Raw genomic sequence first — 55,591 nt, forward strand, 5'->3', positions numbered from 1 at the left:
GTAATAAATGTATCACTATAAATGTATCGTCCCAGTGCCAAAGAAAACTAAAGTGACCTGCCCAAATGACTAACCCCCCGTCGCACTCACCCCTGTCATCATGAAGGGTTTTGAGAGGCTGGTCATGGCCCACATTAAGGCCACCATGCCAGGCACACTGGACCCACTCCAATTTGCCTACCACTCTAACAGATCCTGGCTTGAACCAGGGACCTTCTGAACACATCAACAACTGCCTCCAACAATGTATCGTTACCTATCCCTCTACAAAAGCCACGGCCCTTGCAGAGCAAGGGAAACAACTACTTCAAGGTCTCAGAGCTAGTGACATCTCCGATTGAAACGCTACTAGTATGTACCGCTAACTAGCTAGCCATTTCACACTGGTTACACTAACACATCTGGATAATAGGAAAACCTTAGTGAGAATGCTGTTCATTGACTACAGTTCAGCATTCAACACTATTGTTCCATTCAAGCTTGTCACCAAGCTCAGAGCCCTGGGTCTGGAGACCACCCTCTGCAACTGAATCTTAGACTTCCTGACGGGCAGACCACAGGCTTTGAGGATTGGCAACAGCACCTCCTCCACACTGATTATTAACACATGGGCCCCCCAGAGGTGTGTCCTCAGCCCTCTTCTGTACTCCCTGTTCACGCACGACTGCGTGGCATTGCGTGACACCAACTCCATCATCAAGTTTGCTGACGATACCATGGTTGTAAGCCTAATAATCAACAATGACGAGTCAGACTATAGGGAGGATGTAAGTGAACTTGCATTGCGATGCCAGGACAACAGCCTGTCCATCAACGTCAGCAAAACAAAGGAGTTGATTGTTGATTTCAGGACGTAGAGGAGAGAACACACCCCAATCCACATCAACGGGACTGCAGTAGAGAGAGTCAGCAGTCTTGTCAAGAGGGTGCAACAGCTCCTCTACATCCTAAGGTGGCTGAAGAAATGTGGCATGCCACACCGGGTCCACTCCAAATACAGTTGGTGCATCACCGAGAGCGTCCTGACCAGTTGCATCATGGCCGGGTACGGGAATTGTTCCATCCACGACCGCAAGGCCCACCAGCAGGTTGGTGAAGACGGCCCAGTATGTCACTGGGGCCGTGTTCCAACCCTACCAGGACATATATTGCAGCATCATCAAGGACCACACACACCCCAGTTACGACCTGGTCACTCCCTTACCGTTGGGCAGACGGTATCATAGCATGAGGTCTGATAACAACAAACTCAGAGACAGTTTATATCTACAAGCCATCAGACTGCTGAACACTGGAACTGGACTGACTACCTGCTCTGATTCTCCGCACCTTAGCACTCACTCACTCGCACGCACGCACGCACGCACGCACACACACACACACACACACACACACACACACACACACACACATATATATATATATATATGTATATACACACACTACCGTTCAAAAGTTTGAGGTCACTTAGAAATGTCCTTGTTTTTGAAAGAAATGCTTTTTTTTGGTCCTTTAAAATGAACATAAAATTGGTCAGAAATACAGTGTAGACATTGTTATTGTTGTAAATGACAATTGTAGCTGGAAACGGCTGACATCATATACATTCATGCTACACACACATCACAACTGCTGCTACCAGATTCTTCTTTACTGTTGGTAATACTGCAGAATTTAAACAGTTGTCCCCCAATCCCCTCTTCCCCAATACACGTGTAAATATTAGACCATAAATTGTGCCTTCCAGTATTGTACTTATGCTAGAATGTATATTATATTCTACTGAGCCATTACATTTTTGTTCATATTCTTATACTGCATTATTTCTTATTGTTGTTGCATTATCAAGAAGGAACCTGCAAATAAGCATTCTGTTGGACAATACAATCTGTGGCCAGTTTATTTGCCTCCAGAATAGCCTAAAATCTTTGGGGAATGGAAACGTTGCTCAATTGATATCAAAAGACCTAACGAGTGCCAGGAAAACATTCCCCACACCATTACACCAGCGCCACCAGCCTATGCCTTTGACCCCAGCCATGGACTCATGCTGCTTACACCAAATCCTGACTCTGCCATCAGCATGACACAACAGGAACTGGGATTCGTCGGACCAGGCAATGTTTTTCCACTCCTCAGGTGTTTGTGATTGCGTGCCCACTGGAGCAGCTTCTTCTTGTTTTTAGCTGATAGGAATGGAACCCGGTGTGGTCGTCTGCTGCAATAGCCCATCCATGACAAGGACAGACGAGTTGTATGTTCCGAGATTCCGCTCTGCACACCACTGTTGTAATGCGCCGTTATTTGCCTTTTGTGGCCGGCCTTTTACCTTTAAAAATTCTTGCCATTCTCCTTTGACCTCTCAGCAACGAGCTGTTTTCACCCACTGGACTGGCGCTGACTGAATGTTTTTTGTTTGTCACACCATTCTCTGTAAACCATAGACAGTGTCATGCGCAAAAAGCCCAGGAGGTACTGGAGATACTGGAACCGGCGCGCCTGTCACCGACGATCATATCAAGCTCAAAGTCGCTTAGGTCACTCGTTTGACCCATTTCTTGACCCTGTTTTCTCCCCAATGTCGTGGAATCCAGTTGGTAGTTACACTCTTGTCTCATCGCTGCAACTCCCATACGGACGCGGGAGAGGCGAAAGTCGAGAGCGGTGCGTCCCCCGAAACACAACCCAACCAAGCCGCACTGCTTCTAGACACTATGCCCACTTAACCCAGAAGCTAGCCGAACCGATGTGTCAGAGGAAACGCCTTGCACCTGGTAACTGTGTCACCGTGCACTGCGCCCGGCCTGCCATAGGAGTCGCTAGTGCGCAACGGGACAAGGACATCACTGCCGGCCAAACCCTCCCCTAACCCGGACAACGCTGGGCCAATTGTGCGCCTCTCCATAGGTCTCAAAACAACCATAAAACAACCATAAAACAACCATAATGAATGAATGAACCCACAGTCGTTGGATGTCTTTTCACAGGCCCAAAGACAACACGCTGACTGGCTGTCCTTTCTGCCTCCTACGGCTGCTGTTCTATGCCTTTGTATGGATCACAAAGAACCGTGGAGGAGCCAAAGCAAATACATGCCATATTTCCACTCTGCACTCTCTCTGTGAGTCCTGGAGTTTCTTGCATCAGGTAAACCACAAGGTTGGCATAAGTGGGTGTAGAGATTATATTAAACCGTCTGTTTGATAAACTCTCAAAACCCTTGAATCCTGTTCTAATTTCTGCACCTCTCAAGATTAGTGCTGTTTACCCTGCTGTTTGGAATTGACTTCAAACAAGACCCAGGGTCTTGAAGCTATCGTTTTACTTCTTAGCAAGGGTGCCAGCTGATCTGATGGAGCACAGTTTGTGGCGATCTGAATGAAAATTGCAAAAATGATTTAGGATATGGCAGTAATATTACATAATCTCAAAAATAAGTAGGAAGAGTGGTGGCTGGTGGGAGGAGCTATAGGAGGACTGGCTCATTGTAGTAGCTGGAATGGAATTAATGGAACAGTCAAACACGTTGTTTCCACATCCACTTTGATGTGTTTGGTACTATTCCATTGATTTCACTCCAGCCATTACAATGAGCCCGTCTTCCTATAGCTACTCCCACCAGCCTCCTCTGAGTAAGAAACGTTCCAGGGAAGTGTCAGTAATTCAAGATATGGCAAGACTACAATATTAGCACAATTGATAGTGAATTACAGATAGTTAGGAAGTGAAATAGTTCCAACAATTCACTGTGTATAATAGATCACATTAGGCAAAGATACCTTTCACCTCACATTAGGCTAAAATACGTTTTAACTCACATTAGGCAATAATACCAACCAGAAGCCATGAATTACAGGCAACATCCGCTTTGAGCTAAAGGCTAGAGCTGCCACTTTCAAAGAGCTAGACACTAACGCTTATAAGAAGTCCCGCTATGCCCTCCGACGAACCATCAAACAGGCAAAGCATCATTACAGGACTAAGATCGAATCCTACTACACCGGCTCTGACGCTCATCGGATGTGGCAGGGCTTGCAAACTATCACTGATTACAAAGGGAAAACCAGGCACGAGCTGCACATAGCCTACATGCCTTCTATGCTAAATGCCTTCAATGCTCACTTTGAGGCAAGCAACACTGAACCATGCGTGAGAGCACCAGCTCTTCCGGACGACTGTGTGATCACGCTCTCCATAGCCAATGTGAGTAAGAGCTTAACATTCACAAGGCCGCAGGGCCAGACGGATTATCAGTATGCATACTCAGAACATGTGCTGACCAGCTGGCAAGTGTCTTCACTGACATTTTCAATCTTTCCCTGACTAAATCTGTAATCCCTGTATGTTTCAAGGAGATCACCATAGTCCCTGTGCCCAAGAACTCCAAGGTAACCTGTCTAAATGACTATCGCCCCGTAGCACTCACATCTGTAGCCATGAAATGCTTTGAAAGGCTGGTCATAGCTTACATCAACACCATCACCCCAGACACCCTGGACCCAATCCAATTCGCATACTGCCCCAACAGATCCATAGATTACGCAATCTCTATTGCACGCCACACTGCCCTTTCCCACTTGGACAAAAGGAACACCAACATGAGAATGCTGTTCATTGGCTACAGCTCAGCGTTCAACACCATAGTGCCCTCCAAGCTCATCACTAAGCTAAGTATCCTGGGACCAAACACCTCCCTCTGCAACTGGATCCTGGATTTCCTGACGGGACACCCCCAGGTGGTAAGGGTAGGCAACAACACATCCGCCACACTCAAGCTCTGTCAGGTAGGATAGGGAGCGTCGCTGCACAGCTATTTTCAGATTTCTCCAGAATGTTCGGGTTCAAGTCCGGGATCTGGCTGGGCCACTCAATGACTTTGAGTGGGTCCTTGAGGGGCGCAGCGGTCTAAGACACTGCATCGCAGTGCTAGAAGCGTCACCTCAGATCCGGGTTCGATCCCAGGCTGTATCAGAACCGGCCGTGATTGGGAGTCCCATAGGGTGGCTCACAATTGGCCCAGCGTCGTCCGGGTTACGGTTTGGTTTGGCCGGGGTAGGCCTTCATTGTAAATAAGAATTTGTTTGTTCTTTAACTGACTTGCCTAGTTAAATAAAGGTTCAATAAATAAATAAAACATAAAAAAGGACATTCAGAGACGTGTCCCGAAGCAACTCCTGTGTTGTCTTGGCTGTGTGCTTAGGGTCGTTGTCCTGTTGGAAGGTTTTCATCAAGGATCTCTCTGTACTTTGCTCCGTTCATCTTTCCCTCAATTCTGACTAGTCTCCCAGTTCCTGCCGCTGAAAAACATCCCCACAGCATGATGCTGCCACCACAATGCTTCACCGTAGGGTTGGTGCCAGGTTTCCTCCAGATATGATGCTTGGTATTCAGGCCAGAGTACACTCTTGGTTTCATAAGACCAGAGAATCTTGTTTCTCATGGTCTGAGAGTCCTTTAGGTGCCTTTTGGCAAACTCCAAGCAGGCTGTCATGTGCCTTTTACTCAGGAGAAAGACACTCTGGCCACTCTAACATAAAGGCCTGATTGGTGGAGTGCTGCAGAGATGATTGTCCTTCTGGAAGGTTCTCCCATCTCCACAGAGGAACTCTGGAGCTCTGTCAGAGTGACCATTGGGTTCTTGGTCACCACCCTGACCAAGGCCCTTCTCCCCTGATTGCTCAGTTTGGCTGGGAGGCCAGCTCTGGGAAGAGTCTTGGTGGTTCCAAACTTCTTACATTTATGGATGATGGAGGCCACTGTGTACCCTTCCACAGATCTGTGCCTTGACACAATCCTGTCGCTTATCTCTATGGACAATTCCTTCGACCTCATGGCTTGTTATTTTCTCTGACATACACTGTCAACTGTGGGACCTTATACAGACAGCTGTGTGCCTTTCCAAATCATGTCCAATCAATTGAATTTAACACCGGTGGACTCCAATCAATTTGTAGAAACATCTCAAGGATGATAAATGGAAACAGGATGCACCTGAGCTCAGTTTCGATTCTCATAGCAAGGGGTCTGAATACTTATGTAAATAAGGTATTTCTGTTTTACATTTTTATACATTTGCAAAAATGTGTAAAAACCTGTTTTCGCTTTGCCATTATGGGGTATTGTGTGTAGGTTGATGAGGAAAAACATTTATTTAATCCAATTTAGAATAAGGCCGTAACATAAAAAAATGTGGGAAAAGTCAAGGAGACTGAGTACTTTCTGAATACACTCTTTGTTTACTCATTGTGTATCTATCATTATTTTTATTATTACGTGTTTTGCTTTGCTATTATTTCTCTATTTTCTTTCTCTCTGCTTTGTTGGGAAGTAAGCATTCCACTGTTAGTCTACACCTGTTGTTTACGAAGCATGTGACGGATAAAAATGGTTTTGATTCCAAAGACCACACAACCATGGTGTTAACCTACCACAGACTTTCTTTGTGACATTGACACGTCTGCCAACGTACGCTCCTGGAATGGGTAGGTCACAAGATCTCAACCGCACAAGCATTTTGGCCGGAGCCCATTTACCTACAGCCAACCAGCAAATATGGTGTCGGCAGCCAACACAACTAGTTGTAATTGCAAATAGAGTAGCCTACATTACATGGTTTCCAAATGCAATTAATTTACTTCTGCACACGTAGGAAAGTGTGGAAATGTTGCTTGGAGAGTAATGACTGTTCAAATGACCGTTCAAAGTCTGGTGTGCTCAAAGAAAATAATAGGTGTGTCTTGTGATGCTGTAGACTTGGAACAATCCAACTATAACAAATAGAGAGGGACAGCCTTTACTTGCGTATAAAAAGGAGAATAATGGCAGACCATTTGTCAGTTACTAGATCCACGTCATGACTTGGGTGGAGCTGCATTCATTCTATTGACTTTTTTTGACCACAATCCAAGTCTAAGTCATTTGTTTTATTTGCACATACAATGTGTCAACATATCCGGCGCCTTATGATATTTAGCATATCAGCTTGCCACTTAAAAGTACAGACAGAGTGTGCTTTCCAAATGGCACACTATACCCTTTATAGTGCACTACTGTTGACCAGGGCTTTCAGGGCTATGGTCAAAAGCAGTGTACTATATAGAGACTATGGTCCCATTTGGGACAAACACAGTGAGTCCTGTGCAGGCATGAGATAATAACACCAGGTGTTGACAGTGGAGACAGCCATTTACGTCTTATACGAGGGCGTGGAAGCAGAATCACTCTTTTGTCAACAATAGTTAGCCCCACTTAACCCTTCTAACTCACTGTCACTGACGTCTTTTCACCAAGGTGATTGTATACCCACCTGCCTGCCAGAGGAAGCCTTGTCCATCTCTAAGCACCTCCACAGCAGGCTGTCAGTGACTGGGCAATGTCAACATCTGGAGAAAGAAGTAACGTGATGTACACAGTGCATGATATAACATTGATCAAGTTGCATCTTCCAAATCTCAATAGCTCTGCTGTTTGAGTATTCAGTTACCTGTTATCATTCATCCATTCACTTACCTGTTATCTCTCAGCCATTCACATGGGGTGCGTTTGTATAGGAAATATTAGTGAAGGGCTAGTGAAGTATGTGAACGTGATGCAAAGGTTTCAAAATGGTAGATTTTGTTCCCATTCCAACATTCGCTCACAGATGTGAAATCAGTGGAGGCTGCTGAGGGGAGGACGACTCATAATAATGGCTGGAAAGGAGCGAATGGAATGGCATCAAACACATAGAAACCATGGAAACCATGTATTTGATACCATTCCACTCATTCCACTTCAGCCATTACCAGCTGCCCGTCCTCCCCAATTAAGTTGCCACCAGCCTCCTGTGTATAAAATGCTGGCATGTCTATTCTGCACTACCTCTGGAGGCCGCATGGAAATGTGATTTTCCCAATGTGTTTGAAAGGCCATTTTTCCAATTTAGGCCGTGAAAAAGCCTTTGCCTTTCACTGGAACCTGCTTTGGAAAGTATAATGAATAAATTAACCCTTGGATGCAAAGTAGATTGAAATATGTGTCTCTCAACACAAAGTTGAGTTCCTTTTAAAAGTGCTATTTCCAATGATGCAAGTGTTTCTACGACAAACCTTAGTTAAAAATACATTTTCACCCCATACATAGTTGCATTTTTTGTTTTGACAACCAAAGTTATTTGGTTTAATTTTTGTTATAACTGAAGTCACTGCCTGTACATACAAAGCTATTTGGGGCATCAAGAAATGTCCATGTATGGACGAGAACAAATTGATATTGGGCACACGTCTTTTCCACAGGCATATTCAGCATGGTGCATGTAAAAATGTATCAAATATAATCTGGCATATGAACATTCTGCCCTTATCATTACATTTAACAACGTCTCTCATTGAGAGGAAAAAACGACTTCGGTGACCTTGACCTCATTGTTTGGGAGTTTAGCGAGCGGCCTGTCCTACTAGGAGCAGATAGTTATTATATACTTGGAACAGCATGTCCATCACTCACACATTCCTGCTGGAGGCGAATAAAACTGTGTACCACATAGCTATGGAAAGACTGACCATTGATCACTTGACGTGGAAGATTAAACATGTACATTATACTGGGCATTAAACTTAGAGCAGATTCAAGCTGTTGTTATAGCTTTGTAATAGTTCCACATACTGTTTGGCTGTGGAAAGTGGAGTGGGATAGTGGTGTACAGACATTGTGCCTCTGGTAAGCTACCATTGATTTGGAGTGGGCTGGGAGGACGGTTCACCAGCTTTTGTTTGGAGTGTCAGCCAGACCCTATAAACATGGGATGATGAATCGTTGCCTGGTCTACAGCCAAAGTGAATGGCTAAATAAACCAGCAGGTTCTGTAGGACAGCCAAGTCCAAAAACATCCCCAAAGTGAATGCAGAGCACCCTGTAAGGAAATAAATGATGATTAGATCTCGTAGAAATACTGAACCTGTTAGTGGCAGTATAAGAGGCGGCTGGTCAGATGTGTTATATTTGACAAAACACTACACCTCAAAATGAACAAAAGCTCATAGAGGAAAACTAGAACTTTAATTGGTCATTCATGTGCATTAGCCGCCACTCGAATTGAGTCACAGCACAGTTCAAATTAGACCTCTCTTTTCTCTTTGGATAATGCAGCACTTGTCTGCCTTCCTTTCAGGTATAACTCCATGAGAATATACTACGAGAATGATTCTCATTTAAAAGGCTTCAGTGGTAGGTTTTGTGTTTGCAGGGTACACTAAAGCTTAAATCCATTTTAAAACAGGATTTGTACAATGAGTGTAGGGCATTAGAACATATAAAAATTCTCACAGAAATATTACATATTTCATGCCTATATCTAAAAGCCAAACTTATTTTCAACAAAAGCTCTATATCACCGGCAAGAAGGTTGGTATTTGATAAGAAATGTAGGATTTCCAAGCTATTTGAAGGTATTGAAATGTTGTTCATCATTAAATTATTATTGAAGACAACGTGTACGTTTCCAAGACACATGGTCATTAAAATCTTTATCCTCATACATCAACACTACCCTCTTGTGGATAGGAGAATACATGGCACTAACAAAACACACCAATATACAATTATGGCGACTAAACATGGGGGAAGTTCGATAATGATGTGGTGTTGCTTTGCTGTGTTTGGTACTGGGGGCCTTGAACGTGTGCAAGGTGTTTTGGAGTGCAATGTTCAACCCAGTGTCCAAAAACTGGGTCTCCATTGAAAATTGTGGGTCTTCAAACAGAACAGCAGCACCCAGCAAGGGTTCAAGAAGAAACGCTATAGGGTTTTTTCTTCAATTACGGTGGCATTTGGCCATGAAAAATGAACTGCATTTTTCTAGATTTGTATTTATTTATATGTATTTGGGTAAATCTTTCCATTCTAAATCAAATATGACTTTAGCTTAATGACTTTAAATCATTTGTACCATTATGATAGCATTGTGCCACCAGTAGGAGTAGTAACACCAATGAGACATTTTAGGTAAATGAGGGTTTTCTAAAATGGAGTCCACAAACACTCAAAATCTAAGGTCATCAAACCTTTTAAAAATAATTTACAAAATAATTTAATTTACAAATAATTTGGCTAGCAATGTTATTTCCCTTCATTTAAATTGACTTTTACAAGGTGTTAAAATCAAGGGACAGCATTTACCACCACAATTCAAGAATGACCCTGGATTGTTCTGGAGTGGCGAACGATGAGACCAAATCTGAATACTATCGAAAACCTATGGCCAGATCTGAAAATCACAGTTGATGGAAGGCACCCACTCAAACACTAAAGAATTGGAGCAGTTTCCAGCTGAAGGGTGGACCAAATTGCCAGGAGAAAAGTGCAGCAAGATCATTAATGATGGCTACAAGCATGCACCCCAAAAATCCGAGGGGGCACAAAGCAGGTGAGGATGGCTTTTGCCTGCAAGCTAGAGCCATAAAATGTATGCTTAATTCTATGTCGAAAGTACAGTGAGCTCCTAAAGTTTTGGGACAGTGACACATTTCCTGTTGTTTTGCCTCTGTACTCCAGCACTTTTGATTTGAAATGATATGAGGTTAAAGTGCTGACTGTTTATGGTATAGGAAGGTACTCATGAATCCTACCTACATCATTGAAAACCAGGGTTGGAGAGCCTTTAGCCACAGTCCAATAAAAATGTGCTTTGATTCCATCTGAAAATGTGTCCTGTCCTCAACTGAATGTTATTTGTTGAGTGGATTTCATACACACAAGAAAGAGTCAACGAGACACCTTCTTTTACATTGCTTGTATTCATCAGGTTTCCTTATTCCAGCAAAAATGCAAGAGCAGCCACTTACTACCTGCAGTAAGGCGTAACAGTCAAGATTCCAGCATTCTTCCATCTATCCAATAACATTATCAGCCAAAAATACTTGTATTGATATCATCTGTATAAAATTATCCAGTGCTAAAAGTTAGTTTTTTTATGATTAAACATCTCTCAAAAAAAAGAAGAAAAAAAAGAGGTGATGAAAGCTAAAGTTGTCATTAGAGAAAGTAGGTACAGTAGTAAGACAAAGTGAAAGGAAATAAAACTAAATGGAAAAACATAAACATGCTTGTTATAGTAAAGGACATACTGTGTGACTGTGTGAAAAATACTTCTTATAACTATATACAAAATGACTAACAACATTCCAACAAATATACAGTATTATCAACTGGCACTTCAGTGAGTTTTTCAGCATCATTCTTAACGACGGTTTCTAGTTCTCCAGTGTGATCAGAAAAACAGATGTAAAGACAAGGTCGATGAACGTAGTTTAGAGTTATCAAAAATATATTCAACTTGAAATAACATTTTCCATTACTGAAATACAGTACCATGACTATTACATTTAAAAACAACACATTTGTCTCATGAAATGACTCGATCCACCCCAAAGCAAACTGGGGTGTGTCTCCAGAAGGCCTAGTAGTAAAAAAGATGATTATGAAATTATATAATCAAATTAAGTGAATAATCAGAGATGACTGACAATTCCATAGATCGGTGCTATATTGAAGAAAAGGGCTCTTCCAGCCCTTCAGTACCTATGTGTTCTGAGAAAGAGCACACTCACCAAATAATATTAACAGGGACATATAGTGAACTCCAGAAGTATTGGGACAGTGACACCTTTGTTGTTGTCTTAGCTCTTTACTCCAGAACTTTGGTTTTGAAATTATACAATGACTATGAGGTTCAAGTGCAGACGACTGTCGATCTTTCATTTGATTCGAGGGAATTTTCATCCATATCGGGTGAACCGTATAGAAATAACAGCACTTTTTGTACACTTTTGGGATAAATTCACTTGTGTATTAAAGTAGTTTAAAGTTTAGTATTTGGTCCCATATTCATAGTATGCAATGATTACATCACGCTTGTGACTACAATCTTGTTGTATGGAATTTGCTGTTTGTTTTGGTTGCGTTTCAGATTATTTTGTGCCATATTGAAATGCTTGGTAAATAATGTATTGTGTTATTTGAGTCACTGTTATTGTAAATAAGAATACAATGTTTCTACATTAAATGTGGATCCCCACATGATTACGGATAATCTTGAATTAATCATGAATAATGAGGAGTTAGAAACTTAAAATCACAAATATCATTCCCCAAAGACATGTTAACCTCTCAACACTACAATAGGAGAGGCTAGCATTTCTGTGAGTGTGATATTTGTGCGTCTGTAACTTTCATCATTATTCACAATTTCATTAAGAACTATCAATAATCATGGTAGCATCCACCTTAATGTAGAAGTGTTAAAAAACATTCTATTCTTCATATTTACAATAAAAGTGACTCCAAAATGACAATACATTATTCACCGTTCATTTCTAATGGGCACAAAATAATCTGAAACACAACCAAAACAAACAGCAAACTCATTCAACAAATGTGTATTTACAAGCTTGATGTAGTCATTGCGTGCTTTGAATATGGAACCAAATACTAAACTTTTGACTACTTTAATACACATGTGAATTTGTTCCAATACTTTTGGTTCCCTGAAATGGCATGAAAATACCCTAAAATTAAAGCTGACAGTCTGCACTTTAACCCCATAGTCATTGTATCATTTCAAATCCAAAGTGCTGCAGTACAGAGCTAAAACAACAACAAAAATATCACTGTCCCAATACTTTGAGCTCACTGTAAATGGCCAATTGAAATGCATTTGACTTTTTAAAGATTCTGTGTTCACTTGGTGGAAGAAAAACATGGGCCTCCCGAGTGGTGCAGCGGTCTAAGACACTGCATCGCAGTGCTAGAGGCGTCACTACAGACCCAGGTTCGATCCCGGGCTGTATCACAATCAGCTGCGATCGGAAGTCCCATAAGGCGGCGCACAATTGGCCCAGCGTCGTCCGGGTTAGGGGAGGGTTTGGCCAGGGAGGCTTTACTTGGCACATTGCGCTCTAGCAACTCCTTGTGGCGGGCCGGGCGCCTGCAGGCTGACCTGGTCGTCAGTTGAATGGTGTTTCCTACAACACATTGGTGAGTTTGGCTTCCGGGTTAAGCGGACGGGTGCTAAGAACCATGTTTCAGAGGACGCATGACTCAACCTTCACCTCCCGAGCCCATTGGGGAGTTACAGCGATGAGACAAGGTCAAAATTGTTTTGTTTTTTGAAACCAATTTAAACATGGCACACACATTTATAATTCTACCTGTAGTAACCAATTCTATGGACCTGTTATGCAGGATAATTTCCATTCACTGTTTAATGTTGGCTAACACAAGCTGCCCTTAATGGATTCCTAGCATCCTCTTCTTAGTTTAACAGTAGTTTCTAGTATAGTAAGTCAAATTGGCAACACTATTCCATCTATTGCCACTTTACCCCTGTGAATTCTCATTGACCTGCTATGGAATAAGCTCCAAACACTCCAACACCCATAATCCTCCCTGTCTCCTGGCCACACTGTAGAGGTCAGACGTGCCGAGTCAGAGGTGAGAGTTAGGCCCTAAAGCTCCAACTCCTTTGGAAAGGCTGGAAGGGTTTCTTCAGGGTTAGGAGCATGAGCTGGGGTTTGAGCCGTGGAGCTTTCTCTGGTAAGACGGCAGCCTTGCTCTCCGCTGTGGGGAACCGCCTGCGGTAGATCTCCGGATAGGACTTCTGAAACTGAAGAATGGTAAGATGATTAGTTTACAGCGCGTCAGTAGGCTGGAGATTGAAAAATCCTGCCCTAGCAAAGTTAATATAGGGAAAGAGATCTTCTTCGAGTGTACCTGCTTGAGTCTCTTCCTCTTGTCCTTGGCTGAGAGCTCAGTGTCGGCGATGAGGCCCTCCAGCAGCTCCTGCATGGACCCCTGGGAGCTGGAGACTCTCTGCTCTTCAAACTCTGCCCTGCTAATCTTCCTGCAGTACGACGGAGACACCAGGGAGGCGTCTGTATCCGCACCGGCATACTTTATCTGGGGGGTAGAGAAAGTGAGAGATGAAAAATAATTATTGGTCTGGGGTTGAGAGAGGGAGAGGCTGTTAAGAATCCTGCATGTTCAATGAAAATCCATAGAGATCGAGTTGATGCAACTGGTAGGTAAATGTAAATATATAAAAGTGACCATAGTATTGTAAGTTATGACATTATATAGCGGTTATTCAATTATCAGTCAAACTTGAACCCAGTATAGTGACAAAGCTCGAGAAATCAAACAATCGCTACCACACCAAGGGTGAAACGAAAGCACACCCTTTCACATAAACATACACCATTTGACCAGGGTCATGTTCATTAGGCACCAAATTGAAGAAAACAGGACTAAAATAGAGAGGAATTATCTGGATTTGTCCCATGAGAAATGCAAATGTTAATTTTCCGTTGTGTGCCCTAATGAACACGACCCAAGACAGGCTGTCAGTGTACTTTCTCTGGGTTTGTAAACAGTATGCTATGACCGCGTCAGGCTGACCTGTACCCTCCTGAGGTGGGAGAGGTGATCGTCCACATGTCTGTGCAGGTTAGAGGGCACCCTGAGGACACTGTCGTGGTGCTCCATCATGAAGCTGACCAGCTTGGTGGCCAGAAGCTCGTCCAGGTCCACCTCCTCTGCAGAACCCAGGATGCAGCGCGAGAATGTCTGCACCATCTGACCACGAACAACGAGTGGGGAGTGAAAACACAAAAATACAGTCACTTACTATGAAGAGCTTTGAAACCTAGTGGGAAAATCCATATAACTGCAAGCCCTCCATAACAACAGTTACGATGGAAAGTAGTTTGTACCAGGGTGCGTGTTGCTATGGCGTCATTAAGCGGGGGAAGGGCAGGGTTCTGGCAGACCCTGGCCATGAGGCGGAGGAGCAGTTGGAGTCTGCGGCGGTTGGCCGGTGGCAGGAGGAGGCTGCACACCTGGAGGGCCTCTGCTGCCACCTCTTTCTGCTGCAGCAGACCTGGGGGAAGAGATGGCTTGAGGTACACAGGACCTTCTCTGGCATTGCATCTATCCGTCTCTCATGTGGTTTTGATAACATTTTGTTGGAGTGTTTATTACAAACCAAATGGTCCACAATTGTTTGCCCAATTTAAATATGTTAATGAAAGGCTACAGTAAGAGTTCTGTGTGGCCCTGAAGTGTTCCGTTTACATTTAGCCACATAACAGCCACAGCGCTTCCTCTTCTACCTCACAAAGAGGTCATAGATCAGATTTTTTATATTTAACTGATAACAGAAATAATGCAGTCCTTCCTCTTCAGGAGTAGTGGTGTTTTCTACTATCATTGTTGTAAGTTGACACATTACTCACTGAGAATGTTGACAAAGACTTCATAGAGCTGGAAGGTCAACAGGGGCTCCTTGAGTCTCTGGAAGTACTCAGCCACCGTCCGCAGCACATCACGCTCAAAGCCTGGGTACATGGGCTGCTTGGTCTCCCTACCGTTGGGCCCTAAAGAAGAGAGGGATTCAAGCCTAACTTTATATACAAAACAAGAAGACCCAAAGGCAAACATGAGCAGATGTTGGGTCTTGCTGTATTGGTAAGAGCACGAAACCTTACATACTGCAGCTAATTAGTAACAAAGGTGATCCCAAAGCAGATGTTTAAATGATAAGAATAGAGGTTTATCATCAGTATAGCTTTACTCACAGTTGGCTAGGCACTTCATTGCTGATAGAACCCAATAGGGCATGTCCTCTGGTTATGCAAAACATGAGATTAAAAAAAAAAAAAAAAAGTTAGGCTAAATTCTAAAATATAGTTTTGGTTATTAATGTTAATCTTATACAGTAATAGTCATGAGCAATGTTACAGAATGACTGCAAAAGTTACATACCCGCTTTGTTCTTCACAATGACTATTCCTGTTTTGTTGACACTGAATACGTTGTGAATGATATGCTTTGCATTCACGTGTTTGGGATCCAACACGCCATCCATTGTCTTCAGACCCAGCACTCTCTGCAAACTAAAACAGAATGTAGTATTTAACAGTTGTAAAAGGAAAAGCAACGACACACACACAGTGTGACCTACAAGCGCAAGTCCATTGATGGTGTGTGGTGGATAGCTAGCTACGTACTGTGTGATTGTCATTTTCTTCCAGATTTGGTCGACTTGCTTGGGGGTGATGTCACTCCTGCGTATGATTTTGCACTCGTGCACCTCTCCAATGGCTATGCTGTGTCTCTTGTTCCACGTCTCTGAGTTCTGAGGAAAATCCAAAACATAGAAATCTATGATACTAATGGAACCCTAAAATACTGTATATTAGTCCCACTGGGACCACCAATACGAAAGATATATGCACACATAACTTAAGTCACGTTGGATACAAGTGTCTGCTAAATGGCATAAATTATATTATTATTAGTACATTTGAACATGTTTCCCAGTTTCTAAGTGCGTGTGTATAATAATAATTACTACATATTGTTGTGCCATCTCTAAAATGAAATAATTAAAAAAGGTCAGTGAAAACAGCAACAGCTAACTGTAAAGATAAACAGCTGTACTAGCCCCTGGCCTCCCTCAGTTTCTCTCACCAGGATCAGAGACTTCATGGGGATCTTCTCTGGCTGCGGCAGTTCCTCGTAGTCATCCCAGCGGATGAGCCGGGGCAGGTCGCAGTTCTCTGACACTGGGGGCCGCTGGGGCAGGGGCTTCAGGGGGGACGTAGGAGGGAACCTAGGGTCACAGAGGAGGGAAGTCAGGGGTATGAACCGGCAGCCTTTCCACACATTCATGCACATTTAAGGACCACAGGCGTTCAGATGTCTTTATCTGCTCAATATCTCAGACCACATAAAAGCAGACAGGGTAATTTCATGTCAGGTGTGCATTGGCCTTTTTTGACACATTACTTTGCCTGCCTACTGCTCTCGTAGAGCGGCAGGTAGCCTAGCGGTTTGGAGCGTTGGGCCAGTAAGCACTGGGTGAAAAACAAATTGTATCTGTCGATGTGGGCTTGAGCATAGCACCTAATTGCTCCTGTAAAAAATCGCTTTTGATAAGAGCGTCTGGTATATTACCAAAATGTAAAATGTAAATATGCAGCAAAGTCATCAGCCATGACACCTTAGTACCATGAAAGGCAATGACATTGAAAACACACATCCCAATAACAGGACATCATAATCACCTGTAGACTTGACCACTGTCCTCAAAGTCTTCTTTACCATAGCGGCCCTTGACATCCTCAACGACGTGGTTCTTCATGAATTTCCTGAGCAGTTGCAGGGTCTGGTACCGGGTCACCTCTGGCCCAAAGTTATGGTTTCGCTTCAGCAGCTCATGTAGCCAATCAACGGCCTCGGATCCAGTGAAGCTGTTGTCATAGCTACGGAAGTATGCCCAGTGTCTTTTCAGAGGCATGCCTCCACGGAAGAGCTTGATAGTTTCATTCCACTGCAGGACAGAGATCCAGTCAAGAGTTTTATTTAACACATATTTAGTGTTAATAATGTGGTATGATGAGGAGTTACATCCTGTTTTTTAACAAATAGCCTAGCCAGTAACACCACAATCTCTACTTTCACATGGGGCATGTCAAATATAGGCCTAAATAACAAACTAAATGCATATGTAAATACATGCAGGGATATCAATGGCTTACAATTGGCTCATTCATTCCCCTCTCCCTTGTAACTATTCCCCAGGTCGTTGCTGTAAATGAGAATGTGTTCTCAGTCAACTTACCTGGTAAAATAACGGTAAAAATAAATTAAAATTTGATTAAAATAAAAAAATGCCCATTGAAGCTTAGGGAGGACATACTCTTCAGTTTAATACATGAAGCAACAGCTAGAGTGCTAGATCTCTCTATATTACACAAACAGTACCAGTCAAAAGTTTGGACACACGTACTCATTCAAGGATTTTTCTTTATTTTAACTATTTTATACACTGTAGAATAGTGATGACATCAAAACTATGAAACAACACATATGGAATCAATGTAGTAACCAAAAAAAGTGTTAAATTAAAATATATTTTATATTTGTGATTCTGCAAAGTAGCCGTCCAACTCATCCCAAACCATCTCAATTGGGTTGAGGCCGGGTGATTGTAGAGGCCAGGTCATCTGATGCTGCACTCCATCACTCTCCTTCTTGGCCAAATAACCTTTACACAGCTTGGAAATGTGTTTTGGGTCATTGTCCTGTTGAAAAACAAATGATAGTGGGACTAAGCGCAAACCAGATGGGATGGCGTATCGCTGCAGAATGCTGTGGTAGCCATGCTGGTTAAGTGCGCCTTGAATTCTAAATGAATCAACGAGTGTCACCAGCAAAGCACCCCCAAACCTCCTCCTCCATGCTTCACTGTGGAAACCACACATGCGGAGATCATCCGTTCACCTACTCTGCGTCTCACAAAGACACGGTGGTTGGAACCAAAATTTTCAAGTTTGGACTGATCAGACCAAAGGACAGATTTCCACCGGTCTAATGTCCATTGCTCGTGTTTCTTGGCCCAAGCAAATCTCTTCTTCTTACTGGTGTCCTTGTAGTGGTTTCTTTGCAGCAATTCGACCATGAAGACCTGATTCAATCAGTCTCCTCTGAACAGTTGATGTTGAGATGTGTCTGTTACCTGAACTCTGAAGCATTTATTTGGGCTGCAATTTCTGAGGCTGGTAACTCTAATGAATTTATCCTCTGCAGCAGAGGTAACTATGGGTCTTCGTTTCCTGTGGCGGTCCTCATGAGAGCCAGTTTCATCATAGCGCTTGATGCTTTTTGCGACTGCACTTTAAGAAACTTTAGAAGTTCTTGAAATTTTCCGGATTGACTGACCATGTCTTAAAGTAATGATTGACTGTCGTTACTCTTTGCTTATTTGCTTAGCTGTTCTTGCCATAATATGGACTTGGTCAGGACCTGAAGCAAGGATATACCATTTGAAAGGAAACACAAGTTTGTGGAAATGTGAAATGAATGTAGGAGAATATAACACATTATACACATTAAATATACACATTAAAAAACTTGTTTTTTTGTACCATCTTTGAAATGCAAGAGAAAGGCCATAACGTATTATTATTACAGTTCAGGCGCAATTTAGATTCTGGCCACTAGATGGCAGCAGTGCATGTGCTTAGTTTTAGACTGATCCAATGAACCATTGTATTTCTGTTCAAAATGTTGTATCAAGACTACCCAAATGTGCCTAATTGGTTTATTGATATATTTCAAGTTCATAACTGTGCACTCTCCTCAAACAATACCATGGTATTCTTTCACTGTAATAGCTACTGGAAATTGGACAGTGCAGTTAAATTAACAAGAATTTAAGATTTCTGCCAATATCAGATATGTCTATGTCCTGGGAAATATTCTTGTTACTTACAACCTCATGCTAATCGCATTAGCCTACGTTAGCTTAACCGTCCCGAGGGGGACCCACCGATCCTGTGGAGGTTAACTGAAATGCATTCCAGGTGACTGCCTTGCACACTTGGCATTCTCTCAACCAGCTTCATGAGGTAAAGGGTAGCTACTTTGAAGAATTTGTTGAACAATTTTTTGTTACTACATGATTCCATATGTGTTATTTCATAGTCTTGATGTCTTCACTATTATTCTACAATGTAGAAAATAGTAAAAATAAAGAAAAACCCTTAAATGAGTTGGTGTGTCGAAACTTTTGACTGGTACTGTAGCTAGATCAGGGATGGGCAACTGGCGGAGCGGCCCCCTTTTGTAGGCCCGCGAATGTAGATTCGTAAGTTAGTGTAGCGGCCAGCTATCTAAACTTGTAGAAAGCATGGTTGAATTAAGGACCGGGTTTTGGCTCATTGATCACCAGTTATCATATCAAAAACTGCAAACGTTTACTTCCACCCAATAGCAAAACTTCAGGAAATGTGTTATAAAATTGCAACCTTTTCTCTACGCCCCATTGCAAAATGTGTAGAATTGCAAGAAATGAACTTTAAAATGTCATTTTAAATCATGGTAGATCATTAGATCATGGTAATTAATATACTGTAGCTAGCTAGATGGCTCCACATCAAAAGAAAGCTGCATAGGTAACTATGCCTAGATGGAGGGCTCTCACGTCTATGGCTAGTTTCCCAGACAGATTAAGCCTAGTTCTGGACTAAAAAGCCATTTCAATGAGATTCTCCATTGAGCACTAGGACTAGGTTTAATCAATGTCCGGGAAAATGGCCCATAATGTACAAGGATTTATACTCATGATGGCACAACTTCAAGACCTTCAAGACCATCTACAAATGGTAGATGAAATTAGACAAACAAGTCAAGGAAATGCATATTTTAGGTACTTCATCTATCAGGCTTTTATAATATGGGCATTAGGCTACAATTTAAATCAATCCGTGACCATGTTCATTCCCACTACTAGTTAGAAGCAAAACCATTGTTTACAGTGTTTATTTCCTGTCCTCTGGGTTATTAGACTGGCAGCAATTAAAGTAATCTCCACAAAACGGTTCATTGCCTTCTGTAAATTAGGGTTAGAGACACAATTTCGTTGTTCCATTTAATTCTGTGATTAGACATGTCAATAAAAATATGACAGTCTGCAGTTAATGGCTGTTGGCCAGAGGGTATCTTACCGTGGTAACGTTGGTTGTTGATTCGCCAGACATTCGGACCTTTAAACTTCAATAGCTCGCGAATGTTTTGAGCTGCATAGCTCAGGTTAGGCTCTTTATAAAAAAAATATTAAAAGGTGTACAACATTGCACAGGTCTTATTTTTCCGATTCTGACCAGTTTCATAATCACATGGCAAAGGACAATGCAACTGTTTGGGGACCATCAACAAAGTGCATGATCACAATATTACCATTTCAATAGCTCTTCAACCACGTGACTTACCAATCTTATTTCCACTTTGTAATATTCCTTATATATTGAGAGGCATGTTGCGCACCCTTTAGTTCTCATAAAACGATTCCTAGATTAAACATATATATTTATTTTAAAAAATCCCTAAAAATGTATTTTACCTTAATATATTAGGTACATTTTGGCCTTTGAATTTCAATAGCTCCTTGATCACATGACCTAGGCACTTCAAATCAACTTAGGAATGTTTGTATTATTCACAGGGTAGTGACACACATTGCATGTCTGCCATGAGTTTCACACAAAAGTAACACTTTCTGCTCTGCAAAGTTAGACCGCCAGGTTTTGGGCATTCTGAATAGTATTGTGTTGAACAGATTGTCAGTTCATCAGATTGTCACCACTTATTTGGACTACTGTAATGCTCATCTCTAGTCTCTGTCAACCCTCTTCAATATGTTCACAATTCTGTTGCTTCAGTGCTCACCCAGAAGGGTACACCATTTTGGTGTCACCATTATGTCTCAATCTGTTTGCAGGCATTCTGATGGGCTGGCAAGCGGAGGGAAAATATAGTGTTCTCCCTCCTCTGGGTCCTTACCCTGACGTTATGGTATAAAGTAAGGCTGCAGACTGAAGCGTTGGAAAAGTTTGCCGGCAGGCTGTATGCAACTTCTTACCATTGTGCACATTATCTGAACGCTTACAAGACAGTTGTTCACTCTATCCTTGGATCCTTTATTTCAAACCACTGGGACCCGAAAATTCCCTAATCCACACCAAAACCTGGGAAAACATCCACTCTCCACCAACTCCCCTGCTCACCTACAAACCTCTCCATGTCCTGGCTCTTTCTTACCTCTCTGACATGCTGCACACCTAAATACCTTCCTTTTCACCCCCAACACCAGACTCCTGGCCACTGGGGAGCTTGTCTTCAGTGACTTCAGCTCAGCTGCAGTCCTCTGAAACTCCTGGAACATCCATCATCAATTTGCATATTTAAAACCAGACTGACAAACCATCTCTTTAGACAACACCTATGTTACACTTCAATAATTACCCAGTCTCCCAGTTCCTTGTTAGATGTTTTGACTAGAACCAAAACGTGATCATTTTACTCCAGTGCTAGACTGCTGGCTTCCTGTTAAGACGCAATGTTTTACTGTTAACATACAAAGCATTGCATGGACTTGCTTTTACTTATCTCTGATTTGGATCCACCATACATACCAACGGTACATGTGTTCTACAGTCATAAGACGAAGGCCTCCTTATTGTCCCTAGAATTTGTTAGGAAACAGCCGGAAGCAGGGCTTTCTCCTATAGAGCTCCTCTTTTATGGGATACTCTGCCGATCCATGTGAGAGACGCAGACTCGGTCTCAACCTTTAAGTCTTTACTGAAGACTCATCTGTTCAGTAGGTCCTATGATTGAGCGTAGTCGTTTTTTTGCCCAGGGGAGCGAAAGTGACTGAGAAGTCACTGGCGAGAGGAACCGCCCTTGCCGTCTCTGCATGGCCGGCTCCCCACTCTCTCTTGGGATTCTTATTATTACGGCGTCTGTGTCACTGGCTTGTTCATGCCGTCCTATGCTTCCCCTATAAGGACACATCACATCATGCCAGGCTTTGCTCGCTACACTCGACTCCCTTGGGTGGATTGAGTCACAGACGTGATCTTCCTGTCCGGTTTTGCTTACCTTAGGGCTAGTGCGGTAGGGGAGATCTTCCCGGGCTATACTCGGCCTTGTCTCAGGGTAGTAAGTTCGAGGTCTGTTGATTTCCCCCGAGTGGTGTGGGAGCTGTGCTTTGATGTTTATCCTGCTTGATTGGCCCTGTCTGGGAGTCATTTTGGACGGGGCCAGTGTTGCCCAACCCCCACCCATCTCAGTCTCAAGTATATATCCTGCAATAGCCTATGTGCCGGCGGTCTAGGGTCAGTCTGTCCAATCTGGTGTACTGTGTGATCTAAGGATAGGAGAATTTGAGGAAGCATGCCTAAGGCCATACCGTACACAAGATAGGATAGGATAATTTGAGAGAGCATGCCTAAGGCCATACCGTACACAAGATAGGATAGGAGAATTTGAGAGAGCATGCCAAAGGCCATACCGTACACAAGATAGGATAGGAGAATTTGAGAGAGCATGCCTAAGGCCATACCGCACACAAGATAGGATAGGAGAATTTGAGAGAGCATGCCTATCTGGTGTACTGTGTGAAGGCTGATTTCGTTACCTCAGCTGAACCTCAATTAAGAACAGGTAGAGGTTCAGCATTTTCAATTACTTAGGGGCTATTACAGACAGAAGCCTCAACTTCGCTGAAAACAAAGTACATTTGACACTTACCTGCTATGGAGGAGGCGCCTCAACGTAATTCCCACAATCCTGCAGAGCTATTACACCTGCCACCTGTTACATCAAGCTGAGGAAGTCAGTCTGGGGTCTGCTGTCTGAGGGCAACTGTTACATCAAGCTGAGGAAGTCAGTCTGGGGTCTGCTGTCTGAGGGCAACTGTTACATCAAGCTGAGGAAGTCAGTCTGGGGTCTGCTGTCTGGGGGCAACTGTTACATCAAGCTGAGGAAGTCAGTCTGGGGTCTGCTGTCTGAGGGCAACAGTGCTCAGGCCTTAAGAGGCTGTATGACACACAAGCAAGGAAAAAATGAACACAAATAGCATTGGACTCAATTCGCAATCAGTGTGGCTTCTTCCAGAGCCTGCCCTTTGGTCTAAGATACGCTAAGTACACTAACATTCATGACCAACTGTCCGAGTGTGCCAGAGCGCAGAACTACTGATTAATTTACGAACGCGCAACAACCGTTGAATATGGCCGGTGTCAGTAAACTTTGGCAAAATATATTAAATTGTTGCCAGCAGCACAGTTAGTTGCCAACGCTCTGGATAACCAGCTCTGCTTGGGCAAGTAAAATGGTCAGAGTGCGGTGTTCTCTCATTTATGTCTGGACGTAGCTAGCAAACTAGCTAAATTTAGCCAGTTCGCTTGGGTGGTTGACTGCTATTGAGGTCAGAACGCTCAGGTCAACCCTACTCCTCAGCAAGATCGTACATTGCACTCTAAAATCCCGAGAGCGAAACGCTCTCAATTTAAGAACGGACAATCTGACAACGCTCTGAATTTATGAATGACTAGAGCACTCTCTGGCACTCCAGAGTGAATTTACTAACGTTGAAATGAGGTTGCTAAGTCACGTGGTTAAAGCTATTGCAATTTGAATGTTGTGATCATGCACTTCGTTGATGGTCCCAAACTAGTTGCATTGACGGTGCCACAGACTGCCTACACTTTTGCCTTGTGATTATGAAACTCCGGTCGGGGAATTGGGAAAGTAAGACCTGTGCAAAGTTGAACCATTTTTTTTCACAAAGAGCCTAACCTGAAGTCCTGACTGGCAAAGATACCAACTTTACCACGGTGAGAAACTTTGCCAGAGTGCACTGGGCAGCGCCGGGACGTTCCTTCAACGCTAGCCAGCCAAGAGTAATATCAATACCTAGTTGGCGTCAGCCAAAAAAACTGAGTTTTATCCGATTAAACGACAAAAGTCTTACAACATAACCAACAAGCCATTTCGCAAATTGACGTTGCCTATGCAAATGACCACAAAACTAACTAGCAAACATTACTAGCATTGGACAGAACTCACCAACTTTGTTGCCCTGTATGGACCCGGTCCGATCATTTTACCTTCCATTCTGGTAAAATAACACACACAAACGTTACACAGCTTTCATAAACGAGAAGTTCTACCAAATATTATTGCAGACTATCGTTACTGCTGAAAACATAACATGCCATTGAGAAGCTAGCCTAGCTACGCCTCACTGACCAACTTTGAATCTCGAGCGTCACATCTGAGCAATGCGATTGGAGCAGAGACAAGCGAACCCGGTCACATGATACGATGTCCAAATACGGACATCCTGTAACAATTTAGGGACACAGTCGAGTCAACTTGCCCGAGATAAGAGAACATTGTGTAGTCTAGTGTAGTTCCCTATAAAAACGTAAAGAATAAATGAACGTTCATAAATGACTTGGCCAATATATGTAGGTAAAAATAATTTATTTCAACATAAAAGCAGATTGTTCTTTTGAACAATATTGTAGCGACCTCGTCAAGCGGTTTGAACCTCCTGGCGTGATGGTTAAGGTGTTGGCTTGACAGTCGCGGGACTCGGATTCTAGTCCCGGTCGGTGCCAACCTTCCGAATTCGCTACAATATTGAGCAAGTAGCTTAAAAATACACAGTATTTGCTATTGCCTGCAGTAGTAAAATAATCGCTTTCATTCACACAATATTGTTCTGTTCTCATTCACCATGGGCACAAAGGAAATGCCAATTTTTGATCAGCTCCTTCAATAACACTAAAAGCCCAGACAGCCTTCACATAGCCTGCTGTACATTTTACCTTGAAACGGCAACATAAAAAGACAAATGTATATACATTGTGAACATTAACACAAAAGACATCAAGTACGATCCATTGGCATACTATAAGCAATAAAGCATTTCAGGAAGTGCATTTCACCTACTACAAACTGACTCATATGAAAAGACTAAAGCTCAAATCAGTGAAATGTATGCCACTAATTCCAGGGCTTCATGTTCTACCAGAGCAGCTCTAAGACCATTCATATTCTCTGTTTGCGCCAGACATTTCAAGCATAATCACCTCGTTTAAAACAATACTCAAAAGCCTGTTCCCAGGCACATTATATTACAGCACAAAACCATTTACATTTAACTGAAAAAAATGGTATGTAGTGGTCCCTACAACTACATTTCTGAACAAAAGTCATGCAGTGATCCCTATAACTACATTTCTGAACAAAAGTCATGCAGTAACTCAACCACCTATAGCCAAACAGAACATATGATTCTATTCAATAACAGTGATAAGACAAAGTTGTAAGCACACACAAAAAACAACAGTTGGAACCAATTAAAACAGGGAATACGCTCTGAAATGGTGGAAGTGTAACAAAAAGGAGACTTGGATGTAAAATACAGCCCGGGAAGTTGGTAATTGAGCTTGTCAACTAAAACATGAGGTTGCATCGTTTACTTTTCCTTCTTGTGAATGCCATTGCCATGGTGAAAGCCGTTTGCGACCCTGTTGGTTGTGCCATAGAAGATACCGTTGGTTGCCTCCTTGGCGACCCCGTTGGAATGGTGAACCCCGTTGGAATGGTGAGCACCGTTGCCATTCTGGAGAGCCTTGCTGTTCTGCGCAACCTTGGGCAGCCTCTTTCCCTTTGTGTATGCGTGGTACCAGAAGTTGAGGAAGAGAACCAGGAAAATCAGTCCATAGAGACCAACAATGTAGAGAAGAACCGGAAACTTATAGGGGCAGTCCTTCATGAAGAGGAATTGGCCAATGTGGACAGTCACCATCACAAACTGAACCTAGAGAAAAAGGAAACATGATTAAGATATGGTGACTAAACCACTACAATGCAGATGTACAGGTCTTAAAAAGGGGCAGCATTGAGGAAACCATTTTACTTAAGGTGAAAATGTGGATGCTTCATCCAGCTTTGTTTCTTAAATTGTTTATCCTCAGTGCTTGAGCTCACCACAGCAGAGTACCAGCACCTCAAATGTTCTACTGCTTGAGCTTCTGTTCCTCTTCTAGAATATTAGCTCAAACAAACGGTACTACTGTGGAGGTCCTGCATTTGACTATAAAACAGTACCGGCACTCATTCTATTTCAGTCTAAGTCATGCACTTGTCCTCAATACAATTAATGAACACAGGGCACACTATACAAGTATTAGCATACCAACTGGATAGTGGTCATGTATTTCTTCCACCACAGGTACTTCTGATAGGCAGGCCCCATAGCACACACAGCATAGTAGGAGTACATGAGGACGTGGACACAGCAGTTCAACATGGCATGGAAGGTTCCCATACCACCTGGTAAAAAAAACAAAAAAACATTTTATGATTTCAAAAATGGCAACAGATGGCATTGCATAATGTTAGGTCATTACCAACTCAGATTCACAAGTTCCATTTCAAGTCTCTTACTCTACCTGCTGAAAACTTGACTCCAAACCACCAAGTGAAGGGCATGATAGAGTGATGAAAGACATGAAGGAATGTCACCTGGCTGGTCTTTTTGCGGAGGACGAAGAAGATCTGACAAGAAAATAACAATAACAATGTCTTTCATATAGTTGTGTAGTAATAGCTGGTTTAATTCATAAAAATGTTCTACTTGACTACAGTTGCACAACTAAACAGGATAGTACTTACTGTGTCCAACATTTCAATAAACTTTGAGAAGTAGTAGAGCCAGCAGGTCCATGCCATCTGAGGGGGAAACAGTCAAACATTGCCACCGAATTCAGAGATACAGGAGTATTAATATTCAAAAGAGTATTTCGCTAGTGCAATGTGAAAGTAGCTTACCCGGACAGCCAGAGGATTGCTGGAGTAGTCAACAAGGTCACAACGGTAGGAGTAACCATTGGCCCAACCGGACACCAGATACTAAAAAACAAGTTAATGTTAGTCAAAATTGAAAAAAAACACACAAAAAAAAAAAAAGACATCCCACTTTACAAAGCACCTCATGTAAAAGTCACACCTGTGTTATTGCAAGTAACCACCAGCAGATTGCAGCATAGTAGTAAAAATAAACCCATTATATTTCTCAAAGGCCCAGTGCAGTCAAAAATGTGTGTATGCATCTCGCCACAAAGTAGGCAGGTTTCCATTGACCCAGGTTTATTCGCAAACAAATAATTGTAACATGTGTAACGGAAACGGCAGATATAGGATACATTTTCTTAAGGGTGACAACACTTATCCGTTCGACAGGGGTGCATTGTGTTGTGCGACAAAACTGCACATTTTAGAGCGGCCTTTTATTGTCTCCAGCACAAAGTGCACCTGTGTAATGATAATGCAATTTAATCAGCTTCTTGATGTGTCACACCTGTCAGGTGGATGATTATCTTGGCAAAGTAGAAATGTTCACTAACAGGGAAGTAAACAAATTTGTGAACAAAACTTGTGCGTATTAAATTCTGGTATCTTTTAGGGCTCCCGGGTAGCGCAGCGGTCTAGGCTACTGCATCTCAATGTAAGAGGCGTCACTACAATCCCTGGTTCGAAACCAGGCGGTATCCGGCTGTGAACGGGAGTCCATAGGGCGGCGCACAATTTGCCCAGCGTCGTCCGGGTTTGGCCGTCATTGTAAATAAGAATTTATTCTTAACTGACTTGCCTAGTTAAATAAAAGGTTAAATAAATAAACATATTTAAAATAAAAACACTCGGCTCATGGGACCAACACTATCTGTTGCGTTTATATTTTTGTTTAGTATAGTTAATAGACCGTTAACATTTACATTTTTTACATTTAAGTCATTTAGCAGACGCTCTTATCCAGAGCGACTTAGAAAGAGATCTGGCAATAACAGTTTTCAGTTTCAAGCTCTCTGCTCAGAATTCTAGAGAAATTGCTCTTTGCTGTTTGCTTTAAATAAAAATACAAAATAAATCACAGTAAGGTACTTAATTGTTACCCAGAAAATTATTTTATTTTGAAATAAAAACAGCTGCATTGCACTTTTAAGTTTAAAGTTATGGTGGCCAGTCGATTTCTGAAGTGCACCCACCTCATAGATCATGTAGATGGAGAAGCCCACTATACTGAAATTGTAGACGACCATGGCATTTTTGAGGTCAAAGGGTTTGCGGTTCTCCATCAGCCGAGGGCCCAGCGTCGTGACAAAGTAGATGTAGGCGATTACGATGAGAGTCTGGGCCATCGGCGATGCCATTAGGGGCCAGTCCTCTGTCCTGGGATCTGAGTGGACCAAAAAAAACATTATTCCTGAGTGTAACGTGACAAGCCAGGGATCCTGTTCAAATAGTTCAAGTAATCACTAATCTGACATAACAGGACAGGTGTAATATAATGAGCCCTTGTGGACACCCATCCAATTGTGTTAGAGTATTATTCTCTGTAGTAAGTCAATGCCTCAAGGAAGGGCAGGAAAGAGTTAGAATGGATGGAGATAATGTTTTTAAACAACTTAATTTCCACAGTCGTAGGTATCCCTAATATACACTATACAGAAATTAAGACCTGAACTGATAATTGAATCAACTTTCTACATCAATAAATATTTGCAAAACGTCGTTTTGAAATTACAACAACTTACCAGCCAGTTTAAGCCATTCATCATAGAGCAAGACTACTCTGGAGGGCAGCGAGTTGAAAGCCATTACTGCTCTTGTTGCACCTCCTATAAAATAAATGGGATACAATTCAGAAGTGCATTCGCAAAATTCAGAGCCCCTTATCTGTTCACAGAATAGGTTTTTACAGCAAAGTAACATGCACAGTTGAAATACAATGCAAGCTTTTTAAAGATGGAATCTGCAGTAGGGGAAACTGTGCCACTGTCTGCCCCAGAGGTATTATTGTTTTGTTGACGAAGCGAGGTTTGGAGCGTCGCTCAACGACATAAATAAAAAAAGGCAGTACGTATTGCTGTTCTATTGCGCATCCAATGACATCCGAGAGGGAAAAAAACTTCACATTCCAGCCTTTTATTTCATTTTTTTCAGTAAAAAGTTAGATTACCCTTAGCAAAAAAGACTGCAGTAGAGACTGTGGTAATTTGGGTGCATCAATTGAATAATAGCATCAGTTGCAAAATTACTCCAGTCAAAAAAAAAATTTGGACACAGTAATTGCAGATTTTTTAAATTTAACTAGGCAAGTCAGTTTAGAATAAATTCTTATTTACACTGACGGCCTACCCCAGCCAACGCTGGGCCAATTGTGCGCCACCCTATGGGACTCTCAATCACAGCCAGATGTGATGAAGCCTGGATTTTAACCAGGTACTGCACTGAGATGCAGTGTCTTCGACCACTGCGCCACTCGGGAGCCCAAAATACTTACATTATATCTTTGAAACAAGGTGGATGGGTCAAATTCCAATCCTAGACATTCTCCTAAGGCTCTCAAACTCATCCTCAGCTAGCTCCACTGCATTCTCATTGTTGCCCCTCTGATCAGTGACTGATTTAGATCTGGGACACCAGGTGGGTGCAATTAATTATCAGGTAGAACATAAAGCTATCAGGATCCGGACCTTGTAGGGTAAGCGTTAAATACCCCTGTCCTATGGTTTACCCAATTAGGCTACAAGTCAGTTGTATTGAGCTTTACAAGTGGGACAATAGAAGCATGTGATCATAACAAAGAATGTAATAGCTACAAAAGTTATCAGTGAAGCATATACTGTTAATCAGCATTGCCATTACACACTCCAAATAACATTGAAGTTTACCTTTAAAATGACTCTACACATCTACCCAGAAAACCAAAGATTGCAATCTATGCCTGGGCCCAAACTCAGAATGCCCGTAACGTTTACACAAGGTTGGTCCATCATCATAACCCAGCCTGGTCTCAGAGCATTTCGTATTATTCTGTACGTAAGTCCGCAACATTCCATTTAGTATGATATGTTAGGTATGCTTACATAGATGTTACTTAAGGCACAAAGGAGGGTGGATGGTTGGGCATCAGTTGAGGCTGCTTAGGGAGGATGGCTCATAATGTCAACTTTCTAACTACTTATCATGTTAACTAGTCCTTCCCCTAACCTTGTAACCTAACCTTAACCCCAAGCTTCACTCACGCCCGCCGGCCACAGAGCTAGAATTTGTAACATAATACGAAGGAAGGCACGAGGGGGTGTGGTATATGGGCAATATACCACAGTTAAGGGCTGTTCTTAAGCACAACGCAATTCGGAGTGCCTGGATACAGACATTAGCCGTGGTATATTAGCCAAACACCAAAAATCCCGAGGTGCCTTATTACTATTATATATTGGTTAACATAATTAAAACTGTAAAAATAATTTGTCATACACGTGGTATATGGTCTGATATACCATGGCTTTTAGCCTATCAGCACTCAAACCACCCAGTTTATAATTAGTAATATATCATACAAAATGGATGGACATCCACAAATTATATACCATACGAATCTTTAAAATATATTACTAAGTGAGGCTGCTCAGATTTACGTACAGAATAATACGAAATGCTCTGAGACCAGGTTGCATAACCACCACAATGCAATACTCTAGTCTGGGAATGTGTCTATTTGTTTAAAGAGGGTTCTCCATTACAAGCAGGTTATGTTTACGTTGAACACGAAATACCACGCCGTCAGGGGAAATCTCAGAAACACACCGGCTCTCCATTATTAGGCTAATCAAAATATATATGTTTGGGTTAATTACTTCAAATGTCAAAAAGTTAGACTAAACCACAACGTTTTTCTGGAGAAGTGGAAGAATTAAGGTTCAATTAGTCTAATATTTCACTTACCTAAACTTTAACGCGTAAGTAGCCAAGTGGTTAGAGTGTTGGGACAGTAATTGAAAGGTTGCTAGATCGAATCCCCGAGTTGACAAGGTAAAAATCTGTCGTTCTGCCACTGAACAAGGTAGTTAAGCCACTGTTCCTAGGCAGTCATTTTAAATAAGAATTTGTTCTTTACTGACTTGCCTAGTTAACATAAATATTTAGGCCTACCTCATTGTACTGGAACTTCAAAAAGTTAAGAACTGGAAAGTGAATCGCCTAAAATTAGGCAAAACTCAACGATGAAGATAAATGAGTGAGACCCAATAACCTGTTTGGCGACGATGGCGTCTCCCTTTCCTCTTCTATCTGGTACACACCTGTCGCTGCCCGGTCTGGCTCGAATGACTCGCCTGTTGGTGATGCACCGTACTTATCCACCCACTGCGATGTCTCCTCCCACATGTTGGCAGAGCAGGGCTCCGGACGAAACTTCTCCAACAATGCCCGAAACTATGCCACTTCGCTGATTGGTGCTTTCTATCTGACGAAGTTCCAAGCCAATCCCATAGTGAGCAATTGAGAATTAATGAAACATTATATGCATTGTGGAAATACGCCACATTTTATTTGTCACATGCACAAATTACAAACAGGTGTAGACTTTGCAGTGAAATGCTTACTTACTATGTACGATTGTTGGGAAATGGCTCGTAACACAAACTAACGATGTTATATGCTGGAGTGGCGGTACTACTTCACTGACTTTATTGTCCTCATGAGGAAATGTTGTTGCAGTGTTATGTACACGTTTAAAGTGGCGTTTAAATACAAAACAAATTGGCAATACAACTTTCATAACAGTTACATACCCATAAAACGAGACTAGCCTGCTGGCCTTACAGAGTCGATAGGAACATTAGCCCGAGCTATTTAGGAGGGATATCACACCTGGCACAAATTGGATAATTCTGTTTTTCCTGCCGAGGGGTACCTTATACCTGCACCCAAAGGGGAGTAGTTCAAAGTCCGGTTACAGGGGGTGGCTTGGGTCCAAAATGATTTTGAGAGCCTTGCAGAGGACCCTGACCTTAAAGATCTCATCCAGGCCTGTCTGTTTGACTCCAAGTACCTTGCTTGCTGTGGTGATAATCCTTCTCAGCATATTTCTCTGGCTGACAGTGTCATTGCCAAACCAACAAACAATACAAAAAGTTAAAATACTCTCAGTATAAGATTTGTAATACGGAGTCAGTATAGTACAATTAACATTAAAAGATCCCAGCTTTTTGAGAAAGTACAGTCTCTGTTGACTCTTTTTGTAGATCAGGTCTGTACATTTACTCCACTGAAGTTTATTGTCCGAGACGACACACATATATTTGTATTCCTCTACAATCTATGGAGTCAATGTGCACCGGTACGAGGTAGTTGAGATATTATGTAGCTCTAGGTAAGGGTAAAAGTAACAATCAGAATACATAAACACTGTGTGTGGGGGTAGAGTTGTAACAGAATGTCTTTAGGGACAACAAAATTATTAGGAAGATATATAAGCATCAACAATATCCATGCATCATCAATACCCTGTCAATTGACTTAGAAAATGATTTATATTACCATCATCCTCAATTGATTTAGAAAATGATACAGAAAGTTAGTGTATCAGCATCATCGATATCAATAAACATAATCACTAAATAGCGATATAAAAAGTAACTATATTTAAGCAGGTAGCCTAGGCAGTCAGTTAAGAACAAATTCTTATTTACAATGACGGCCTACCGGGTGCCTTGTTCAGAGGAGAAACGACAGATTTTTACCTTGTCAGCTCGGGGATTCAATCCAGCAAGTTTTCAGTTACTGGCCCTACACTCTAACCACTAGGCTACCTGCCGTCCCTACACTCGAACCACTAGGCTACCTGCCGTCCCTACACTCGAACCACTAGGCTACCTGCCGCCCCAATAAACACAATAGCTCTATGCATAACTACTTCAAAATGAAGTAAAGAAAGAAAAAAATACTATTCTGTGAATCTGTAGTTATCAAGTCATAGTTTTTATTCTCTGAGTAAGGGAATCCAGTTCCTCACATTAAGTAGGCTAAACGTTCAGGTTCAATACCATGCTTTGCACAAATACTACAATAACAAGTACATGTTGGGGGGAGTGTTGTCAAACTTGGGGTGTAAAGTTGTTGCAGGAATGTCAAACAAAGATATCATAGTAGCCTAAACTAATAACTGAAAACATACTTAGAGCAAAACTGAGAAGGGACACATGCATATTATGCAGCACAATGCCCTCAATGCTGTAGGACATTTCACTCCAAAACCAAAGTTTGTCAGATGTTTTCAGGGAGTACACATACACAAGCATTCATGGGAGTACATATACAGTCAAATGTAAAATAACACACGGCATATAGAGAGAAGACATTCAATCACGTGTAATTTACTTCCAAAGTATCAAGTCCTAACACAGATGACTGGGGTAAAGCGTACTGTACAGTCAACCTCATTATGAGAAATTAAGTGAATGTTAAGAAAATGTAGAGCAAATACACATTCACCGAAAGGGATTATTATAATATTTTTTAACCATAATTATACAAACACGAATTGATCATTTATGTTTCAATATACCTAGAATCAGAAACATTCACAATGGAAATAAACAACAGTATCCTCATGGCTAAGTTATGCATGTCAAGCAGAGGAATAGTAACAAGTAACCTGACAGGTATCTTATCTCACTAATCGTGTACAAATTCCTTCTTCATTCTTTACCTCTGACTTCATCATTCCTCCCTTCACGTCTGGGAGTGTCAACATTACAACGAATAATTGCATAAGGAATAAGCCAAGTAACCAGCAACTATCAATCATTGTCAAAATGGTTTCTTACTGTTCGATCTTAATTGCTAGACTTAAAAAGTACCACAAAGTGTCCTAAGCTATAATCATATTTTAAAGACACACTGAAACACCCACTCTGGCTATTTTGTTTTACTTTTCCCGTTGGAAAAACAATATCCCAAGTATAAATGCAGTAATGTTGTCATAGGCCTCCCCTGTCCCCCTTGCTTGAGGAACAATAGAGGTCAAAAGAGGTAAGGCCCACCCCCCTTCTTGTTCCATGTCATACCTGGACCACCTATTAAGATGTGCCTTTTTGTTAAGTAAATCAGGTAATAAATTAGATGAAAAGGAGACTGGAATGCATCTTTAAAGGGAATGAAGATTCGTCAAAAGTATCTGAATAATAATATGGCTATCAAATCAGATTGTATTGGTCACAAACACATGTTCCAGCAGATGTTTTTGCAGGTTGAGATAAATGCATGGAACAGTTTCAATGGCATATTTGGCTCAGTGGCAACTAGGGTAGATGGCAGTGCCACACCCTATAACTCAACTCTCACCTAACAAGCTCTTCTGGGTTACACTGACAACCAGGCAGTGTGATGGGGAGCTACTAGTCTACTGACTAACTGTATGTAAATTCATAACATGAGATGTCCTAAACAACACCATGCCCACTTCCTGGACAGTCAGTAATAAATCTCATTTGTAGGAAGTCATCTCTGCTTGTGTTGAATGACATTTATTATTGGTAACAAATAAAAAACGGACAATGTGAAATGGAATGTTCTCACTAAAGCCGCTAGATCAAACTATAAAAACGCAAAACTTATCAAAAGCACAATATGCTGAACAATACTCAACAGACACCACAATATTGTAGTTTGACATGAATACTTAGTATCTCATAATCAATATACTGTATCTATATGTTACACAAGGTTTACACAAAAACGTGCTTAACTTTCATACATTTTGGGGGGGGGGGGGGGGGGGTAAGTATGTCATGAATTCAGATAAAGCTCTGCAGTCAGCATTCTCTCTATTCTGAAGTTTGGTCGGTCAGGTGACCTCTAGCTGATTGTTGCTAGGAAGTCAGTCTCCAGGGAGACAAAGGCCTTTCAGCGCTGTGGTCTGGTCACTGCTCAAAGGCCTTTCTCTGACTTAGATAGACATGTCCTGCCAGTGGGAGTTCAAGATAGAGGCACTTGGAGATATTCTAACTCACACACATTCTCCCTGGTCACATTGTGTTATATTGTTCTTGTTCACCATTACACTTTCAGTGATTTATTCACAGATTAGACGAAGTACGATGACTAACAACTCCAGTTCTGCTGTATTAGCTTGCTCGGGAAGTTGTAGCAAGGCTGTTACACCAGTTTTCTTTCAAAACACAGGGACAAACATAACATGTCACTGAAGATCCAGTACCATTCCTATCATCTCTTTTCTAAAACAAACGTTGACTGTTCTTTTTTACAGATATAAATTGTGTCAAACAAACTGTTCTTGCTCATATCAGTTATTTCATTAAAGCTCGTGTTGGCCTCTTTGCCTTCGTCAGAGGAAAGAACATCTGACGAAGGCCAAGAGGCTGACACATGAGCTTTAAGAAAATAAGTGATAGGAGCAAGAGCAGTGTGCGGGTTTCTCTGTGAAGTTATTACATTATTCCTACTCACCTGCAATGAGAACTCGGATAAAGGGGTACCCCAGAGTTTGATTCTGGAGCCACTATTGTTTACACTGTATATACACAATTTGAAATACTGTGAAAAAATGTTTATGAATGTTTATGTTTATGCTGATGATACAGTATTGTACTCTGTAAACCAAGCCTTTTCACATTTGACATCTGATTTCCAAGCGCTACAGAAGTCACTCTTGGACTTTAAGTTTGTACTTAATGCAACAACAACAAAAAATCCATGCTATTATCTAGGTCCCATAAATTACTTACTGTTTGTGGTTTAGGCTGGGTTTCTGTATAGCACTTCTGCTATACATCTGCTGGTGTAAAAAGGGCTTCATAAATACATTTGATTGACATTACTAGCCTGAACAGAACACACATTGAACGAGTTCCCTCTTATGAATATCTTGGTATCTGGCTAGATAATAAGTTGGCATTTTAAAAACGCATGTTACTGAGCTGGTAAAGAAGTTGAAGTTCAAAGTTGTATTATTTTACAGAAATAGAGCATGTCTATCTATTGATAATAGAAAGGAAGGTGTCCAGGCCATTTTTATGTCTGTTTTAGATTAGAGGGATATAATCTCCATGCAAGCAGCTGCTTCCACACTTTGACCACTAGATGCTGTTTTACATTGTGCCCTTAGATTCATTACTGGTGATTATTTTAGAACCCACCCACCTGTCTGTAGAGCAGCATTCCCTTCTGTTTATTTACAAAGCGCTCCTGCAGAAACTTCCGATGTCTCTGACAACACTGGTCAAGGTCACAAAGATAGAATACAGTACAAGAGCACAAGATTGGATAGTGCTAGAGGTTCCAAGGGTGGCATCTGATTTAGGGAGAGACTCCTTTTAGTTTTTATGCTCCACAGATGTGGAATATGTTGCAAAGGAGGCTCAGGCTTGAATGCCTGGCTCACTTTCGGGAATTTACAGCATTAGTGGGGGATGCTCCATGTAAAGATTGGGTTGATTTTTTAGGATCATGTTTTGTAATTTAGTATTATATTGATATTATATTGTGCTGGGCTCATTTGAAAAAGAGAATTGGTCTCAATATGAACATTAATTAACCTAAATAATTACCCCTCTGCTGTTAACAGCATATGATAACTATAACTTCATATTTTAGCTGAGCTTTGATTCATGTAATGGGATTGACAGTTTCCCATTCTCTTCACTTTCTCTGTCTTATTTCCTTTGTCCTGTTGTCTGTATGTGGTGTCTCGAATGACACAGGTGGCATATCATGTTTGACATTTTCTGAGAAAGAAAATGTGTGATAGGTGGCATGAAATATATAGGGGTAATAATCAGATGACAAAAGAGACCACTGCATAACATTCAGGAAAATGGGCTGTTCCTTATATGCTTCCATCAATCAAATAAATATGGTTTAAAAATACAGTTAAGACCATATCTTTATGATCAGTTTAAGACGTTTTATCCTGACCCTAAATAACCTGTACTTATATTATGTACTTATATTGACCAGCAGGGGTCCCTAAACACACGTTTGCGAAATTGACAAAGATTCTTTATAACTAACCCAAGACAGACCAGAGCCTGTCGTTTCCAATGGGAACAAACGAACAGAATAGGCAGAACACGCAAAAAGTTGAGCAGAGCCAAGCACGAGTTAAACAACGCCATAACAAAACAAAAACACTTTTGCAAAGGGTAAAGGATGCAAAACACAGTCCACTCTGTTAGATACTAGTTTTGGAAACAGAAAACTGTATGGAGATCAAATGTTTAATCGACGCGAAAATTAGCAGAACGTCGGCCAAAATCCATCTCGCTCCATCTTCTCCCACTGCCGGCTAATGGACTTCCTCTCATCACCAACCATATTTGGCAGTGAGTGGGAAACGCCAACCGGATGCTTCACATTTATACATCCAGTGAAATATCTGGCTCGTGGTTCTAGCTGTGGTTGAGATATTTACCGCGGAAGAATATTTTAAGAAAAAATATATAAAATTAAAAGACAAACGCAGTAGAAACGGGATAGCTTGGAGAACGATATTATAAAATGTCTTCGTCAAAGACATCTTGGCTTTTGGGGACCTTGTTAATATCAATACTTTGTTTTGTTTCTTGGAAACATTCAATAATCGGTAAGTTTATTTTTTTACTCTTGCAAGTGTTGGTTAAGCTATGTGCAAGGAGCCCATTGGCTAGTTTTGCAACAAGGGGGAGAGGGATTCTAATTTGTTTGGGGATAAGTAGCTAGTTGAATTGTCATGGTGTTGTCCTTTTATTGTTGTCCTTTGTGACATTACTGTCCTAACGTTTGTTTATACAATACTGAACTGATTGAATTGATTACTAATATCCACTATCCATTTGAGAAGGTGACGTGTGAGTGTACATTATCTATGTAAATTATTAATTGCTTATGTCTATTAATCTCCATTTTAGATGTGAGAGGTGCCTTTCTATTGGTGGGGCGAGGTCTGTTGCTGTTGGGCCTATCTACCTTGATGGTGTCATATTTTTATCCACGCCTGAGGTCTTTGTTCTCTTCCAACACCCGATCAACATCTGAATGTAGGTGACTGTCTATCAAACAGACAATCCCAATATTACTCATTCAAATCATACATTCCATTTTGTATAACAGTAGTCGCCAACCCTAGGCCTTTGTTACAGCAGAGTTAGCATTCCAAAACCATTCTTATCCATAGAGTTTTTAGCGGTTAGGTTCACCCACAGTTGCCTGCATGTGCACTACAATTCCGACGCTGTGTTAACGTTTAGAAACTTCAAACCAGTTGTTCGAAACATGCTGATATGCCCCTTTTCATTTCAACAATAAATCATTTTTCAAAAAATATACTTACTGTAGCAGTTTTGCACAGACTTGTGCGCCATTTTACGAACTACACTTCCTCCCAAGTTACATACAGGTGTTTGGAGCACGCTAGATAGCCAATTAGCTCAGGTGGCTTTCTGTCTGTCTACCACAAACAAGCGATGAGACATGGTCGTATGGGAACCATATAAAGGTGTGTAGTAATATTTTATTTTAACCTTTATACGTTCCTTATGTTTCCAAAACCATACCGCAAGCGATTGCTTTTAATGTTCAGAACGAGCGTTGGAGACGTTGATTAACAAAACTCCCCCCACCCAAAAGATGCTACTGTCAATAGGCGCTAAAGCATTTAGCGTCAATGAATGGGTTACAGCAGCGCCAGGTCACCAACACACCTGATTTAATTAATCTAGGCCATTAGTTGATTAGCCTAATTAGGTGTTTCAGTACTGGTGTAACCGATGTGAAATGGCTAGCTAGTTAGCGGTGGTGCGCGCTAATAGCGGTTCAATCGGTGACGTCACTCGCTCTGAGGCCTTGAAGTAGTTGTTCCCCTTGCGGGGTCCCTGGTTCGAACGAGGGGAACGGAAACAAAACTGTTACACTGGCCACTGTTTTTCAACTTCTGATACCAGGCCAACGATTTCTTCTGAAATTGTGAACCAGTTGATGGTTGAATGAAACTATGCACTTCTTCCAGATTCTGAAGATGAGGAGGCAAAACAAAGACAAAAGCAGGCAAGGGAGGAGCTGCAGGAGAAACACAGTGAGAAGGTAATATGGCCTTTCAGCAAAAAACTAAACAGCACTGCTCTTTTTTTTAACAGAGTAGGCTAATATTTTCCTGTGTGTGTTTCCCTTTCAGGCCTTCTCTTATCAGGAGTCAGTGCTGAGGCCTCGTCAGGAGTCTTCTATGAGGAAGAAAGAAGAGCAATTCTACCGCATGACGGGAGAGGCCTGGAAGCTGACTGACGGAGAACAACTTGGGGTGAGAATAACTTCAGATACCACCCATGGAATTGTATAAAACAAACCACATAACTTAGTTACTGGGTGACTGGATTCTCTGAACACTTCGTTTCGATAGCTAAGCAACCGTACCTTTTGCGCATGTACTACTTTATGAGTTACGAAATAAGTTGTAAGTTGTTATTTACGGTTAAAACGTAGATTGTTTTGCCCCAGTGCAATATGTAGACTAGGTTGTCATGTAGGCTAAATGTGTTTGGTTTCACGCCAAAATTTGAATTTTAAAAAAAGGATCTATTTCAATGGGCCAGGTAAATCTACATATTAATGAATAAAACATGATAAGAATTGATATTGTACACTGTTTCAAATTTGCTTGGACCAAATGAACAGTGTGCTTAGCCAATGGAATGCAGTACTTGCTTTCTCCCACTGGGGAGAACAATTGTACACACCTCTTACATTTTTAGGCCTTTTGATACTTCTATGGACAAGATCCTCAGTGAGGTGTGCCAACTGTAAATGTGTTATTTATGTGGCTCCAGGAAGGAGAATCGTTGGGGCAGAGAGCCCAGGAGGATGTTGATGGGACACCCAATCAGGAGGCAGTAAGAAGGAGGAAACTGCCAGAGAGTGCCACCAGACTCCACCCCAAACTTGAGGTCCCTCCCCAAAAAAGGGTGTGTATACTGAATGCCTCTATTCAGGAAAGTATGCTAATGGGAAGGACATCATTAACAATTTAAATCCAAGGACCTGAAAATGGTTTTATTCCATGGTTAGTGCTATTCAGAATTGGGACGTCCCTACCCCAAACCATAACCATTTTAAATGTCAACTTCAATGAGGTAAAATCAGTTGCAATGTCCCAAGGATTCCAGATAGCACAAACCTTTATTCCATGTCAGGTTAGTCCCGCTTGCGGGTCCCTCCCATAGTTTATTATTTCACTAAAGCAGAGGGAGTCATTGTTCTGTGTTTAGGCCGGGATTCAATCCGATCACGCTTTGTCGGCAATGCACCTTTTTTAAAGACGTTCAGAGACCGCACAGTAGGGAAAGGGGGATACCTAGTCAGTCGTACAACTGAAAGGTGCGGGGGGGGGGGCTGCCTTAATCGACATCTACGTCTCTGGCGCCCGGGGAACAGTGTTAACTGCCTTGCTCAGGGGCAGAACAACAGATTTGAACACTGTCAGCTTGGGGATTCGATCCAGCCACTTTTCAGTAACACTGCATATCTCAGCTCAATCAGAAAATACCATTGAAATGGCGCATAGTCGACAAAGCACAATGGGTTTGAAACCAGGCCTAAAACCTCAATGGTTTATGTGCTCTCTGGATTGAAAAGGTGGTCGTTTTACCTGAGGAGCCAGCAGAGGATGCTGAAGGGGTATGTATTATAGACACTTTTGTATCTGTTATGCTATGGAATTTGAAGACACATTAATCAATGTAAACAATTCATGATTGGCAAAAGGTGGTCAGTGTGAGTACAGCAAGGTTTCTCTTGACCTTCCTTTGATAGGTTGTACGGGTGGCTTTGAGATGCCCAAGTGGAAGAACAATTCACAGAAGATTCCTGAAATCCGACAGCTCCTCGGTGAGAAAAGGAGTTTCCCCCCCTTTATGTATTCATCTCATACTCAAACTTTTATAACATGGTCTCATAATCCTATTCAATAAAATAGTTAAGTTTAACATCCCAAAAGATGCTTACGAAGATTGTACTGTTTTGAAAACCTTGTTCTGTAGGTTCTTCTGGACTGGTTGCTGAAAACAGGATATCACCCGGCAATCTACACATTATGCACCACCTACCCCAGACAACCCTTGGTCATTGGGAAAGACATAAGCATGGGGGATGCAGGCATTTTAACACACACAGTATTAAATGTGGAAGTGAAAGATCCCTCCACAACCTAAGGAAAAAGCATCAGTTCCATGCCATTTGAAAATAAAAATATGGGCAACTGGATCATAGGCGTCAGAACAGCAAATCCTTCACACAAGGGAACAAAGCTATAAACTATGTCCATATTGTCAGAACCAAGTATACAACCAGTGTACTCCTTTCATGTTCAGTTGTATGAATTACTGTTTCCCAAATTATATTGCTACACAAACACATGTGGATAATGTCGAGTTCTGATGTTATAAATTGTTGGGTTGTAATTTGAAATACCAGACGTTAATGGTTATTTAGGAGGAATGTATATGGTGGGGTCAATGGAGGTTGTTTAAGAGCCAGGAATGTTACTAAGGGAAAAGGCAGTCACATGGTTGTGGAATCGGAGCAGAGGTCAGGTCACATGAAGGAACAGTATTACCCACATCAACTTCCTGCCTAGCAACAAAGATGTTGAGGAAAGGAGACTGCCTAAAGGGGGTATAAATACTTGGGTGTTAACATGCATTTTTTTTCAGCCATTGTGAATAAACTTGGTTCGGGTTTTTCCTAGTCTTTACTCATTTTAGAACCTAACAATGACTGAAATATCAGCAAGAGTCGGATTAAAAGTACTTTAGTTCAAATACATCAAAGAGGCAATCACTGACAAATATACAGAGGGCAATAAATGCAAACGAGTAGGAGAAAGCAGGTAGGTCTTTTGACATGAAAGCATACAATCCCAAGGAGCAAGAGGCATCTCCCTCAATTTTAAGCATCCATTCCCAAATAGTGTGACGGCTAGGGATGTATGTGCATTTGTATAAAATATTGTAAATAATTCACATGCCCGGCATTGCCAACGGAAATTGTATATTTGTCCAGTGATCTTTGGGTGGGGAAAGGAAGAGTTGTCACATTTGTTTGCGTAATGTACAGTCCACGGAAGAAAAACAAAGGAACATTACGATCAATAGTATAGAGCAGGCAGTTGCACTAAAGGCTAAAAAAGGACACTGTGTTGCAGTACTGAGACACAGGGCAATGTGTATTATTGTAATGTGTACTAAATGCTTATATGGCACATTTTGGTCCATGTTAGTGCTTTAATGTTGGTAACAGGTCATATGCACACAGGTTTTGGGGTGGGGGGGGTGGTTGTCGTTTGCTGTAGAGGAGTTTATAAGAAGTAGTCGGGGGTACGGCGGGTGACGTGGGGCTCTCCGCGTCGAGGTGCAGGGTCGAACTGAAGGCTGGAGGACAGGAAATACAACATTAGGATGACTCCAATTGGGACCATTTACAGAACTGTCCTTTTTAGACTAAAAACCTCATGTGGTCAATGGAACCTGTAACTCAATTTATGCCAGTTGTGAAGATAAGTTTTTGGTGCTGAATATAGAAGTTCCAATTAGGGACAATGAGTGTTACTTTGATGTACACTGGCAAAGCACATGCAGCAACAGCTATTGCATTCTATTTGTTCTCAGTAACACTCAATGTTAAAACATCTACTCCAGATAACCACAAAATGTCACTTACAAAGAGTATTTAAGAGTATCGTCCAGTTCCATGATAGCAGCTTGGTTGCCACAGCGATAGCAGTAGTTTGGCGCACTGAAGATGGTGACAACATTTCGGTCATGACACCAGTTGTAGCCCTGGAAAAAGGCAACCCGTACGTTAGTACATACAAACCACTTAGTTGAAATGATCAATTTAAAAGTAAACAAACTCAAGTCACTTATTCTAATCATTACTCAAAACTCGTACAAGAAGTTAAATTGAGACAGTTACAAAGCTTCATTTCCAACTCTATATTCTCATCCTGGGATTCTTATGCAGAGTGACTGAGCTAAATTACCTACATAGTCCAAGAACATTTTACTAGTGCACTTTATGGGGAAAAGTGCGCCATTTTGGATGCAAACCTAGTCTCGAAGCACAGGCTGCCCCCCCTTTACGAATTCTTTTTTTTACACTACCTAATCTCTATTTTTGATGTTAATGGAATGCTATAGAAGGGTCCAGGCACATAGTTTGTGAATTCACTTTTGCGAGATGGGGGGGGGGGGGGGGGGGGGTAATATGGGGGCCATGAAAAACATGAAGGCTCCAAAAACACCTAAATAGTGTAGGTCCTTTTGGAAGCTCTCAGTATAGTGATGAAGCACTTTAAATGTTTTACATGAAATTGTGTCATTCTGAACTTTGGCCGCAATGTCATATTCCATTTTATTGCGACTCGAGCGATAGCTATCCGTCCATTCTAGAGGTAATTGCCAAAATAAAAAAGGAAACACTTGAGTAAATGAGGGATAAGTATATAGAAAACATAGGATGCTTCCACACAGGAATTTCCAGACATTTGTAGAATCCATGCCAAGGCGCTGGTGGTTCGTGGTGGCCCAACGCCCCATTAAGACATGTTGGCATTTCCTTTATTTTGGCAGTTACCTGTAGCAGCTGGCTACATGGCGAATGGAACAGCTGGATAGGGGAAACGGCTTGGGTCGCACAAAAGGGAATACAGGGTTGGGCTAAAGTTATGACAATTTCATGTGTACAACATCATCACCTGTATCACTATACTGAGAGCTTTGCCATTTCTAAAAGGACGCATTTGGGTGTTTTTGGCACCTTTGCTCATGTTTTTTTCGGTGCCCCCATACTACACAACAAGGATGATGAAGTGATTTGCTGTAAGTTTCACAAAAAAAATAATGTTTTTTTTTTTAAAGTTATCACAAAAAGGTGCCTGAACCCTTTTATAAACATGCCATTTACATAAAAATAGAGGTTTGGTTATTTTTTTTTAATGTTTCCTTTTAAGCTGAAAGTGGGTAAAACTATAAATATAAAACGCTGTACACAAGGCTCTTGAATTATTGATTCCGGTTCAATTCTAGCACAGCAGCTTCCAGCTGAATCATCTACGGAAACATGGAGACTACCTCAGCTCTATCCTAACAGTCTTATCCTAACAAACCTTTAGGTTCCATGAACAAAATGGAAGTACCACAACATTTGAAATATTCAGAAATCGCCCCTTTCCATGGTAGAATTGAAATGCTATGCTCCCCGCCAAAAATATACTATAACTTTATTTTCCATTTACATGGAAGTCCATTAATTAATGTAAATATCTAACAGGTAAAGCATGTTACTACCAGAATCACTGCGCCACATGCTTTAATACTAACTACACCAATCAAGTATATAAACACACTTAGCATAAACATTAACTGCCTAAATTAAAAGTGGGGTTACCTCCATGACAAGTTGGTGGGCACGGGACACAAGGGTAAGACCGTTGGCATGATTGAAGGTTTCCGAGATGTCCTGCCCAAAGGTGTAGCCGGCACCTCGTGGGGAGATGCCCCAGCCCCCACGGTCATCTGGGTCTGACCACAGCAGGTCACACATAGGCCCCTGAAACAAACACACATCATTAACAAAAGCAGCCCTCAATGACAATGACACATGGGCATTATGACCTCATTCCTGAAACACACATTAACAAAAGCAGCCCCCAATGACACATAGGGATTATGACCTCATTTAGCATGGCTTGAACACCGAGAGCCTAATACGTGATGTAATTCTATGGGCAGTAGGATTGCAAAGGAGGGGAATATTCATCATAAGACCACAGCCCTCATTGACAATGATGCATTGGAAAGGTGACAACCTGAATAGCCTACCTCTTGAGCAGAGACCAGGGCTATGTTCATTAGGGCCCACCGTAGCAAAACAGATGAGAAAACGAAAATAAGCATATCTAATTGGACAAGTCCAGTTACATCTTCCCCATTTTACTCAGTTTGGTGCCTACTGAACATGACCCGGCTTGGCTCCAACACTGGTAGGTCAACATGACCCAGGGCTTGGCTCTGGGTCAACACAACCTCATGACAATATCACTACCTCATACCATCTGATAGCCCCACTCTCTGCTTACAGATAGCTAGTATCCAGCCCCTACTGTATGTGTCGTTGACAGGGCTGACTACTAACGTCCTCTGGCAGGCAGCACTGACCTCGTGTGGAACCTCCTGCAGGCGATCCAGGGCCCGGATGTGATCCAGTGTGTCTATGGAGGGGGAGAGGCCACCGTGTAGACAGAAGATCTGAGACAGAGGAGGAAACAAGAGTATAGATGTTGATTTGCCCTTACGTAACAAGTTGCTCCGGATAAGAGTGTTTGCTAAATTACTAAAATGTTAATGTAGCCTAAATATAAAATGACAAGAGTTACAAATATACATTTGGGACACACAGATTGAAGGTTGTGAATAAGTTCAAAAGGAAGCCTAGCTACCGAATTACACTACCGTTCAAAAGCTGAGTCACTTACAAATGTCCTTGTTTTTTAAAGATTTTTTTGGTCCATTAAAATGTCAAATTGATCAAAAACAGTGTAGACATTTAAATTACTATTGTAGCTGAAAACGGCTGATTTATTGGAATATCTACATAGGCGTAGGGCTGGGCGGTATACTGTATTTTATAATATACCAGTATTGATGCAGGGACCAGTTTGGGTTTTTACATTCTATACCGGTATTTGAATATTTGGTTTGTTAAATGTGATACGCCATGTGTAATGTCACTTTCCACACAGACCTAGCAACGCACCCTGTCACTGAAGGAGAGCATTTGATGTTCCTCAACCAGAGACATGCGTTCAGTCTGCATGGTCAATGCAGCACATGCAATAATGTTGATGACAACAGTGCTGTTTTCACTTTGCTTCTTAATATAAATCCACAAGCGTTCTATAATGACACTATTAGTTTGTGTTTCTTACATCAGCAAACAGCTAGTTTGTCTTTTCTTAGCAAGTTGCCTTAAAATCAGTTGCGATGCTAATTGTTAGCCGCTAATGCTAATAGCTAGCTAGCTAATAAATGTACTGAGTAAGAGCAAACGTAGCTAGCTAATACAGCCTGATAATACCAGTGATGGTGTAGACCTAAATCAGCATGTTGTTTGTGCACCAGTATCTTCTAAATCAGAGGAATATGCAAAGCAAGAATATGTTAGCTGCACGAAGTAGCCAAGAGAAAACATGCACTGTAGCCAAAGGTTATAGGGTCCCCTATGAAACACTTAACACTTTAGTTCCCTCCCTGTCACAATAACGCCTCCTTGGCATTTTAATTACCGTAATTTCCGGACTATAAGCCGCTACTTTTTTCCCACGCTATGAACCTTGCGCTTTATACAATGACGCGGCTAATTTATGGATTTTTCCCGCTTTCACAAATTCATGCCGCCAAAAAACTGAGCACCGTCACATAATGTGACGTAAATCGAGCGCGCTCAAACCTTCCATCATTCTGATTACGGTAGTCATTTTGTCACCCTCATCATGGCAAAGACACGGAGAAATGCATATGATGCAGCTTTCAATTTGAAGGCGATCGATCTGGCTGTTGGAAAAGGAAATAGTGCTGCTGCACGGGAGCCTTAATGAGTCGATGATAAGACGTTGGAAACAGCAGCGTGAGAAACTGACTTAGTGCAAAAAGACAACAAAAGTTTTCAGAGGAAAGAAAAGCAGATGGCCCGAACTAGAAAATGAGGCTTGGATGAGTTTGCCTCCGGATGAAAGTGAGGAGAGCGCAATGAAAACGATCCAACATCGGATGAAGCAATTCTGAGGCTATTCAACTCCGACACCAAAGGAGATGACTTCAGTGGTTTCAGTGCACAGGAGGAAGATAGTGACCAAGGACTTTCTTGGTAGGCTATTGTTTACTGCTATTTAAAAAAAAAAAAAAAAATGTTACAAGCCTGTTTCGTTAAAGCCTATTTATTTTTGTTACAAGCCGTGTTTCGTTAAAGCCTATTTATTTTTGTTACATGCCGTGTTTCGTTTAAAGGCTGTGTAAAGTTCATTTGTTTCAATGTACCGGTAGGCACCTGCGGGCTTATAGACACGTGCGGCTTATTTATGTACAAAACAAAAAAAATAATTATATTCAGGTGCGCTTAATAGTCCAGCAATTACGGTAGTTGTCATCTCAAAACACTGTATTCAAAGTGCCCACTATAACTATAGAATTAGAATAGTCATTCTATTTCCATGACTCCAACAGTTTTGCTCTAATTCGCAAGTCAAATCGCAATTGCAACATAGAGTTAAAAATAAGTCCTAGATTATTTGCCCATATCGTGGAGCCCTACGTGGCAGTGTAGAAATTCTCTCAATTGAGCAGTGGTGTAAAGTACTTAAGTAGTACTTGAAAGTATTTTTTCTTAAGTCGTTTTTTTTAGGTGGGCAGAGTTGCAAAGAAAAAGACATATCTCAGACTGGCCAATAAAAATAAAAGATTAAGGTGGGCAAAAAAACACAGACACTGGACGTAGGAACTCTGCCTAGAAGGCCTACATCCCGGAGTCGCCTCTTCACTGTTGACGTTGAGACTGGTGTTTTGCGGGTACTATTGAATGAAGCTGCCAGTTGAGGACTTGTGAGGCGTCTGTTTCTCAAACAAGACACTAATGTACTTGTCCTCTTGCTCAGTTGTGCACTGGGGCCTCCCACTCCTCTTTCTGTTCTGGTTAGGGCCAGTTTGCGCTGTTCTGTGAAGGGAGTAGTGCACAGCGTTGTAAGAGATCTTGAGTTTCTTGGTAATTTCTCGCATGGAATAGTCTTCATTTCTCAGAACAAGAATAGACTGACGAGTTTCAGAAGAAAGGTCTTTGTTTCTGGACATTTTGAGCCTGTAATCAAACCCACAAATGCTGATGCTCCAGATATTCAACTAGTCAAAAGAAGTCCAGTTTTTATTGCTTATTTAAAATCAGAACAGTTTTCAGCTGTGCTAACATAATTGCAAAAGGGTTTTCTAATGACCAATTTGCCTTTTAAAATGATAAAACTTGGATTAGCTAACACAACGTGCCATTGTAACACAGGAGTGATGGTTGCTGATAATGGGCCTCTGTACGCCTATGTAGATAATCCATAAAAAAAATATGTAGTTTCCAGCTACAATAGTAATTTACAATATTAACAATGTCTACACTATTTCTGATCAATTTTATGTTATTTTAAATGGACAACAAAATTGTTTGCTTTTCTTTCAAAAACAAGGACATTTCTAAGTGACCCCAAACTTTTGAGCTGTAGTATAATTCGGTAGCTAGGCTTCCTTTGAACTTATTCACAACCTTCAATCTGTGTCCCCCAAATGCCACCATATTCTATATATAGTGCACTACTTTTGACCAGAGGCTTGGTCAAAAGTAGTTCACTAAGGGAATAGGGTGCCATGAGGGATGCTCCCCATTACATAAAGTAAGGCCACGTCATGCACTTTTAAAGCACTTGTGTTACCTGTTCGTCGACCAGGGCCGTCAGGGGAAGATAATCGAAGAGGTCTGTGAAGTATTTCCACACGTTGGCGTTGCCGTACTTCCTCAAGCACTCGTCGTAGAATCCGTACACCTGTGTGATCTGCCTGCTCTCGTGGTTCCCCCGCAGTATCGTGATGCGTTTTGGGTAACGGACCTGGGGAGCGAGACAGTCGTGATTGAGTTTGGCTCCAAAAGCGCCAGGCCTAAATAACTTGATTGATGAAAAACTGCCCGAGTTCCTTCGTAAAGTACATGACAGCGGCACAGTGCCACCATTTGAAAACTAAACTGCAGTGTATTCAAAACTACTTAACGCCATTTAAAAATTATGCATTTTACACCACACTTGACTAATAAGTGATCCTGTTATAGCCTATAATTTACAAATAAGTTATTCCAATATATCTGTTGTCCTTAGATAAGATGTCCCACACAGACCTCGAAAGTCACAGCTGACGTTTGAGATGAGGTCAATGAATCCAATTCGACCCAGTATGTTAACAGCCGTGAGGTGAGTGACACATTGGTTATGACTGTAAACTGCCCCCCTTCTAGCTTGTAAGCATTACCGGCTGAGCCATGGAATACATTGAGTCTACAAAAAAAATAAAAACACTTCGGTGACCTACTTCAGTTTGCATATTATCTTCAGCTTACATACATTGACTCCTGAATACCACCAGTTCCCATACACTTCAAGAGCTAGCCTACATCATCAGAGGTAGTACAACTTGATTGGTCCTTGACTTTCTTCGGGACACAGTTGAGAGTTCAAAATATATTGAGCATACGAGAATGACATGTCCCTGGTTTTAAGAACAGGTGCTGGGCAAAAAATATACTGTCGGTAAAATATACTATAGATGTATTTATCTGGGTCTTATCTCTTTTTCAGTCATTTATTATGGCAAGGCAAACCTTATACCAGCAACTGAAATACTGTGGTTTCAGCCCACTCATCAAGTTCAGAATTCACTTGCCTTAAGTGCGACCAGCAGTGAGACTGTTTCCACCGAGTAGTAGCCTCTGTCTACATAGTCCCCCATGAACAGGTAGTTGGTGTCAGGTGACTTGCCCCCGATTCTGAACAGCTCCATGAGGTCGTGGAACTGGCCATGAACATCTCCGCACACCGTGACGGGACAGCGCACCTCCTGCACATTGGACTCCTTGGTAAGGATCTCTTTAGCCTGGAGAGGGGAACAAAACAAGTGCATTACAGAAAACATCAGTGACTGGTGTATCCACATTTACCTGCTTACTTCATTTGCACACACTGTATACAGATTTTTCTATTGTGTTATTGACTGTACATTTATTTATCCCATGTGTAACTGTCATTTTTGTCGCACTGCTTTGCTTTGTCTTGGCCAGGTCGCAGTTGTAAATGAGAACTTGTTCTCAACTGGCCTGGTTAAATAAAGGTTAAATAAAAAGTTAACAATTATTCATGAGGGTGAATGAAAGAGAAGTATTGTATGTGTCGTTTAAATTATGTACGATACATCAAAACGCTAGATAGGAAAGCTGCCTCATTTAACTTCAAGGGTGTCGTTGCTTCCCCTGCCCGAATTTTCTGTGAAAGCCGCCCCATTATCACCATGGAAACAATACGAGTGTGTCTCCATGGAGACTTCTCTGCAGCACAGCCCTATCCCTCTTTAATATGAAGACGACAATATAAATTCAGCAGCAAAACTACCCCTCTCGCTAAAGAAATCATCCACGTGCAATTGTGTCAGAACATCATCTCAACAAGAATATAAATGACCAATGAAAATGGACTGGGTAGGTGGTGCATTAAATTAAGCTTGTTGCACATACTGTATTTCAACTATACAATGCAAAGTATGGATCGGCAAGCAGGGAAATTATTTTACGGTCTGCAATAGAGGTCGACCGAATAATCGGAATGGCCGATTAATTAGGGCCGATTTCAAGTTTTCATAACAATCGGAAATCTGTGTTTTTGGACACCGATTTGGCTGATAATTTTTATTTTTTTAAACACACCTTTATTTAACTAGGCAAGTCAGTTAAGAACACATTCTTATTTTCAATGACGGCCTAGAAACGGTAGGTTAACTAACTGCCTTGTTCAGGGGCAGAACGACAGATTTTTACCTTGTCAGCTCAGGGATTCAATCTTGCAACCTTACGGTTAACTAGTCTAACGCTCTAACCACCTGCCTTACATTGCACTCCACGAGGAGCCTGCCTGTTACGCGAATGCAGTAAGAAGCCAAGGTAAGTTGCTAGGTAGCATTAAACTTATAAAAAAACAATCAATTATAATCACTAGTTAACTACACATGGTTGAAGATATTACTAGTTTATCTAGCGTGTCCTGCGTTGCATATAATCGATGCGGTGCGCATTCGCGAAAAAGGACTGTCGTTGCTCCAACGTGTACCTAACCATAAACATCAATGCCTTTCTTAAAATCAATACACAAGTCTATATTTTTTAACCTGCATATTTAGTTAATATTGCCTGCTAACATGAATTTCTTTTAACTAGGGAAATTGAGTCACTTCTCTTGCAACAGAGTCAGGGTATATGCAGCAGTTTGGGCCGCCTGGCTCGTTGCGAACTGTGTGAGGACTATTTCTTCCTAACAAAGACAGCCAACTTCGCCAAACGGGATGATCTAACAAAAGAGCATTTGCGTAAAAAGCACAATCGTTACACGACTGTACCTAACCATAAACATCAATGCCTTTCTTAAAATCAATATACAGAAGTATACATTTTTAAACCTGCATATTTAGCTAAAAGAAATCCAGGTTAGCAGGCAATATTAACCAGGTGAAATTTTGTCACTTCTCTTATGTTCATTGCACGCAGAGTCAGGGTATATTTAACAGTTTGTGCCGCCTGGCTCGTTGCGAACTAACTTGCCAGAATTTTACGTAATTATGACATAACATTGAAGGTTGTGCAATGTAACAGGAATATTTAGACTTATGGATACAACCTGTTAAATAAAATACGTAACGGTTCCGTATTTCACTGAAAGAATAAACGTCTTGTTTTCGAGATGATAGTTTCCGGATTCAACCATATTAATGACCTAAGGCTCGTATTTCTGTGTGTTATTATGTTATAATTAAGTATGATTTGATAGAGCAGTCTGAGCGATGGTAGGCACCAGCAGGCTCGTAAGCATTCATTCAAACAGCATTTTCGTGCGTTTATCCAGCAGCTCTTCGCAATGCTTCAAGCATTGCGCTGTTTATGACTTCAAGCCTACCAACTCCCGAGATTAGGCTGGTGTAACCGATGTGAAATGGCTAGCTAATAGCGTTTCAAATGTCACTCGCTCTGAGACTTGGAGTAGTTGTTCCCCTTGCTCTGCATGGGTAACGCTGCTTCGAGGGTGACTGTTGTCGATGTGTTCCTGGTTCGAGCCCAGGTAGGAGCGAGGAGAGGGACGGAAGCTATACTGTTACCCTGGCAATACTAAAATGCCTATAAGAACATCCAATAGACAAAGGAATATTAAATACAAATCGTATAGAGAGAAATAGTCCTATAATAACTACAACCTAAAACTTCTTACCTGGGAATATTGAAGACTCATGTTAAAAGGAACCACCAGCTTTCATATGTTCTCATGTTCTGAGCAAGGAACTTAAACTTTAGCTTTCTTACATGGCACATATTGCACTTTTACTTTCTTCTCCAACACGTTGTTTTTGCATTATTTAAACCAAATTGAACATGTTTCATTATTTATTTGAGGCTAAATTGATTTTATTTATGTATTATATTATGTTAACATACGTGTTCATTCAGTATTGTTGTAATTGTCATTATTACAAATAAAATACAAATTTTATTAAAATCGGACGATTAATCGTCCTTCTGCCCCCCCCCCCCCCCCCCCTTAAAAGATTTAGATGCACTATTGTAAAGTGGCTGTTCCACTGGATATCTTAAGGTGAATGCACCAATTTGTAAGTCGCTCTGGATAAGAGCGTCTGCTAAATGACTTAAATGTAAATGTATAGGCTTTTTTGGTCCTCCAATAATCGGTATCGGCGTTGAAAAATCAGTCGGTTGACCTCTAGTCTGCAATTCACATTTGTTTGGTGCGAAGGGTTCTCCAACGAAACAGTTTATTGCCTTTCAAAATCACCAAGACTCATGTTCTGCACTGTGTGAGGAAAAATATAATTGTTGCGATTGTGATCTCAAATGGTTCCATCCTAAATGGAATCTTCTATTTCCCCAGGGCCTGCATATCTAGCAACATCAACGACATCATGTGTGGATAGTCATAGATTGCAAGCCAGTTCGATCAGGGATGGGAAACTGATGGGGAAGGAAACAAAAAAATCTGAATTTATGAGGGGCCACAGTTGCTTGAGGGTCTACATATCCACCTGCAATTCTACACATTTTTCCATAGGGTGGTATCTGAGTGAGACTGACTTACAAAATCATGTTGGTAATTTGACCATGACCACTAGAATGTTGATAGCTGGCCACTAGACTAATTTACCAACCTAAAAAATGTTAGCTGACATGAGCTAATTGAGTGACTGGCATAAGAAAATAAACTGCTAACGCAGTTTTGAAACTGCACTTTGTGTATTCTACCTTGCAACCATAAGTGCGGGGAGGATAATTGAGCCAAGGGCCTTCATCCCGGAGTTAAATATTTGTAGCATTTGGGTACGGTTAGCTACTCGGTGGTCGCCTTAACTATCAACCCTATGAAAAAGCTACTGACATGTATAAGCTAAAGTTTGTAGCTAACGTACTGTTTTTAGTCCTAACTTAAGTACAAGGCAGTAATATTTGCTTCAATTAGATCGAATTCAATAGCTATGCATTTCCTGACACTATTTGCAGAAAACAACGTAGCTAACCAACTAACTAGTTAGCAGTAACGTCAATAAGCGGAGTTACACACTGGTTAGCTAACGTTAATGGTGGCACGTAGCTAACGTTACCACTAACGCGCTGCTAGTTAACTAGCTACGTTAGCATGTGACAACGGACAACATTATTGGCAAAAATAACTAGCTAACGTTACATGTTTTCTATAACATAAGCAAATAAATTAGAAACCTAGATAATTGAGAAGTTAACCAGTTAACTAGATAATGTTACTGTTAACTACTTATGTTGTGTAAGTCGTTAAAGTTATTAACGTTAGCCATCCAACTAGCTTATGGTAACGTTACCAGTTATTAGTTAGGTAACTTGTTAGATATGTTGTCTAAGTCACATTAGCGAATAACGGTGTGGGAATGGACCTTAAAGACTTCGGATCAAAATTGTGTATTTACATAGTTACTAACAAACCACCACGGAATGTAGAGGAAACCTTGGTTAGTCGTCGACGCTAACTTGCTAGCTAGATTTCAGCGGCCTTCGCGTAAACATGTTACCGGTGAGAAGTTAACTAAAAGTAACTTAGAGAGAACATCGCTAGCTAACGTGTCTTCAGTCGGGTGTTCTTACCTTTTCGCATAGCGTTCGCACTTGATTCTCCGACAATTGCTTGCATTCATTCAGTTGCTCGACCCACTGATCCAATTCCTTTGTAAATACTTTATCGTCCATTTTGAAAACTGTTCAGATAGCTGAAAAACAGACTATGGTGAAGTAATGAAACAACCGTTCTTTCGCTCAAATTCGACGCAACTCAAGACGACAGCCGGGTTATGGCTGGGTTTGTGGAACGCTGCGCAGCACTCTAACGTTACCTATATAACTATAATCAACGAGCCAATCTGTGATTATTATGGGTACCGTCAATACAACGCTAATGTTTTCGTTATTTTTATGGCCCACGTATAAACCATATGGTGCGGCAGGGACGTCCCTGTTTTCTCGGCACTGCGAGCGATGTCTCTCGGTCGCTAGTTCCCTGTCGCCCCCGACCTTCCAAAGGAAACTCGCCGTGTAATGGCCGCTCAGTATTTGCCTCGCTCGGATCGACGTCATCACATTGGTATTTCTAGAACGATGGCGGTGGTGAAAGCGTGTGCGCCGCCTTGAGGACAAGAGGATTCGCCAGACAGATGGCTACCGCCAAATACTGCAATAGGAAGAATATAATATGAGAAACAGAAAATAAAAGAGATGCATGATATGGAGTATAGATAATAGATTAAGCAGGCTATAGTCTTGTACCGTTGAGGTTTAGAGCGTTGGGCCAGTAATTATAAAGTCGCTGGTTCAACTCCCGGAGCCGACAAGGTCCATAGATGTCTCAGGGGAGTTGGGATATGCAAAAACACATTCCCAATACACGCAACAGGACAAATACAAGCACCCACCAAATTCTTATTACCAGGGTTAAAACCGTGGCAGAAGTCTATAGCCAATGGCTCAGGGAGCCAACGCAATAATGCAACTTTTCAGGTCTTAGGCAAGGTTATTACACAAGCGTGGTTACCCAACCTCCGTTACACTTCGCCCCCTCTGACAATGGTGCAGGTAAAGTAGTCAGCAGAGCTAGATATGAGCTGTATTTGGTTCTACATTTTTTGACCAGTGTTTCACAAAGTCTCATCTATCAACCACACAGGAAGAGTTTTTTTCTTTTTGGGATGCTGCTGGTTCCGTCAGTTTTCACACCTCTGTAAGGCAAGAGAGAGACCATTAAATTAAAAAAACATTTAGTTCAGAATGATACATGCACATTACCAGGCAAGTCCTTTTTTCTATATTTACAACTTCGGTCAGCTACGCTGGCCTATGGAGTCCCTTGGGAAACAACTAACGAACCGTCCAATGATGGGATTTATAAATAAATGATCTGGGCTCCCGAAAGGACTGATCTCTATAATATATT

At 41.5% G+C, this 55,591-nt stretch overlaps 4 protein-coding genes across 5 annotated transcripts; 1 reads left to right on the top strand and 3 right to left on the bottom strand.

The window, feature by feature from the left end:
* Positions 1–10,753: 10,753 nt before the first annotated feature.
* depdc1b (DEP domain containing 1B) lies at positions 10,754–24,637 on the bottom strand. Its single transcript, XM_055875420.1, has 11 exons — positions 24,451–24,637; positions 17,100–17,365; positions 16,504–16,645; positions 16,041–16,168; positions 15,796–15,926; positions 15,609–15,656; positions 15,267–15,407; positions 14,745–14,911; positions 14,431–14,607; positions 13,747–13,932; positions 10,754–13,639 (listed from the first exon to the last, which is right to left on the bottom strand). Exons 1-11 carry the CDS (start codon positions 24,496–24,498, stop codon positions 13,475–13,477), a joined length of 1,599 nt encoding a protein of 532 aa, XP_055731395.1. The 5' UTR covers positions 24,499–24,637; the 3' UTR covers positions 10,754–13,474.
* Positions 24,638–24,853: 216 nt separating this feature from the next.
* Positions 24,854–31,721, bottom strand: LOC129818991 (elongation of very long chain fatty acids protein 7-like). Its single transcript, XM_055875421.1, has 8 exons — positions 31,496–31,721; positions 28,992–29,075; positions 28,443–28,633; positions 27,229–27,309; positions 27,073–27,129; positions 26,850–26,955; positions 26,594–26,730; positions 24,854–26,215 (listed from the first exon to the last, which is right to left on the bottom strand). Exons 2-8 carry the CDS (start codon positions 29,053–29,055, stop codon positions 25,871–25,873), a joined length of 981 nt encoding a protein of 326 aa, XP_055731396.1. The 5' UTR covers positions 29,056–29,075; positions 31,496–31,721; the 3' UTR covers positions 24,854–25,870.
* Positions 31,722–37,620: 5,899 nt separating this feature from the next.
* On the top strand, positions 37,621–41,972 carry ubxn8 (UBX domain protein 8). Of its 2 annotated transcripts, XM_055875423.1 has the most exons (8): positions 37,621–37,849; positions 38,154–38,282; positions 39,251–39,324; positions 39,416–39,538; positions 40,065–40,199; positions 40,870–40,911; positions 41,047–41,121; positions 41,274–41,972. In XM_055875423.1, the coding sequence occupies exons 1-8, from the start codon at positions 37,765–37,767 to the stop codon at positions 41,442–41,444; spliced, it is 834 nt and encodes a 277-aa protein (XP_055731398.1). In that variant the 5' UTR covers positions 37,621–37,764; the 3' UTR covers positions 41,445–41,972. The 2 variants fall into 2 exon arrangements, with proteins under 2 accessions (XP_055731398.1, XP_055731400.1); XM_055875425.1 differs by lacking the exon at positions 40,870–40,911.
* A 55-nt stretch (positions 41,973–42,027) lies between these two features.
* ppp2cb (protein phosphatase 2, catalytic subunit, beta isozyme) lies at positions 42,028–54,711 on the bottom strand. The gene is made up of 7 exons (XM_055875422.1): positions 54,253–54,711; positions 49,758–49,967; positions 48,758–48,931; positions 45,450–45,539; positions 44,680–44,841; positions 42,952–43,070; positions 42,028–42,662 (listed from the first exon to the last, which is right to left on the bottom strand). The coding sequence occupies exons 1-7, from the start codon at positions 54,352–54,354 to the stop codon at positions 42,590–42,592; spliced, it is 930 nt and encodes a 309-aa protein (XP_055731397.1). The 5' UTR covers positions 54,355–54,711; the 3' UTR covers positions 42,028–42,589.
* Positions 54,712–55,591: the final 880 nt, after the last annotated feature.

This window comes from Salvelinus fontinalis, chromosome 21, assembly GCF_029448725.1.
Source record: "Salvelinus fontinalis isolate EN_2023a chromosome 21, ASM2944872v1, whole genome shotgun sequence".
Taxonomy (NCBI): Eukaryota; Metazoa; Chordata; class Actinopteri; order Salmoniformes; family Salmonidae; genus Salvelinus; species Salvelinus fontinalis.

What these genes read in the sequence shown, in the direction of transcription:
- ubxn8 (XM_055875423.1), top strand. Translation starts at nt 37,765, where the DNA reads ATGTCTTCGTCAAAGACATCTTGGCTTTTGGGGACCTTGTTAATATCA. An exon ending in AGGTCCCTCCCCAAAAAAGG is followed by an intron (nt 40,200 to 40,869) that starts GTGTGTATACTG and finishes TGGATTGAAAAG; the next exon opens with GTGGTCGTTTTACCTGAGGA. An exon ending in TGAAATCCGACAGCTCCTCG is followed by an intron (nt 41,122 to 41,273) that starts GTGAGAAAAGGA and finishes CTTGTTCTGTAG; the next exon opens with GTTCTTCTGGACTGGTTGCT.
- depdc1b (XM_055875420.1), bottom strand. Translation starts at nt 24,498, where the DNA reads ATGGAAGGTAAAATGATCGGACCGGGTCCATACAGGGCAACAAAGTTG. An exon ending in CATACAGGGCAACAAAGTTG is followed by an intron (nt 17,366 to 24,450) that starts GTGAGTTCTGTC and finishes TCTGTCCTGCAG; the next exon opens with TGGAATGAAACTATCAAGCT. An exon ending in AAGAAAATGACAATCACACA is followed by an intron (nt 15,927 to 16,040) that starts GTACGTAGCTAG and finishes ATTCTGTTTTAG; the next exon opens with TTTGCAGAGAGTGCTGGGTC.
- LOC129818991 (XM_055875421.1), bottom strand. Translation starts at nt 29,055, where the DNA reads ATGGCTTTCAACTCGCTGCCCTCCAGAGTAGTCTTGCTCTATGATGAA. An exon ending in GCAATCCTCTGGCTGTCCGG is followed by an intron (nt 27,130 to 27,228) that starts GTAAGCTACTTT and finishes TTTCCCCCTCAG; the next exon opens with ATGGCATGGACCTGCTGGCT. An exon ending in TTATTGAAATGTTGGACACA is followed by an intron (nt 26,956 to 27,072) that starts GTAAGTACTATC and finishes TTTTCTTGTCAG; the next exon opens with ATCTTCTTCGTCCTCCGCAA.
- ppp2cb (XM_055875422.1), bottom strand. Translation starts at nt 54,354, where the DNA reads ATGGACGATAAAGTATTTACAAAGGAATTGGATCAGTGGGTCGAGCAA. An exon ending in CGGCCCTGGTCGACGAACAG is followed by an intron (nt 45,540 to 48,757) that starts GTAACACAAGTG and finishes CCTCTGTCTCAG; the next exon opens with ATCTTCTGTCTACACGGTGG. An exon ending in GATACTCTTAAATACTCTTT is followed by an intron (nt 42,663 to 42,951) that starts GTAAGTGACATT and finishes CCTGTCCTCCAG; the next exon opens with CCTTCAGTTCGACCCTGCAC.